General features: G+C 41.5%; 2 protein-coding genes across 3 annotated transcripts; both read right to left on the bottom strand.

Annotated features, from left to right (window-relative positions):
- Positions 1-5,383: 5,383 nt before the first annotated feature.
- ell (elongation factor RNA polymerase II) lies at positions 5,384-49,979 on the bottom strand. The gene is made up of 12 exons (XM_035737611.2): positions 49,782-49,979; positions 30,485-30,529; positions 25,096-25,217; positions 23,954-24,117; positions 22,537-22,787; positions 16,871-16,995; positions 10,636-10,762; positions 9,004-9,586; positions 8,561-8,627; positions 8,221-8,392; positions 8,014-8,058; positions 5,384-7,920 (listed from the first exon to the last, which is right to left on the bottom strand). The coding sequence occupies exons 1-12, from the start codon at positions 49,914-49,916 to the stop codon at positions 7,804-7,806; spliced, it is 1,953 nt and encodes a 650-aa protein (XP_035593504.1). The 5' UTR covers positions 49,917-49,979; the 3' UTR covers positions 5,384-7,803.
- A 761-nt stretch (positions 49,980-50,740) lies between these two features.
- On the bottom strand, positions 50,741-59,881 carry LOC118359227 (peptidyl-prolyl cis-trans isomerase FKBP8-like). Of its 2 annotated transcripts, none has more exons than XM_035737612.2 (9): positions 59,725-59,881; positions 57,166-57,424; positions 56,910-57,079; positions 56,612-56,700; positions 55,599-55,819; positions 55,337-55,509; positions 55,169-55,246; positions 51,934-52,074; positions 50,741-51,786 (listed from the first exon to the last, which is right to left on the bottom strand). In XM_035737612.2, exons 2-9 carry the CDS (start codon positions 57,410-57,412, stop codon positions 51,700-51,702), a joined length of 1,206 nt encoding a protein of 401 aa, XP_035593505.1. In that variant the 5' UTR covers positions 57,413-57,424; positions 59,725-59,881; the 3' UTR covers positions 50,741-51,699. The 2 variants fall into 2 exon arrangements, with proteins under 2 accessions (XP_035593505.1, XP_035593506.1); XM_035737613.2 differs by having other exon boundaries at positions 57,166-57,412; positions 59,725-59,849.
- Positions 59,882-64,068: the final 4,187 nt, after the last annotated feature.

Genomic DNA, 64,068 nt, shown 5'->3' with positions numbered 1-64,068 from the left:
CAGCAGCAAGAGCGACATCATTGATGTATATGGTCCAAGAATTGAACCCTGTGGCACCCCCATAGAGACTGCCAGAGGTCCGGACAACAGACCCTCCGATTTGACACACTGAACTCTATCAGAGAAGTAGTTGGTGAACCAGGCGAGGCAATCATTTGAGAAACCAAGGCTGTCGAGTCTGCGGTGATTGACATAGTCGAAAGCCTTGGCCAGGTCAATGCATACGACTGCACAGTATTCTTTCTTATCGATGGCGGTTAAGATATCGTTTAGGACCTTGAGCATGGCTGAGGTGCACCCACGACCAGCTCTACAACCAGATTGCATAGCGGAGAAGGTATGGTGGAATTTGAAATGGTCGGTAATCTGTTTGTTGGCTTTCGAAGACCTTAGAAAGACAGGGTAGGATAGATATAGGTCCGTAGCAGTTTGGGTCAAGAGTCTCCCCCCCTTTGAAGAGGGGGATGATCGCAGCTGCTTTTCAATCTTTGGGAATCTCAGACGACACGACAGAGAGGTTAAACAGGCTAGTAATAGGGGTGGAAACAATTTCAGTATACTGCCGCTGTAAAGGAAGCGTAGCTTACAAATTGTCAGCCTTTTTAAGTCATTACTTTATTACATTATTTTCAATAATTAGTTAAATCAATGAATTTGTATCCATTCTCGTCGGACGTCGGCTGCGTATTTTCCGCCAATCTGAAAAGCTGAAGCCACGCCCATTTTCTGAAGAATTGCATTATGGGCCCTAAATATGGAACGCCGTTGGATCTTTGCGTGTCAAAAAAAATACACGCGTTAAATAACAGTGTTTGACGGGTCAAATAAGCTTTTTTTTCCCAACATATCAAATAACACATTTACATTCTAAATTTGCATGTGCAAGTTGTACAATACTGTGTTGGTAATAAGGCATTATTTGTTAAACCGAATGGGAAAACGATGGTGTGAGCATTTGGAATTAGATCAGGAAGAAAAATATTTGCAAATATCTTTGATACCCCAGAAGTTGCTAAAAACATCGGTATCTAGCTAGCTTTAGCTTGGTACCAAGCTAGCACCAATGCAACCAGCCTGAAAACAGTGACCAGTAGAAACTGGAAACTGCAGTAATTTTCAATATTCTTAGCAACGATTTAGGACTTCATGTTAGTAAGTATTAGCTAGTGTGAGGATTCTGTGTTATGCACTATAGGCCGTTACCATATATGTGATTGAATATTATCTGCTGTTGGCTTGTGTGGATGTATATGTGATGCAACATAGCTGACTTGATTTATTGTCAACAGTTTCAGGGCCATGGGCCTTTCTCGGGATGGAAAAATACAGAATAACATAAAAACAGGAACAAATGGTGTTTTGTTAGATAACAGGAGCCAAGTGTGTGATAACTGTATCGAGTGCATGGGCGCATAGATATTCTACACAACTACAACGACTGACCGCTGAAGCGCCTCGGGGGCTGGGACCAGCTCGTGCGCCAACAATCAACGATAGGCTGAGTGAGTTTAAACCACGCCCAGTCTCTACTTTAACAGGCCGGCTCGGAAGCAGGAACTACTTCTGTCAGAGTATATTATAATAACTTTGTCAGGAACAAGTCAGTTCTCGGTTTGCCCTGTGAGGTGTGACAGAGAGCCTGTATATACAAAAATTGCATTTACCACTTATTGTATAGCTAATAAAAAGTACATAGTATACAATTCGGTGACTCAGTGTCATACTTATCCTGATAACAGATTCGATTGACGCAACTCTTAACACTAGGTAGCCACTTATTGTTCTCCTATTGAAATAACTAGCTAGCCAGCTACTTAACCCTATTGCTCACATTATAACGTTATAAGCAGCCAGTTAGCTTCATCTGGCTAGTATTGCTTGACTGGACAGGGCTGTGTTGTAAAGCTAGCCACAATAAAGATTAGCCACAATAATGGAATTTGCGTTTCGCCTTGAAAATAAAAGTCAATATTAGAAAGTGGTGGAGAAGGTTACAATTGGTGGAATCATGCCATATTTAGACTAGATCATGTTAAACAAGGTTGGAGTGTTGGAATGTGGAGCAATGAAATGGTGTATAAGTACTCAGTGACACATACAGAACACAATTGTGAAGAGTTTATGCAAATATTAGCATCTTAGCTCTTATTGCGGGACGTTGACTATGGGAAATCACCTCCCCAGTCAGCCTATTGTGCATATTGACACTCAAATTGCACTGTACAGCCTTACCTAAGGGTTGGGGATCAATGAAATGGGGTATCAGTCAACTCAGTACACAAGTGCTCCCCCAAAGTCCTCCTCAGAGTGATCAGGCTCCAAAACATCCACATTGCATAGTTTCTCCTCTGGAATTGTGTTTAATACACATAGTAGGTTCACTGGTAATATAATGTGGCTCAATTCACAGTTGTTTAAGTGTCCTGCAATAAGATCTACGACGCTAATGTTCACTAGATGTCACTGAGTAGACTGATACCCCATGTCATTGATCCAAAATCCATAGGTAAGGCTGTACAGTGAAATAGGCATTCCCAAAATGCAATTCTATAGTCGTAACACATTCACAGTTTGATTTCAAGAGATTTGTCAAATTAATCAATTGTCTTTTGTTGAATTTATATAAGAACATTCAAACCTCGTTTAGCATGATCTATTCCATTATGGCATGATACCACTATTTGTATTAATTTGCATTATTTTCATTGCAATACTTTTATTTTGAAGGCGAATCGTAAATTCCACTATTGTGGCTAATCCTTATTGTGGCTAGCTTTCACATAGGTGGGTCAGATCACCATTTAATCAAATAGGAACGGTCTTAAAAATTTGGGGCATTTTAAATGACGACACCAGGATAGAAGGTTAGCTAGCTAACTATAGCTACTGAAACAGATAGCAAAATTACTATGTTTTTGGGGAAGAACATTGTTTGCATCCATCAGATAGCTAGATTTTTTAAAAACCAGCACTGTCCATAGCTTGGGGGAAGTGTCTGCGTTCGTGCGGCAGCAGCAGGTGCGCGAGACAACTTTACCATCATCATAGCATAAGTATCAGTGAATCGTTGTGACATAAGAAATACGAGTGATAGATATTTCGCATTGATTACACTACGTAAAAACAATTATGAACGTGTTCAATTATTGTGACGTGCAGTCATATCCAGGTCCTGATTGGTCAATAAGTTTATTTGACACTTCAAATAGTGTTATTTGACATATATTTTTTGACAAGCAAAGAGCCAATGCAAAATCGGCAGTGTTTCCTACTTACAAAGCATGTAGAGGTCTGTCATTTTTATCATGGGTACACTTCAACTGTGAGAGACGGAATCTAAAACAAAAATCCAGAAAATCACATTGTATGATTTTTAAGAAATTAATTTGCATGACATAAGTATTTGATCACCTACCAACCAGTAAGAATTCCAGCTCTCACAGACCTGTTAGTTTTTCTTTAAGAAGCCCTCCTGTTCTCCACTCATTACCTGTATTAACTGCACCTGTTTGAACTTGTTACCTGTATAAAAGATACCTGTCCACACACTCAATCAAACAGACTCCAACCTCTCCACAATGGCCAAGACCAGAGCTGTGTAAGGACATCAGGGATAAAATTGTAGACCTGAACAAGGCTGGGATGGGCTACAGGACAATAGGCAAGCAGCTTGGTGAGGAGGCAACAACTGTTGGCGCAACTATTAGAAAATGGAAGAAGTTCAAGATGACGGTCAATCACCCTCAGTCTGGGGCTCCATGCAAGATCTCACCTCGTGGGGCATCAATAATCATGAGGAAGGTGAGGGATCAGCCCAGAACTACACGGCAGGACCTGGTCAATGACCTGAAGAGAGCTGGGACCACAGTCTCAAAGAAAACCATTAGTAACACACTACGCCGTCATGGATTAAAATCCTGCAGCGCACGCAAGGTCCCCCTGTTCAAGCCAGCGCATGTCCAGGCCCGTCTGAAGTTTGCCAATGACCATCTGGATGATCCAGAGGAGGAATGGGAGAAGGTCATGTGGTCTGATGAGACAAAAATATAACTTTTTGGTCTAAACTCAACTCGCCGTGTTCGGAGGAAGAAGGATGAGTACGACAACAAGAACACCATCCCAACCGTGAAGCATGGAGGTGGAAATGTCATTCTTTGGGGATGCTTTTCTGCAAAGGGGACAGGACGACTGCACCGTATTGAGGGGAGGATGGATGGGGCCATGTATCGCAAGATCTTGGCCAACAACCTCCTTTCTTCAGTAAGAGCATTGAAGATGGGTCATGGCTGGGTCTTCCAGCATGACAACGACCCGAAACACACAGCCAGGGCAACTAAGGAGTGGCTCTGTAAGAAGCATCTCAAGGTCCTGGAGTGGCCTAGCCAGTCTCCAGCCCTGAACCCAATAGAAAATCTTTGGAGGGAGCTGAAAGTCCGTATTGCCCAGCGACAGCCCCGAAACCTGAAGGATCTGAAGAAGGTCTGTATGGAGGAGTGGGCCAAAATCCCTGCTGCAGTGTGTGCAAACCTGGTCAAGAACTACAGGAAACTTATGATCTCTGTAATTGCAAACAAAGGTTTCTGTACCAAATGATAAGTTCTGCTTTTCTGATGTATCAAATATTTTATGTCATGCAATAAAATTCAAATGAATGAGTTAAAATCATACAATGTGATTTTATGGATTTTTGTTTTAGATTCCGTCTCTCACAGTTGAAGTGTACCTATGATAAAAATTACAGCCCTCTACATGCTTTGTAAGTAAGAAACATTGCTGATTTTACAGGTTATCAAATACTTGTTCCCCCCACTGTATATTGTGGCTTATATATATATATATATATATGCATGTATACTCCGTATTTTGGCAAATTTAGTACAACATCCAGGAACTTTTGGCATACTAACTATAGCCATACTATGACCAATAAGCATACTACTAGATTCGTCATAACTAATACGGTTAGTGAGTATTCGAACACAGCTCCTGTTTCACTGTTAACTACTGCACTGCTGTCATCTCTACATTCCATGATAATGCTAAGTAAACACATATTGATCAAGGACAGGTGTGATAATATACAATGGGGCAGGAAACGCAGTACATTCAACAGTAAAACAAATTATGAAACTGGGCAATTCAAGTACCAGAAATGAGGTGTAATTTAGAGCTATATGGGAAGAGCAATAGAAAGTGATATTTTGCTGAATACACAAAACATATCAGGCCAGGACTGATAAGGGGGTGAAATCATGTTGTTTGGCCTCTGTACTTGACATTTGTAATTCTTTACAAATTCTCCCCAAATCTCAATTACACATGTGGTTTGTGTGTTTGAAATTCCATACAATAACCTGCAAAAACTGTCTCAGAATGACCAAAATAAAGATTTTAAATAATTTTATTGAAAGATCAGTCCCAGACCCTTATGGTTTCAAAAAGCAGGCTTTGGGTTTAAGCGACAACATCCCAGACTGTTTTCCAAAGCCATCTCTTTGCCAAAACAGCAGCATTTGTAATCATATGAAAACTTATACAACAGGTCACTTGGCACATCCAATTCATACCATGGTGTACTGTTCTGGCAGTTAATACTTAAACACAACTTGTTTCATATCCAAGCAAATGCATTTACCATCTTTATTGATGAAAAGAATGGATTGACCGCAAGTGAAATGTATACAGTAATCATATCAGAATGTCTCTATAAAACAACAATGAGAGTATGAGACCAGCGAAAAGTTGCTTCTTATTTAAAGAGCTCATCATTACTGGGTGATGACAAGAATGGATTTTGGTCACAAAACATTCACCAGACCCCAATGTTCTCTTTCCAGATGCAATCTGTCAAATGAATCTTTCAGCATCAGCCATGTTGCGTAGTGTTTGGATTTCATGTGTGATGAAACAGTAAACTTACATGGAAACATCTAAACAGAGGCATGTAGATCCATTTGAAGTGAATAAGAGCCCCACTCACATCTTAACCGAAGGCTTGATGACATGTTATAGGGAAATACTAGTTTAAAATGGGATGTTCAAAACAAACCAAACATTTGCTCTGAAATGGATTATGTCAATTCCTGGGAGAGCATCTTGTTTTGGTATTAATGCTGGTCAGAACAGTCAAATAGTTTCCATATTGATGTTTAAAATCAGGGCTTTGCATGTCGTTGGGAAGCTGTTTCAAGTAAAGATACTAATACGGGTCATTTTAAGACATTCGGAAAGCATGCACTGATGGACAAAGTGAAAATACACATTTTGACAAAACCCAGGTAAGAGTAACTAATATTTGCAACAAAAGTGGACTTTTCATATTCACATAAAATGGTCAATATCAGAAATGCATTAGTTGACTAGACCAAACTTGACTGAAGGGATTGAGAGCTTAGTGAAGAACAGTTTACAAAACGTTACAGCTTTTCTGATCATTTCAGGGGCTTTCGGGACACGTTGAAGAGCTGTAATACTGTAGCCTGGCAGATACACAAGAAGGATAATTGAGTCATCCACTCCACTTGGAAGATGTGAGGCTGGTCCTGGGTTAACAGTCACCATGACAATCATATTGATGAACAAACACGGGGTTGAAAAAATATATATATTTTAAGAGCAAATGGTTTGTATTGACTAAAGGGAAATTATAACCAACATATTCCACTACATTGAACAGAGAAAAGTTACAATAGTAAATGCTGCTGCATGGGGTATACTAATATCTTCCAATTTATGATTAAAACAAACATTCTGTTGAAGCTGATTATTCCATCTTCCCTGTTTGCATTAGGTGATACAATTTTGCCTGAGGAGAGTGGGTTTTGCACATTTCTGACAGTGAACTGGCTTTACAATTGCGTAGGGAAGCTGAAAACAACCTTGCCCCACAGCAGATTGGCATAGCCAAGTACCATCACTAACTATAATTACAGTTTACCATGACCAATTATGAAAAATACTTGACCAGCCTGTGTTAACCCTTTATATTCATTAAGCTCCTATCAGCCGAGGATGCAGCTGCGCTTCCATGATGTCCTTCTGGTTAAGACATATGAACAAGAAGTAAGAAAAGCCAAACAGAGGCACCTGTGCAGGCCTGACTGGAGTTTTTATAGCATTGTCTTTATTAATTGATGGGGAGTTGTATCTCTTTAAAAGGAAACAAATTATGAATAGCAACAGATGGATAATTTGATGGCAGCTTTTGCATAAAATACTGGCTGACAATCAGGATGAAGAAAACAAACAAGACACTGCCTTGTAGTACTGATTGAGGAGTGTAAAATTATAAACAGATCTTGTTACCCCTATGTCCAAAAAGAAAAAAATAAATTAAAAAAGAAAAACATAGTAAAATAGTTGATCAGAAAATGTGATATCACAATCCATATTTTTTTTCTCTGAAACTATTTGCATTTGGCTTAAGATCTGCTGACTCCCTTTCAGTGTCACTATCACCCCCCAGTCTACAAACCAGGAAAGGCTGCTTGGAGATGTCCAAAGAATGTGGATTTTCCATTTCTACTCTTTGAGAAATCTGTGTGCACTAAGGTGGGCTGAGAGTATGAGAAACACCACCACAAAGCTTTTCCGGATGCAATGTAGCTACACAACGATCTGGCCAAACATGCCACAGTCTTAAAAAAAGAAAATATAATGTGGTCTGCTTTGTCCTCACTAGTGCTTTTGGCCCCAATGAGGGGAATACTCCCTTCATGGCATCTTTAATAAGTACTTTTCGAGCAAGCAGAATCCAGTTTCTTTCTCTGTCTGGTTTCCAGAGAGAAAAGAGTAAATGTCAAACTAGTGCCAGTTATGAAGTTGCTGATGATCATATTCTGCTATAAGTTTCTTTATATGTGCCAGTTTGTTGTGTAGATATTCACAGCGATTCTTCTCTTGGCTATAGTTTCGATTCGTCTGTGAGGGATAGAAAAACAATCAGTATTTGCACAGAAATTCCTTGAGCAGCTTTACAAAAAGAAAAAAAGAAATCACAGATGCAAAGCTTACCTTTTTTATTTTACGATACTCTTGGAGTATCTGATTGTGGATTGTCTGTAAAAGAAAATACAAAACGATTTATAAAATGGATCAATCAGTGATTTCATTCAAATTTTAATCCTGAAGTCGAACATGAAAACAAAAACTCCGGACGGCACCATAGTGCAGCTGAAGTGCTTAGGCAGAACAGTAGTCACAATGCTCCAGGGGGTGTACCTTGTACTGGTCTGTGCCTTGTTGGAGCTGCTTGAGCTCAGTGTCGAGCACAGTGAACTGCCGAGTGATGCCCTCTATCCGAGAGTGGAGGCCACGGTACTCACTGTACTCAGTATTAAAGTCATTCTTGTAGGTCTGACGCTGCTCGGAAGAGCCAATCACGGTATACTTCCTGTTCAGAGGGGGGGAGGGAGGGAGGGAAATGCAGAACTAAGAAAGAGGAGTGATTCAATGAAATACCTTTCAATTGCGCACTTTCCACGTCGTCAAGATCTGTTGCTGGAAACAGTCATTTCATTATTCATGTATTGTGGTTTTGTAAGAAGGAGGAAGTGCTTACGATAAATAGTCTGCCATCTCAGTCGATGACGAAGGAACACTGGTGTTGTTGCACATTCCATTGAGATCTGAAAGGAAGCACAAGGTGACTTTGTAAGATAACCCTTCTCCATTGAAGCCGATACATGAAGACTCACTATTTATTATCACTTACATCAGTCAGGGCTTCCATTCACAAGAACGCAGACTGCAGTAATCTAGGTATAGTGTTCATATATACATTTGATCAATTCATGTCAATTGGGACAAAATCAGATATTTGAACTGTAAGGACGAGTATGTGTGGTCTTTCCATTGTGCAAAATGTCTGATGAATTACCCGATTTAAAACTCATGCTTAGCAGTAGAGCTTCCCAATTTTGCCAATCGGTCACCTGATTTAACTGAGTACCAATGTGATTACTACAAACAATGACTATAGATCTCTATACTATGACAACTCACCTGTGCTCCTGTGTGGAATACTGCTGCTCTTCAGGTTGTCAGGGCTGGAGGTGATGTCACAGGCCTTTCTTGGTTCAGGAATACGCTCCTCCACTCCCTTCCTCTCCCTCTCTTTCTCCCTCTCCTTGGACTTTTCCTTGTCTTTGTGTTTTTTGGACTTCTTCTTGGACTTGCCGTGCAGGGAAGGCGAGGAGCTCTTGCCTCGGGGCCTGTCGAGGCCCATGTGTCTGGGGGACGAGTGGCCCAGGCTTGGTACGGAGAGTGCTGCAGGCCCAGAGAAGACGGGTGGCTGGCTCAGTCTCTCGGCCATGGCTGCCTCCTGGCTCTCACAGTCCCGGCCATTGTGGCTGGAGTCATTGCTGACGTCAGAGAGTGGGTCGAAGGGCCGGGGGATGTCCAGCAGGGGGAGCTGGGAGCTGGATGTCACACTGTCTCCTACTGCCGCGACCACAGCCCCGCTCACCTCCTTCCCATTAGAGGAACTCAGCTTGCCATTTACTGGTCCCGCTGCCTTGTTGGCAAGGTGTGATATCCTGGGCTTTTTGTTGGCCAGTGGATCGATGAAATCTGCAGCCGGCCGTTTCTGGCAGAAACAGAGTTTGAGGCACAAAATGAAACTGGGAATGTGGACTCATTTCACCTCTAAGGATTCTGATAAAAACTATGAGCTATAGTTTCTATTGATGACACATCAAGATAAAGAATATATACAAAAATTAAGTTAATGTGCTGTGCTGGTGAGAAGTTGAGGAGAAGGTCAGAGTAGTCAGAGTGAAAGGGAACTCAGCAACACTGAGTGTATGATAACCGTGCCCTTTCCACACAATGCATGGTATTGTATTACTAACAGACTTCATTTTAACCGGCCTACACTAACAACTTTAGAAGTGGCTGACCTAATCACAGCGGAGCAGGAAGTCCTTGGTTCTGAAATAATACTAGGCCCAGTTTAAAGCCCTGTGGATCGGCACAGCTCCTTAACCTGTTTAGTTTGGCAGAACTCCTCGAACGTCTCTCACCAAACCAGACTGGCCACATAGACAATTGCTCCGCTGTGGGTTTCTGTTTACAGCTAGTGTTCCAAAACTCCCTCTTTTCAACACCATTGCACGTTTGTGTGTACGAAGGAGGGGGAGACTGGAGTGTGTATTTGCTCATGTTTAAGGGAGGGAACGGAAGGGAAAGGACATGAGGTGTCTGAGGTGAAAACCCAGAGGGGAAGGAGCTAATAATAACATCTATAGTAACTCCACAGAGAACAATGAGACAGATATTTCCCTGGATGTATAAATGCTCCTTGCTTGTTCTGCCCACTATGACTAATTTGCTCCCATTGGAAACGACAAGCTGTGGTCTCTCTTGGTTTAGTTATAAAAATCTTTGGTAACTCCTCCTTAGAGGACGCTCTGTGAGGACGGTGGAAAAGAATAAAGGGGTGGAGGAGCATGGCGCGTGTAGCTCAGTTGGTAGAGCGCAATGCCAGTGTTGTGGGTTCGATTTCCACGGGGGACAAGTATGGGGGAAAAGTATGAAAATGTACACCCCTCACTACTGTAAGTTGCTCTGGATAAGAGCGTCTGGTAAATGACTCAAATGTAAGAGAAGGAAATGGAGGAAGAAGAGTAGGCTTACCTGCAACGGGGAGCTGCTGGACAGCTCTTTGGGAGGGCTCACTGGGAGTGGGACCTCAACTGGAGGTGGCGGAGCCACTGTGGTGGTGGTCGTGTTCGGAGTCTGACTTTGGGCCTGACTCATTTTCCTAAAACAAAGAAAGTCACAAACTGAGTCACCACACAGTGAGACATAAATAATACATTGCAGAGAGGCCAAAATTTTGACTTTCATTATTTGGGCGAAAACTTTTGAGTTCAGGTTAAATCTATTGCTGAAGTAGGTCGAGGCACATTGGGGCCATACCTGCGAATATTAGAAAAGTGTAAACTTTCTCAGGTCTCAAAATCAATCAGCGTAGTTGCACTTGATGAAATACTACATACTGTATATCCACCAACCAATGGCATTTCTTAAAATAGGTCAAATTGGCCACCAGCAGGATATTTTAAACCTCCAGATTGAAGTGTTGAATGCCAATATAGCATGATGCATTCTTGACTAGGCTACTAACATTAGACAAAATGCCAAAGGCAAGTCTTCGCATATAGGCCTATGACAAAAATCTAGTTTTTGCTAATCCGTTACACACACACACGCTTCTGTGGGAAAAAGATCAAGGTCTATACAACATTTAATGCACATGAAAAAATAAATAAATAAATAAAAGCGTCAAAGAGCCATGGCCTTTTCAATTGGCCGTCATGTACCATCATCGCATCCTGGTGGTACACACTGCCAAAGAGTTTGACTAAATTGACAGTGTACATTAAAAGGACAAATCCGACAACACTGAAAGATAAAATAAAAAGTGGTTAAAAAAACAATATGTTTGGTGAACAAATGTTTCATTTTGGCATTATAATAAGGTTGGTAGCAACATGGAAAATCTTTGTGGAAACCTGTTGCAGCTCAAGTCGACAAAGAAAAGCTAGCTAGGTAGCCAGTCAGCAAATGTAGCTACACACAATAATCCCAAAGACAATATCAGCATGCAAAGTAGCTAGTTCACTGTAAAATCACCTAAACAAACTGCACTATCAATTTAGAAGTCTAGCTCATTTTTTTTCCACAGCAAGAGAGTTGCCATATTAATACAATAAACCCTTTTTCATTTTCAAGCCAATTAAGAATATCGTAGAAACTTGTAATGGTGTTAGAAATGCAGTAATTATTATATTGTGAAAAAAAGTAATTTGAATATGTTGCAGGAGAATAATTTGCCCTTATTTAACTCGCCAGATCATTTCCCATCAATGGATGTCGATTTAACTCGATTGAATGCTATGATTAAGCAGTAAGACACAAGTGGGTATGGGAGCCAAGTGGTTAGTGTTGGGCCAGTAACCAAAAGGTTGCTGGATCGAATCCCCGAGCTGACGAAGTAAAAATCTGTCGTTCTGCCCCCGAACAAGGCAGGTTACCCACTGTTCCCCAGTAGGCCGTCATTGTAAATAAGAATTTGTTCTTAACTGACTTGCCTAGTTAAATAAAAGGTTAAATAAAAATATGGCCAATATACCACGGCTATGGGCTGTTAAGCATGAAGCATCACAGAGTGCATGGATACAGTTGTTATCCGTGGTATATTGGCCATCTACCACAAATCCCCAGGGTGCCTTATTGCCATTATAAACTGGTTGCCAATGTAAGTGGAACAGTAAAAAGTATATTTTTTACCCGTGGTATATGGTCTGATATCAAATCAAAGTTTGTCACGTACGCCAAATACAACAGGTGTAGATCTTACAGTGAAATGCTTACTTACAGGCTTTAACCAACAGTGCAAAAATTGTATTACGTGAACAATAAGTAGGTAAAGAAATAGAACAGTAAAAAGACACTATACAGTAGCGAGGTTATATACAGTAGCGAGGCTATATACAGTAGCGATTAGTCATGCGGTTAGTCAGGCTTGAGGTAGTATGTACATGAAGGTATGGTTAAAGTGATTATACATATATGATGAACAGAGAGTAGCGGTAGCGAAAAAAGAGGTGTTGGCAGGTGGTGGGACACAATGGAGATAGCCCGGTTAGCCAATGTGCGGGAGCGCTGGTTGGTCGGCCCAATTGAGGTAGTATGTACATGAATGTATAGTTAAAGAGACTACGCATATATGAACAGCTCTCAGCCCAATCAGCATTCAGGGCTCAAACCAGATTTATAACTTTGCAGATATGCATAACCATAGATAAATCCGACAGGAGAGTTTGAGTGATGAAAGTTGGACAGAGGATCTTAATCTCGGAGCAAGAAATACTTGGACGAACATAATAAATTAATGCTAGGTTATTTTCTGCCAAATGTGCTGTTATTTGCCAGATAAGGTAAGACTACAAACCATTATAAAATAGCCCATTTGTGAGATTGACTTGTCATTTCAATAGGCATAGGCTACAGACTGATTGCAATTCAACTTTGCCATTGTTTGCTTAGACAAAGGCAGGTAACCTATAGGCCTACATCTCATTTCAGATTGTCTAAGCAACTGTAGACTATATGTAGTCAAGATGTAAACTCAATGATTTAGCAGCTTGCTTAGTTCAATTTAAGATTTATTCAACATGAATAGCGAGGCGATTTTGAGGTAAGAAGTGCTTGTGTTTCCCAAACCATGCTGGAATAGGCTACTGAGGATGGGGTCATAACTTTAAATCACGGAATTGAATATTAATGTATATGAAGTGAATATGCTTGTCAACAAAAGTATTTTGTTTTGTTTTTTAACTTGTAGCCTAATCTGACCGCTGTTACCGTCAACTGATCGGCAATTGCGAGAGCTTTGAAGGCTTCCAATTTAATTAACTAAACATGTCCCTTAATAATGGCATAATAACATTGAAGTTAGGCTTTTTACTAAATTGGTTTGCCAGCTACAGGTAGGCTACACAAGTGGCACAAATTGATTTGCAATGACTTCAGTGATATCGTCATTTCAACATATGTATTGTATCAAATGGTTACTCACAATGGCATATAAATTAATAGGCTACTTGATGGCCAGAGGAAAATGTATCAGTCTCCACATTTAATGCAAGTTTCATTGAGGACTTTTGTCCATGAAAAGAACCACGCGAGGGAGTTCCATAACTTCCACTTCAAATTCTCTCTTGGCCAGCCCCTGAGACCCAAGAATTGAGCATGTGAGCATGTGTAAAACCCTTCGCTTTATATGGTTTTCCATGAGAAAAGGTGACATTGGAATGAACAGAATTTTGCAAATATATCCAATGCGCTCGAGAGCGCCTATAGTCGTTTTTCCTGTGCTTTGTTGCCTGATTTCTTGATGTGCATCAGTTCTTGAGCGTTAATGTTTTATGGAAGAAAGGTTGGAAATAGGTGTCTCCGTAATGACAACGTGAACGCGATTGGTCGACAATCTGCTGGGTGGGGCGTTCTACGTTCCTTCATTCATTGGATCCATATCTCCTTTCTATAATATCTCTAGGATTTGGCACCATGCGATGCACCCCCCTGGACTAAAGGGGCAGACAAATAGGAAACATTTGCAAGACCCTCTGTTAAATTACACATTTCCTGAGGTCAGAATATCAACAAAAAAAATATTTAAAAAATATGATCAATGGCTCATTCAAGAGTTGTGACATCAGATAGTATTGAAATCTGACATGTATGATAGACGTTTTTGCGATCTTAAAGTCGTATTCTTATTAACTTCCAATGTAGCGAAAGAGACTTCATCACAGTGCTACATCATGCAGGACGGATTTCTGCCTGCTTGAATGCCAATAACTCACAGATAAACATGAAAACATTAAATGACCCAGGTAATCAACAGATCAGAGAAGCACAAAAACAACATAACATTCAACAAACATTTTTGTTAAGGAAAACACTTCACTGCTGTCCTCGATTCAAAATAGCTCATGTGATTATAATTAGGCATATAAAATATTGTACATGTAAAGTGTAGCCTACATGTCTATGTAATATAGCAGCGATTATTATTTAGGTAGCAGTGCCAGTAGCCTGTGTGTCAACAAGATATTTAAATGTATTTGTAACAGTTATTTACAAGATTTTGGCTCCACTTCTCAACACAGCAACACAATAAATGTAATTCCACATTTCAAAAGGGGGATTTTTTTTTAATGTGAGATTCAAACCCTTTCCATAATCTGTGACAATTATGCAGAGCTAGGCACTACATAGAACTATTTGACCAGTCAGTCAAGCATGAGATCTAGTTGTTTTTTTATCAGAACGTGCCGTTCGCTTTCAGGAACAAGTGTTGGATTATGTCCAACTACACCAACGTGTTTAATTGGATGATATGGAATTTGAATCATATATAACCTGCACAGCTGGTGGTGATTTTAACACAGAGCTAAATCAGCCAGGTTATCAGCGGGGAACAGATAACATAGTGTGTGCTCACGAGCAACTACATTGACGGTTTTAAATTACTAATGCGCATTGAGATGGAGAAAAAGTTTAAACAAACCTTTTCTAATGTTCTGTTAAGGGATTTTTTTTATCAATAATGACTAATTATGTATACATTTCAATCAGGACTGACTAATCAGAATACTATTATGTTACTGTATGGATGTATGAATATTCTTTTAATCCTAGTACTGAATATAATGTGTGTAATTATAATCAAGAATTAGAACAATGACTGGCTGTTCCTTGGTAGAAACGAATGAACTTATCGTCAGACTGGCTAGAATGCTTATCTACACAGGAAGACCTTGGCTCGGTCATAAATGATCTAAATTGGTGGGAACGATGTAGGAAGACTTGAGAACTAAACTGCCATTGTACCGGAGTGGAGGAGAGACGGGACAGTTCGACACCTAATGAAGTGATTTTCAGTTTATAACCTGTTGTAAATTGTATCATGTTCAGTACTCTCGAGAATAAACGCTAGTGATTTTGAGACTGGTCTCCACCCATTTTATGCAAATAAGCTTCTTACAAATCCTTAGAATTGGTCGGAGTGTATTAATTTAATTGGGTATTAAACATATAGGAATTTAATTCCTCTAACATGTTCACAAGTACAGCCCCATTGAGTTGGCAAGTCTGCAATGAAACTAGTACTAGGTGGTTGTGTTAATTCATAGCACCAACTCCATATTTAACTCTATTCCCTGTTCCAATGGACCTGTGACATATTGGCACATATTGACAGCATTATGGTGGCCTTGCTCTACATTGTTATTTTCCTCAACTCAATGCCATTCCGTCTCAGACAGATACAAATAAAACTGACCTGGTTTAACACAAGTCAGACATCGTAAACAGATCATTGACACAGACTTGGGTGAGATGTTAAGTTACAGTTGCATAAAAAAATAGAAAGGGTGTGTAATGTGTACATAAACAGAAGGTTATTTGTGTATGTTGGTAGTGTGGACAGTAGGGGGCAGTGGGATACACTGGGGAAATCTCCAAACCCCACCCCGACAGAGAGCGAGTGGTAGGGAGGAGAAAGAGGGAGAGAAAAAGGGAGAGAAAAAGGGAGAGAAAAAGGGAGAGAAAAAGCGAGAGTGCGCTAGAGGGGTGGAGAGAGCAGACTAGGGGAAAGGCTAGCACACTGAAGACGAGCAAGCCCAGGCCTGGACCTTGGACTAGTGCCACCTCACACATGGATCAGCATGTGCTGGAACAGTGTTGCATCACAGGCCTTCCGATCATTTTGCTCACTACTCTTGCGTGACTACAGCTGGTGTTCAAACTTTAGGGGAGGGAGGGTGGTCAGCTCATAAGCTAGCCAAGCTTAAAGTCCAGTCCAAAAAGACATATGGTTGAAATGTATTGCTTTGGGATGACTTCCACAGAAACATTTAATAATTGAGTGTGTGAAATATTCCCTGCTATATTGAGTCCAACAAACTTTGGGTCAACTCCGTAAACCCAGCTAAGACCTCTGCAATGCCTGCTCTAAATTTAGCTGGGATGTGCATTTCCTTACTGCCCCAGATCTTAAAAAAAAACAGCTTTTTCCACTGGGTCCCACCAAGAAAAAAAGCTAGCTAGTTCTGTCAACAAAACAGGGCAGAGGGAATACTCAGAGCAGGGATCCACACAGAGAGAGCAGTGCCTGGTTTCAGACTAGAATCAACTATTCCCTGAGCATACCTGATAAACTCCAGAAACCAATGTGGGGATGATCCCATTATTGCTGGTTTATGCTGCTGGCAGTTATTGACATGTGGAGCTACACACAAAAGTATTGGTTTAATATGGCATGCGGTATAGTAATATAGCACCAACTAGCACATACCGAACAAGGATCCGCTTCAGAAGTTGCTGGTCTCCCTCAGTGTAGCCTGGCCAGTCCTTCTGAATGTCCTTAAACAAAGAGTCCTTCAATGTGAAGGTGTTGTCTCTCCCATTTAGGTTAGCCACCTAGAGACAAGCGACAGCAATCAGTATATTACAATAATGCCATGATGCAGTATTCTGGAAAAATGCATTTCCTAAGCCTGTTCTCAAGAAATGCACCACTATTAAATACCCTGCACCACTGGCAGTGAGTGACTTGTTTGCAGTGGGCTTCAGGGCCAACTAGGACTTACCTGTAACTACAGGCTAAGCCCTGGCTCTAAGTGTCTTGAAGGCTTGGGTCCTGTGACTAATTTATCAGTTGTGGGACAGAGCTCAGAAGGGCCCTCGGTTTGCCAAGGTCCAGCATACCCAACCTGTTGTGAAAAGCACTCTACCTTATGAGCATGGGTGTTATAAGATGGGTGGCACCGGCCTGAAATATGATTGACCTCATGTGAATTGGGGGGAGGGGGCACTAAGGGTGGCCAGAGCACTGTCAATCTGGCTCAGATTAGAGAGAAAATACAGTGCGTTTGTTCTGGCAGTTTAGTGGGCTGGCTTTGGGACCAATGTTCCCTCTATTTCCAGCACCAAGCAAATTTCAGGTCTGCTGAGCACAAACTTGGATGTCTTGAAAAGTCAGTGCAACTTCCAGCGTGGGTTCGTTGTGAGCACAGAGGCTGTACCTGCTTTAAATTAAAACTAACTAGGGTTGTCCCGACTAAAAATAATCTTGGTCAACCAAGAGTCGTCTGTTCTTTCGACCAATCGAATATATAGATATATAGGAAATTGACATCCTATGTTTTTTAATCAAATTAACTATATGCACTGAGCTTGTATGATGTTTTAAGCGAACTGTTCAATTAAATATTTAAGACACAAAAATTACGAGATTTAGTCTGCCCGCACTGACGAGCAACCGTTGTCTCTCTTCCCTGCTGCTTGCGACCACCACAGAACATCAACAGTGTGTATCGTGCTGCTGAAGCTGCATCATAATTACAGCCATTTCTGACTGAGAAGTTGTTACAGAAATCCCTAATTTGTTTAGGAAAAACAATCCCTATTCCCTCAACCCTTGCTCTCTTTACGTGATGTATGCAGATGACCAATAGGGCCTGACCTATAGCATATCATATTCACATAAATAAATCGATTATAACAAACTCTGAACACATAACAGCAAAATGAATGCATAGGACTTGACAAATAAACCTGAAATGGGGGAATGTTTACTGGTTGCTCAGGAGGTAAAGGGGAAGTCAGATGTGTGGAAAACAATTGACTTGTGGAAAATACTGATCAAGAAAAAGGAGCAAGTGCTGCATCCCTATTAGGTGTGTCAAACAGGTGCTGTTATATTACAATACAACATTTCTGAGCGATTGGAACAATGTAAAAAAATTAATAAAAATGAAGTGTACCAGAGAGGCTGTTTATTACAGCAAATACTAAAAACAGTCATTCATTTGTAATTGTAATTTCTGAAATGGAACAGTTTAGGCCTATTTAATATTCAATGGTCACTTTGCTTTTTTTTATTTAAAAAAACAAATGCTTTGATTGCATTTCAAATCATGAATGACTGTATGCGGTGTTATGACGAACTAAAAATGAATGATTGATACAGTAGCCTATAAAAGTATTGAAATATAGACCTAAGTAAGTTACGGTATTAAGAATTAACAGGATGCGCTCTTAGGCCTACAGCTTGATGGTGGTTATACAAGGCTGGGGGCTCCCAAGCGGCGCAGTGGTCTAAGGCACTGCATTATCAGCCTGGTTCGAATCCAGGCTGCATCACAGCCGGCCGTGATTGGGAGTCCCATAGGGCGGCGCACAATTGGCCAAGCGCCGTCCGGGTTTGGACGAGGTAGGCAGTCATTGTAAATAAGAATTTGTTCTAAACCGACTTGCCTAGTTTAAAAATATATATTTAAGGCTGCTATACTAAGCCTATTAAATGATAATGAAATTAATTAGCATTAGCAATAACAATGAGGAGATCAAGGTTATAATTATTATGAACAGTGTAAACACAAATTTAATTATAAATATTATCCAATGGAGAAAAAAAAGTGTGAAGCCTTTATTACAGCATAGCAAAGATTAAAAACAGACTCATTTGTGGTTGCCTGAGGCTTGGTGCTTACAGAGCCAGTAGGCTATTAAACACACAAACAAGCAGGATCTGTCTTATTTTAGTAGATAAGGATGATTTATAAAGCCAGGCACATTTAACAGTTAGGCTATTGATTAAAGACCTAATTAAGTTGGGGTTTCCTCTCTCCTCACTTTTCTTATACAATTAAGACCAGGGCTGTTGTCTCATCTCTATAACTCCGCTGCCGCCTCCGGTGCATTGTTCTCAATACCAATATGCTGGATACCTTTGCTATTATGCACATAGCAACATGGTCTAGGAAAAGGCGCCAATTCAACAGCGCACCGACGTGTTTCAGAATCGCTATCCAACGCGGGAGAAAGAATGTTATTTGTTGCGCCATTGTTCTTACATATAACCATATAAAACTCAGTAAAACAGAAACGTCCCTTTTTCAGGACCCTGTCTATCAAAACAACTTCACAGATCTTCATTGTAAAGGGTTTAAACACCGTTTCCCATACTTGTTCAATGACCCATAAACAATTAATTAACATGCACCTATGGAACGGTTGTTAAGACACTAACAGCTTACAGACAAGACAGTAGGCAATTAAGGTCACACTGACTCTGAAGAACACCAAACAAAAGATGCCCAGAGTCCCTGCTCATCTATGTGAATGTGCCTTAGGCATGCTGCAAGGAGGCATGAGGACTGCAGATGTGGCCAGGGCAATAAATTGCAATGTCCGTACCGCGAGACGCCTAAGACAGCGCTACAGGGAGACAGGATGGACAGCTGATCATCCTCACAGTGGCAGACGACGTGTAACAACACCTGCACAGGATCGGTACATCTGAACATCAAACCTGTGGGACAGGTACAGGATGGCAACAACTGCCCGAGTTACACCAGGAACGCACACTCTCTCCATCAGTGCTCAGACTGTCCTCAATAGGCTGAGAAAGGCTAGACTGAGGGCTTGTAGGCCTGTTGTAAGGCAGGTCCTCACCAGACATCATCGGCAACAACGTTGCCTAACCCACTGTCGCTGGACCAGACAGGACTGGCATTAAGTGCTCTTCACTGACGAGTCACGGTTGTGTCTCACCAGGGGTGATGGTCGGATTGCCGTTTAAGACATCCTCCTCCCTCATGTCGTACCCTCCTGCAGGCTTATCCTGACATGACCCTCCAGCATGACAATGCCACCAGCAATACTGCTCGTTCTGTGCGTGATTTCCTGCAAGACAGGAATGTCAGTGTTCTGCAATGGCCAGAGAAGAGCCCAGATCTCAATCCCACTTCTGGGACCTGTTGGATCGGAGGGTGAGGTCTAGGGTCATTACCCCAGAAATGTCCAGGAACTTGCAGGTGCCTTGGTGGAAGAGTGGGGTAACATCTCATAGCAAGAACTGGCAAATCTGGTGCAGTCCATGAGGAGGAGATGCACTGCAGTACTTAATGCAGCTGGTGGCCACACCAGATACTGACCGATACTTTTAATTTTGATGCCCCCCCCCCTTTGTTCACAGACACATTATTCCATTTGTTAGTCACGTCTGTGGACTTTGTCAGTTTATGTCTCAGTTGTTGAATCTTGTTATGTTCATACAAATAGCAGGTGACAGTGAGAGGAAGTTTCTTTTTAGCTGAGTTTACCATTTCAGTAGCACATGTCTTAGAGTGATGGACTGTGCCATCCCCACAGCCTCCACAATGGATCAGTCCACTCAGACAGGTTTCTTGTACACAATGATCACCATTTTTTTTGCAACTTGCTCGACTCAAGAAATCTCGGTCGACCAACAGCCTATCGACCAAACCGGGTCAGTCCTAATTTTAACAGTGGCCAAGTAGACGACTGTGTCTTTGATAATGTAGGCCTACCAGAGTGGCCTACCATAAAAAAACAATGCAGAAAATCAATCCAACAACATTTTAACATGGAAGTTGCTGTTCTATCCTTTAGCCTACATTTCCAGCCATGTTGTATTGTGTTTGATGCAAGAAACCACAATCAAATAAAATGCATTAATCACATACCATCATCACTATAGAGTATATGACATATGTACTCTACGTATTGGCTACTTAGTTTATTCAAGCCTGTCTAGAAATACAATACCCCTTTAATAAGACATTAAAAAGCTTGACTCGCTTTTCAAAGAAGTCTAGGAATGTACACGTTTTGTGCTCTTGTAGGAAGCAACCACTCCCCCATTGTGACCGGAAATGAGCTATAACTGGAATAATAACTCATCAACTAGCAAAAAATACGAACATATGGCTACATGGAGCCTTAGTTTTAATCTCAAAACAAGTGCACCTATTCCTGACCGCTTGTGCCTGTCAATGCAATAGAATCCAACTCCGACACGCTCTGCAAAATCTCCTGCATTGTTAGTTTTGCATTAAGGTTGGGTGATATTTGGGTAGAACACTACGATATGTTACTCCAGAGATCGCAATATCATAGTTTTACTACGTTAACAGGGACAAGTGTTTGAAGTTCAATCTCATGCTTCTCTGCTCGGGCTGGAATTTCTTCTGTGCGGCAGAATCAAGGGCTCTGCACGCAGGAACATTGTTTAGGAACATGCAGATGCCTTGGAGCAGGTGCCAAGGCTGTTGGATTGTCTGGCTGGCTTTAGTACCATGGAGAGTGCAGCTGCATTGACTGAAACCTGAATAGTGAGAGGTTGAAGATGGATAGCTAACTGCTGTTTGACTTGACAGGAAACTAAACGATTGTTTTTAATCTCAGCGCTCAGCTAGTGTGAAGCAGCTAATTGCTGTGTGGCATGCGTTTGTCCTAAAATGTTAAGCATCCCTTATCAACTGAGTTGAATGAAGCTACAGCAGCCAAGTTGATAATGTCTGGAATATTTTTTGCTGTTCTCGGAATCACATTTTAAAGCTGAAATCCTTAGTTGCTACATCAATTTTTTTTTTAAAGTATAAATAAATTACAGATACACCTCTTGATTCTTGATGAATAGGAGCTTAGTTCAACTGTCGTATCCCATCAGAACCCAAAATAAAAGATTACTTTACGACAATGTTTATAAACAATGTAAATGTAAACGAACACTGTATAGCCTCAAAACATGGTTAAAACTATCATTTTGATTTCATGAAAGGTAATTCCTTGCATCCATAGCGCTATCTACGAATTTGAATGGTTACATTTCTTCAGGCCCATCAATCAGATTTTTAGCAAACCTAAGCCCATTTTTTATTGTTTCAATTGCGGTGACTAGTTTTAAAACTGTATAGAAATGCAGCTTTCACAACATTTCTTGGGGGAAGAAACCACTGAACTAACTTGAATATTCTATGTTAATTTTCAAATGAATTTATTTTAATAAATTAGGGCAGATACAAATTAACACAATGCATCAATTTTCAAAGCTATTTGTGATACCCCAAGAACCCATGACTAGTTTTTGCCCCCCCATTAAAAAAAATGTCTAGAAAACCCCTGCCTATGAGTGTGACTGACTTGACTAACCTGTTGCAGGAGGCTGTCAAGAGAGTCTTTGTCGAAGGGCAAGAGGCCGTCCTTCTGCAGGCGCAGGATGAGCTCCGGCTTCCTATAGGGCTTGAGGGCCAGAAGGTGGATGAGGCGCTCCCTCAGGGGCCTCTGCTGCGCCGTGCTCTTCTTCCCCGTGCTGCTGGAGATTATGACAGGCCGCGACGTCCGCCGCGACGGAGCGATGTCAGACAGGCCAGGCGCTGGTTTCCGGATCTGCACCTTCTTACCTGAGAAAAGAAAAGCAACATTGTTGTGTGTAAGAAAGGTTGAGACTTTGTGACATCTAACCATGAGAGGTTGGGTTTGTTATGAGAAGTTCTAGGGTTATCTGAAGTTCTCTTCAACAGAGAAAAGAAAACACTCCTATCAGGGTGAACTTTATGAGAGAACCTACGTTGGCTAGAAAGTTACCACAGTACAATTAGTTGAACAAGCTGCTTCCTGGCAAAACAGCCACATTAATCAGACACATTAATCCGACATCTGTGAACCTGTGATGGTGTTTGTGGTGACTGGGCAGTTAGTTGGTTCGTTTGAGTCAGAGACGTAACTGTGTGAAGCTCTGAGCACCTAACCATCCGGCCAGCCCATTGGGCCCCACACAGGGATCCATGAGCATGCAATTATCCCTACGCTGTGAGCTCAGCCATTTTCACCAGAATTAAGGTCATACGGAGATAGAGTGTGACTAAGGCACAGCTTGGGACTCAAAATAAATTAAACCACACCGTTTCTGACTTCCTCTCCAACAAGTCATTTACAGCGTATCCTAGAAGCTTTATAAAAAAAAATGCATAACAGATTACGGTGTTTCGGTTCTAGGTACACTTCTACTTCGTTTCTGTTCAGGGCTACTATGGTCTTTACTGAAGTGCAGCAGAAACAGTTTCAGTATGCAGCTCTCCTGAGACTAGTAAAAAGCCCACAGTCTGATGTTCACTTGAAGCAGCCATGCATGTCTCTGTGTGTGCGCGCGTGTGTTTTCAGTGTGGAAATACAATCTCTAGACTGGAGGCAGCTAGGATAGGAGGCTAAAACTGCCGCTGGACAGGGCATCACTAGGAGGATGAAGAGCTGCTTGACTGATGCGGAAATAACACCATATTGAATTATAGCCAAGCTGATGAGCCTGCCACTGCTCTGGCTCACTGTCGCGGGACCCAAACACGCCCTAATATGAGACCGCTCACCATCAGCATTCACCCTGGATTTGAACCGACATGAGGGAAAGTGTCACAAAACAAAAACAGGAATGCAAAACCTCTAATACAGTATGCATACAGTATACATATCCTAGACAGCGCTACAGGCCTTTTAAATTAGTAGCCTGTGTTCTGTTCGACTGAGGGCCTTACCACAGCTGAGTGTAAAGCGTAATGTCTTAGGGCCTTACCCACGTATCTCCCCCCAGGCTTGATGACGATCGCACCCCTGCTGCGGGTCTCCTCCTCTGCCTGAGCCATGCTTTGCCTGGCCTTCTGATAGGAGTCATCTGTGGCACACACAGTGATCTTGTCCTGGATCCCACCCAGGCAGTCCAGCTGAATGCTCCCTTCACTGGGACAACGGAGGAGAGGGTTACACAGAAACAAAGACCAACAGGTCAACTCACTCCCACGCTTGGGGAGATTATCTTAGCTTCCCTACAAAAACTGAGTCGACATCCAAATGGCATTATCTTACAGTTTGAGGAACATGTAACGAAAACAGAAACTAAATCAGTGCTTTTATTGCAAAAAAATGAATACTTTTTTAAAAATGTAACAATTTAGCCTTTCTTTATGCTGCCCAACACACCTTGCTGTGCTAATATTCATGGCATACCACTGCCTTGAGTGCACCATCGTTTGATTGTCTATTCAACTGTGGATTCCCACATTATTAAACCAATGTTGCACCAAATCCTATTCTTTCCTGGTTTTCCCTGCCTTTGATTCCTCCTCACGTTGATGACGGTTTGGCAGGGGATATAACGGAATTGGCAGCCCTCAGTGGCTCTGCCCCGGGTTTATAGCGGAATTAGAGGCTCATGAGGATCCAGGTCGATGGGTGAACTCCAGCCGACCCAGTCTCTCATTAGAAATAGTTGAGGACGGGTGTTAAAAAAACTAGACAGTCAGAGCCAGGACTCAGTTCCTCTCCTTCCACCTCAAAACGCAGACATCTGGCCCAATTCAATTAATTTGCTCAACATTTGTCTTTGATCAGACTGGGAGGCAAATAGGACAGAAAGCACACATGAGAGCAGATGGCACTCACTGCACCAAAGCCTGTGATCAGGAAGTTGTCCTCCAAACATTTATCAGAACTCTCCTAATCCAGTTCATCTCTTGACCATCTCTTAACTCAATTTAGCCTGTCCAAATATACTTTTTCAAACCTACTGACAGAGTAGCTTCATTCCAAAACAGAATTAATTTGAAATAAACAGTGTCAACTGTGTTTGCATGCATCAATGCTTATTATGCATGTATATGAGTGATGAATGTCTCATATGTCGAAGAGGATGAGGCCAGTGCCTCTGTGCTCACTCACCTGGTGATGTACTGCTGAATGCAGTCGAAACTTCCCTGTGGGTTGTCTCTACCAACATTGGACAAGTAGAAAGTAAACGTCCGCAGCTCATTTGGATTTTCCGACCGTGGTATTGAGATTTTCTGTGGACGGAGGAGAAAATTATAAATCAATGGCCGACATTCTTCACGAGAGTGCATTTAAAATATCAATATAGGAAAGGTCATCCATAATCTGCTCCATCCAATACATCCAGCAGCTGATGTCACAGATTTAGAGAACAAATCTAACAGTCTTGTTTGCTGAACGTCTCACTCAACCCAACTGTGTCAGTAGGGCGTTTGGGCCACCGAAATCCCGAAAAGCTTAAATGCGCCTTGGGATAGATTCTACAAGTGTTTGGAACTATTTTGGAAGGATGCAACACCATTCTGCCACAAGAAATTCCATAATTTGGTGTTTATGGTGGAAAACGCTGTTTCAGGCACCGCTCCAGAATTGTTCAATTGGGTTGCGATCTGATGGCCGACACACACAACCTTTGAGAGCCCTCTTTCAAAGTCACGGAGATCTCTTCTTCTAGCCATGGTAGCCCAAATAATGGGCTACTGAGAATTTTTATACATGAAGCACGATGGGATGTTAATTAACTCAGGAACCACATTTGTGTGGAAGCGCCTGCTTTCAATATACTCAGTATCCCTCAATTACTCAAGTGTTTCCTTTATTTTGGCAGTTACCTGTATGTGTACTGTAAAAACAAATGTACAGCATAGGTAGGTGTCTATCATGCTTGCATGGTGGCGATGTGGGAGGATGATGAGTAACAGGGTGAGGCTTGAGGCTAAAAGATGGGAATTCATAGCTGAGCTAGGCTAGTCTACAAGTCCCCACTGATCTGTGACACTCTGCTTGTTTAACTGGTAATGTAAGTAAATGTAACAAGGAGTAAATCGTTACACATAGGTATTTCTGAAGTAGTCAAGCCTGCTTAGCCATAATTGCTCTACTGCTCCCACGTTACAGGTGTAGCTTCTAGGCAAACTTGGGAATGAGTGAAATTACCACCTAGACTACTGCCCAGCGCGGAGGCCTCTTAATTACAGGGTTCGTAGCTGGCCCACACATCTGAGGGAAAATAATTAGCCAAACACTGGGCTGCTTTTAAGAGACCCATGTGATGCAGATATTGGGTTTTCTTGTAAAACGGATCCCGATTCCACTATCACTATAGACAGGTGATGGTTGAGCTGTCAAAGTTCCGTTTTCAGTGAAACGCACTGTAATATTCTTCAAACAACAGTGAGTAGGTTAAACTGGTAGTGAGAGTTTGGAGAAAAGAAGACCGATTTTAAAGCCATATGCCTTTCTCTCCTACAATGGAAAACAAATTCTGGAATTTGGGCCTGGACTCCCATGAGGATTTTAGTTTTTTAAAACTACGCCTGCTGGGGTAGAGGGTAGATGGGTATGTGAGCAAGTTTGACTTGTCTAACAGGAGTGGAGCTCCAGGCTTGAAAGAAGAACAGAGTGTTGGCTGGGGTAGAGCGAGGCATGGAAGGGGAGAGGGTGGTGTTGTTGGGAGTTCTGGCAGGCTTGCTGAGCAGGATGACCCCTGGCTTGGTCTGTTGGCTCCCTGCAGTGTTGGAGAGCTGTGACCCACTGCTCCTGGGGCTGATATACTCAAAGACCGCTATCTCGGTCTCTCCCTCTCTCGCTAGCAGCCCAACTCGGTTTACCCAAGGTCCTAACACGTGTGGAGCCTGCAGGTGGCCAACTATAAATAAACACTGGGCTCTCGGTTATGTGAGACGCTCAGCCTCAGCTCCAGTACAAACCTGCCTTTTATGCTCCACATGAAGAGAACTAGCCTTTCACAGTGTGGAGTTATCAACCCATTGCCTTGTGTGTTTATAAGAAACTCTGAAAGGGATTGAACCCATTATTGTTATGTCCAATTGAGGTAGCCTGGATATTGCAATAAACTTACTTCGCAAGAACAAAACAAACAGGACAATGATCATGCTTCCTCATTCAAACGTTCTACTGAATATGATCGATTCACCATTTCCTGATCATGCTTCCTCATTCAAACGTTCTACTGAATATGATCGATTCACCACTTCCTGATCGTGCTTCCTCATTCAAACGTTCCAATGAATATGATCGATTCACCATTTCCTGATCATGCTTCCTCATTCAAACGTTCTACTGAATATGATCGATCCACCACTTCCTGATCGTGCTTCCTCATTCAAACGTTCCAATGAATATGATCGATTCACCATTTCCTGATCATGCTTCCTCATTCAAACGTTCTACTGAATATGATCGATTCACCACTTCCCGATCGTGCTTCCTCATTCAAACGTTCCAATGAATATGATCGATTCACCACTTCCTGATCATGCTTCCTCATTCAAACGTTCCAATGAATATGATCGATTCACCACTTCCTGATCGTGCTTCCTCATTCAAACGTTCCAATGAATATGATCGATTCACCATTTCCTGATCGTGCTTCCTCATTCAAACGTTCCAATGAATATGATCGATTCACCATTTCCTGATCATGCTTCCTCATTCAAACGTTCTACTGAATATGATCGATTCACCACTTCCCGATCGTGCTTCCTCATTCAAACGTTCCAATGAATATGATCGATTCACCACTTCCTGATCATGCTTCCTCATTCAAACGTTCTACTGAATATGATCGATTCACCACTTCCTGATCGTGCTTCCTCATTCAAACGTTCCACTGAATATGATCGATTCACCACTTCCTGATCATGCTTCCTCATTCAAACGTTCTGCTGAATATGATCGATTCACCACTTCCTGATTCAAACGTTCTGCTGAATATCATCAATTCACCACTTCCTGATAACTGAGGTGACTGCAGATGTGCACACCAGACACCCCTCTCATCAGTAAGACTATGTCAATCACACACACACACACACACACACACAATTTACAAGGGTAGTGAGTGTGAGTGTATATGTATAACCTGCAATGATTTAGAGGCAGTGGAACTCACTGGAAGGCAAAGGAGGGGTGAGTCAGTCTGACAGTACAGGATTACAGAGTCGGGCCCCAGCTGTGAATGTGGGCTGATTGAGGCTCCACGCAACAGATGCCCTGAACCCACTGCAGGCAGGCCGTGGCCAACCAACAGTAATGCTGCAGCAATGGGCTACTGCTTGAGACTACTGGCAGTTATCTATGGACACTGGAACTTCACACAGACATTCCAGTCAGGTGGTGAATTACTACCCTCTCAAAAATACTTTATCAACATGAAAACCAGCGAGCCTCAAACCCACACTACATCTAGCCATAACCAACCGGACAGGTCGGAAGCTGCCTTCTCTCAAAGGAAATGCCAAGCCAAAAGGATGCATTTTATTACCAAAACATGTACTCAAATGAGAAACAGGGAGCATGGAAAGAGGGGTAGTCCATCCTCAATAAAAAGCTGAATGAACAGCACACTCCAGCGCACCCTCTCCACCGCAGACACGGTCACCCACCCTACCCCCTCTTCCATCTGAAAAGCAAATGGATTTTAACAGCTATTTCCAACCCCCTTTTCTCTCTGCCTCCAGCTCCCCTCATCTTTTGCACAGTCCTGCAAACAAAGCCTCTTTTCAGGCCAGGGGCACTGGAGAGGACTGGCCCTTCACAGCAGCTCCTCCTTAGCGCTGTAATTAATGAAACAGCTGAGGGAGAGGCCGTGCAAAGCAGGGGTCATTCATCGCTGACACAAGCCTGTCCAAATAAATACAGCCAGACATACAGCCTGAGGAACTCTGACACACACACACTGTCGTCCACCCACACAGGATGTTTACCATCCTTGGCCTGTTTACCTTTCCTGACTATTCTATGAGCTGGTTCTATTATGCCACCTTGACCCTGGAAGTGACTGAATGAAAGCTCTGCCAATATGAATGAATGTAAATGCTATGGTCACACTGAGCAGCCAACACATCATTTAGCAGCAAACCCCCTCACTCCCCCGCTCTCATTAGCATTCCGGTGAACTAATAGAACAGGTTCCTATCCGGCCCAGCCATGATTCAGCCATTAAACACATGCATAATTCAGCACTTCAAACACCCAGTAAAAACACCATATTTACTAACCATCTGATCTCTCAAGTTGATGGGAGCAATTACTGATACTCACACTAGAAGCATGAATTGGGGGGGGGGGGGACAGGCGTCTGATGAAGATTTGACTACCATATGAAAAACGCAGACACTTTAAACACTCTCCAGCTTTATCAAATATTAGACTGAGGGTTTCAAGTTTTAATGTCATGTCTACAAGTACAGTGAAATGCCTTTATTGCAAGCGCTAAACCCAACAATGCAGAAATCAATATTAATGTAGTACTAAAAATAACATAAGGTAGAACAAAAACACAAAAATAAGAAAACAGGGAGTAAGCTATATATAGGGTCAGTTCCAATACCATATTTCCAAATGGTTATTTAAAAACAAAAACATGGTCGTGCATTGCTTCAAATGAGAGAAAAGACTGTTCAATACTTTTAAAGCACAATCCAATGGCACTGAAACCTCACTTTGTAACCACGTTAGACACTGGATTGCATGTGACCCACCTACCTTCTGTACACGGTACTGCTCAGACAACTTGCTTAGCTTTAGCTTATCTAGGCCTAAACAGTACTTTTTATCCAAACAATGTAAATTTGACACATTAGCAACATCTGTGGCACCGCTCCAGTTTATGTTCTGATGTCTGAAATGAAAACAAATCTAATCTACACTGTCAACACTTCAGTGTAAATGTCACTATCAAACTGACTCACATTAGTGAGGGCTTGTTTGTATGATGGAGAGATGTTGAACCAGCAGCGTTAAATGTCTGGAATGTATACAGTGCTGCTCATACTGAGAATGACAATGCTCGCCTTGAAGAAAATATGTTTTTTTCTACAGGCTAATTTGTACAGGCTGATGCTGTCAATAGTAGAAGAGCATGTGATGGGACTTGTCTGGGTAGTGTGTCCAGGCAAGTTCCTTGTCTCTCAGACAGACGTTCTGTCCGTCTGTCCACCATGTGAGGGGAATATCTAGGCCTGCTAGTACAGCCGCTCTCGTCCAGTTCAGTGCAGATGTAATTGTAGCCACGCACGTCGCTGCCAAAATATGACAGGAAATCTAATCCTGCCAGTCGCTCGCAGACAACAGAGCTCACTGCAGCTACAGAGGCCGTCTAGTCAGTACTTGGTTATACACACAGAACACAGTCCCTGAGTTAATGCTTTACCGATAGAAAAATGTAGTCTGTGGTGCAAACTCATTTGCAGACAGTGATCACATAATTTTACTGCAAAATATAAAGAGTTGTTATTTATAACTGAAATGCACTTACCCCTTGGTTTCCAGTAAATCGGATCAGCGGTTGTGAAGACAGGTCCTGAGAGAGATAGAGGACAAATAAACACAGTCACATTGAAAACTGATCCTACTGAACAAATGGATTTAATGGGTCAAACTTCATAGATCCTGCTTGGTGGGGAAAAAAGAGGACCGTTCAGTAAAGCCCATTCAGGAGACAGGCACATTAAACAGTATAAACACTGTGCATTACAATTTAAATCTAACCACATCCAAATGACCACCGGATTACTATGATGAATATTTAACTAGTCTAAACGTACAGAAACCAGATAAGTAATCTGGATAATCTAGCTGTCCTTTATGATGGGACTAATCTGTCAAGCAGCGTCACCTTTCCCACAGAAGTAACAGGTGAGGAAGTAGTTGTTCTCCCATATGCATACTACTCACAGTGGACCGCTGCTTGCATGGAACCTTTAAAACATGGTCCTGTTTGGATGAGGTAAAAGCCTTCTGTATTTCATATCAAGCACTCAGTTTACAGAGGTTTTTCTTGAAATTGACTTGCTGTGCTGCTCTAACTAGCCTCCCTAAAATGTCAAGGCCTTGCCATCACTCAACATATTAAAACAGTCTTTAGAGGGTGACAGGATAGAAATGCAAAGCAAACAGCAGACCATCCACGTCAATCAGCTGCGCTCCCTTCCCTATTTTCAGATTTCACCTACATAGGCACACAGGCAGACAAAAAAAACTCACATACACAGGCATTTCCTGCAAAACAATCTGTACACAAAAAGAAGCATGCCAGTTGTGCTGCAGTAAAATAAATATGTGATGTCCTCATTTGTTTTTCATCACGCAGACTATTCAGTGCACCAATAAGCAGTTGGTACACTGCCAGCCAATCAGAATGGTGTTCCTGGTGCTGACAATTTTGTTGTTGATATTTTCCACTGTTAGCAGCCACCAGATGAGGCTCAGATAAATATGGTGAAGTTATGGGGGACAAACATTAAAGAAATCAAAACTCCATAGATGTTTGCAAAGCACTTGCATAAAATCAGATGAGCAATGAGCATATGACTTGCCTGATCAATGTACTCAAGAGTACAGCCAATCATATTCATTTCATAATGACACAGGCAGACTATTCACACAACCGAGTTGTGTATAGCCATGTGAATTACCGCACAAAAAGCCTAACACACAACAACAAAAAATAGTTGTGACCAAATATTTGTTCTCAGTATAGTAACTTAGGTAAGTAACAACTTGTACATAAACTTTTATCCAAAGCACTGCGGTTCTGGAACGCCATCAGTGTAGTCATCTACAAGCCTTACCGTGTCCGAATGTGTGGAAGAAAAACTAGATGGTTTAAGAACAGGCGCTGAATCAAAACAAGTTACCCCTTTCACCTAAGGTAAACCTTTAAACATATGGCACAATGGGGTCCACTGTTAAAGAAGCCATGGTCTGCAGTACAGCAGACCACTGGGCACATCAGCGTAGAGCTTACTCTATCAAGTCAAGCAGACAAAGCAAGAAACACACCACTACTGAACAAACCATTGATTGCATGATAGGAGACTATACAGGAGCAGAACATGATTTACTTGAACAAATCAAAGGTTACTTGTCACATCCGCCAAATAAAACAGGTGTAGTCCTTACCGTGAAATGCTTCATTATAGAAGCCCTTAACCAACAATGCAGTTAAGAAAATATTTACTAAATAAACTAAAGTTGAAAATAAAATATAAAGGCACACAAAACAATGAGGCTATTCACAGAGGGTACCAAATCAATGTGCAGGAGTACAGGTTAGTCGAGGTCATTTCTACATGTAGGTAGGGGAAAATTGACTATGCATAGATAATAAACAGTGAGTAGCAGCAGTTTAGGGGGGTTCAAAGCAAATAGTCTGGGTGGCCATTTGATTAATTGTTCAGCAGGCTTATGGCTCAGGGGTAGAAGCTGTTAAGGAGCCTTTTGGTCCTTGACTTGGCGCTCCTGTACCGCTTGCAGTGTGGTATCAGAAAGAACAGTCTATGACTTGAGAGAGGTGTCTTGGGACAATTTTTTGGGCTTTCCCCTGGCACCACCTAGTATATAGGTCCTGGATGGCAGGAAGCTTGGTCTGGGCTGTACGCACTACCCTCTGTAGCACCTTACAGGATGCCAAGCAATTGCTGGCTAGTCTAGGAGACTAAGCACAACATGTTTTCCACTAATCATAGCCAAGCTTCAAGGAGGAACATGCCTGACAACTCTGACAAGCAATAGAGGAAGTCCCTCTGGTTTCCTTCCTCATTGACACTTCTGGAGATCACATGTGAACCAGGAAGAGAGGCTAGCCTGCCCGGAGCACAGAGGAGCCTTTGGAAAGAGTAGGGTGACGCTGCCATTGAGCAGATGGTGGCACTGCAGAACATCCAACGGCTGACACTGAGCCCACTCACACTGGCAGATGTGAAAATGGCACGTTGTGAACAGGGTAGCCCCCTGGTCTGTGGACTTTCCCCATTACCCAATGTAAAATACAGGTTGAAGTTCTATACATTTATTTGCAGGCTGAAAGTGTATTCTAATCATGGATAAAATTTTGACAAAGGTAGTTTGTGTGTTCAACCACATCCGTAGTATAGGGCAGATTCCGACCAGAGTTAAGTTCACATAATCGAAGGCAATTCCCTTTATGCACCTTTTTTTCCACGTGTATTCTGACCTTAAATTGAAGCATGAGATACACATGCTTTTCACTGGCTATTTGTTTTGGGTGGAGATCAAAGTATTTAAGGTATGGCGGAGGTGTCTACAGATGCAACGTATTCTGACCTTGACTTAATTCCCCTCATAATTCCACCACCTTTACGCACAATGAATAAGGTCGACCATCAGTTATACCAACATACATTATTAACTGTCACTTTAGTGGTAGTTTCCTTCCATTTTGCATTATTCCATTACAATGTTAGTTTACCTTTCTTTCCTCTCAAGTTTGTCTGGTTGTGCTCAAATCAAAACGTGTAAAAAAAGGAATACATTTCCTAAGTCTGAAATGGGCCCTATGTAAGTAAGGTGCTAACTGGCTGAACTCACTTTTTATGATGAATGCAATTGGGCATAAAGAACACAATGCACAATGTATCAAAACCAATTGTGACTGGACGATTTGGAGTGGAATACGTGATGCAACATGAGAATTTCACAAGTAATTTCGAATCCCATAGTCATTGAAACATGCATGTCAAATTTCAGACCAACAGAATAGAGATATTTTCCCAGTACAACCCTGGCCTTTACTGGCTAGTCTAAAACCCAGACCTAGGAACCTGAGCACTAGGTCTGGGGAGGATGTCAGATTCTCTAGGACATTTGTAAAGGGGAACCATTTTTATTCAGGGAGGGTCTTCTTCACAGACAACTCTACCAACAAACCATGAGTTCGGGTATGCAGGGGTTAAAATAAAGGCGGGAACTGTGCTCATGTTTAGCTAGGGTAACAAGCGAATACAGCAATAAAGTCACGGGTGACACACCTCTCATTTCCAACTGAAGCCGGAACTTCTACAGACGTGTAAGGTGGAATATTGGTGCATTGCGGGAGGCAACCAGTCTGTAGAGAGACCATTTCCTGAGATCTAGTTTTACCCAGACCTGTGCTCAATCTGAACCAGCCAGCCATTCAATGGAACCTGCACGTTCCGTCAACCCCACCACTGCAACGTAAAACAGAGTACCGAATTTAGCTCCCCCTCCCCCCACTGACATAGTGCAACACTCAGCCTGTTCATTTGAATGGGCTGCTGATATGTCACTATTCTCTGGGACTGGAGCCAAGAATGTTCCACAGAGCTAACCGTAGGACAGAGTGTGGCTCCTGAACGGGCCATGGATGTTCACAAAACTGGAGAACGGCCACCAGCTGGTGTCACGCAAATAAGAGAAACCTCAACGAGTCTAAGCCCAAGATTATTCTGGGGCGTACCTTGGCATGACGAAGATGAAGCTAGAACAGAGAGTTGGGGTAGGTCTGGGCGATAAATATAATTAGACTCATTCAAATGTATGCTTCTGCGCGATTCCAAATGCCTGTATCGCAAGAATCAAGTTTTTTTATACACTCCATGTGTGTGTGTGTGTGTGTGTGTGTGTGTGTGTATATATATATAATACACACGGAGTGTTTATGACATGTTCTCATGTCTTTTTGGTCTTGTCTCCTTCGCTCCCTCTGTGCACCTTTCCATTTTCCCCAGTGATCTGTATATAATGTCTCCGCCCTAACAATGGGAGTTGTTTTCCCAAAGGCGGGAAGGCAGGCAGCAAGCTTATGTCTAAAATAAGCCCATAGAAACGCATTGGGCTTATTTTGGACAAATTTTGGCGAGACACACACACACACCCACCAAGCCCGTCCCCATCATTTAAAACATAGATGAGAGATCACTTCTTCCTCTCTGACAAGTGGTTTCAAGACGCTATTTGCGTTGGAGGTTTGGTCCAACAGAATTGGTCGTATGGACACAGAAAGACTTTATTTTACTGTAATAGAGCATAGAAAGGCTAACAATACTCTTTTTTATGTCTCAACTGCTCAAGTTGCATGCAGACACTACCAAAACAGGATTATCAATTAACATTTAATTATGGAAAATGAATGCTCAGTTTTTTGCACAGCCACATCCCGCAAGCAGCATTTGAACTGTTTTACTGTCTAGTCTGTTTTATAAATGTGCAATAAGCTTAAAACACAATTATATAAAAGGAATTGGCAACTCGTTCCCATTCTGAGAAATAAGGTAGGCCACTTGATTCCAACATCTGAACAAAGTGGACAGGCTAGCATGCTGTTCAAACAGTTGGAGACGGACAGGAGGTTGTGTACATAATAATTAAACTTCTGCCTTGTTAGCTAGCAAATAGATCCAAATTGGCTAAACATTAATATATATATATATATATATATAAGCTGGCTACTTACTAGCACGTGGGCCTGTGCTTGAGAGATTGTTTGTGAGACGTGTACATTTTTTATAATGCCTGCTACAAGAAGTCAGTAATTATTAGTGAATGTGCATTATGCATGGTTCTGGTCATTTAAAAAAAATGCATATTAATAGACTGAGTTTGAAAGCCAGATCAGTGGTTACAATAAAAAAGGTTGAACTATGATGATAGAATAATGAATTGTTAGTGGGTCTTGTGGTTGTGGAAGACTTACAGGCCCTTCAGAAAGAATTCACACCCCTTTCCTAATTCCATATTTTGTTGTGTTACAGCCTGAATTCAAAATTGATTAAATTGATGTTTTTCCTCACCCATCTACAAGCAATCACCAGAATTACCAAGTGAAAATATGTTCTGAGAAATTTTATAACATTTATTGAAAATGAAATACACAAATCTTATTTCCACTGGATGTCATAAGGTGAATGCACCAATTTGTAAGTCGCTCTGGATAAGAGCGTCTGCTAAATGACTTAAATGTAAATGTAAATGTTATTTACTTAAGTATTCACATCTGACTCTTTGGCAGCGATTACAGCTGTGAGTCTTTCTGAACTTTGCACACCTGGATTGTACAATATTTGCACATTATTATTTTAAATTCTTCAAGTTGATTGTTGATCAATGCTAGACAGCCATTTTCAAGTCTGCTCGAATTCAAATTAAATCAAATTATGGACCTTATGGGTAATTGTATATGTGGGGAACAGGGATGCGGTAGCTATTCAAAAATAAAATGTCAAAACACTTGATGCACAACCTGTGACGAACAAATGTTTACTTCTGAACTTATTTACGCTTGCATAACAGGGTTTAATACTTAGACTCTAGACAGCTTTTCATTTTTATTCATTTGTAAAAAATAAAAAAAAATTTTTTAATAAATAAACATAATTCCACGGTGACATTATGGGTTATTGTGTGGAGGCCATTGACAACATCTCAATTCAATCCATTTTAAATTGAGGCTGTAACATAACATGTGGAAAATGTTAAGGGCTGTGAATATTTTCTGAAAGCATTGTACTGTATATTTAGCCTAGGTATAATTTCACAGGACCTGAATTAAGATTATTCCTGACTGAAAAGCAGTGCATTTTTACCTTTGATTGTACAACAAAGCATAGAGAATACAGATATCATAAATCCATTAATTTGAAGAACAAAAATGTGCATATAATTTTTAGGCTATAAATCACCCAGCCCTAAATTGGGGGATGGTGATCCTTCAACATTCAACTGTTGTTGGCAATTTAATGGGTGATTTGTACACTGGGAAGTTCTTGACGTGCAGATTAGTTGGCAAAGTGTCAGCTGATCTGCATGCAAAGAGATAAGGCAGATTACATGCACAGACCGTGCCAAAGTAAAAGGCACAGCACAATGTTTTCACCAGTGCTTTCCCCTTTTAAAATTAGGCCTCTAGTTGGATTACAGTCCTGCAATAGAATAGTGAGTTCTAATCCCCATCCACAGGACCTGCCGGTAACCAGACTATCCAAGGACTAAAATGTCACAGGGTCATTAGGAGACCTCGTCCTAAAACACTACAGGTGGCTAATTTTCACTGTGCATTTTGTACCAAATCAACATGCCTGTAGATAATCTCAACAGTGCAGTGATGAGACTTCCCTCACCTCTCCGGTTCAAGTTTTAAATTGAATGTAGCATCAATGCTCACAAAAGTCAATCATTGAGTTCGCTTGAAATCACATCAAAGGAGTCTCCCCATATTGGCACAGATATTTGAAATAAAAATGTATTGTTTCTAAACAGAAATCAAGTTATATAACTGCTAAATGTATTAAACAACATTAAAACAGCTAAAATTATGATTGACTGCATAAGAGGCTGTCTCCACATGGAAATGTGTTTTAGAAATATCACAGTGGCGTAAGCACCAAAGTTCCAATCATTGGGAAGATCTGTGTAACACTAAATCAACACACTCAGGTAGTTTACAACAGCTGTCTGCAGAGGAATTGATCAAAAATTCCATAAATAAAAAGTTGCAACGTGAAGGTGAGAATTTCTATAAAGCTTCTACAATCATCTTAAAAATTGGAACTTGATGTAATCTACATATTCTTTAAATAACTTTGAGAAATCACCCAACGACACAAAAAATCAACAGTTGGGAGTTCCAGTTGTAGGTAGGAGCGAGGGAGTTCCAGTTGTAGGTAGGAGCGAGGGAAAACTATTCAGCATGTGACAAAGCACCAGCTAACTCCAACTTGAAATATCAGCGCATGTCAAATCAAATGACCATACAAATATGTGACATTAACTAAACCTGTGACACGAGTGTAAGAACAGACGCTGTTATGAGGATAACCCTGAACTTTCCAGGACTCATCTATGAGGGGGCCAGTGGAACGGAGCAGCTCCCCACGTTGGCCCAGGGCCTGGGACATGGTGCTAAGATCCACCAACCGCTCATTTCCACACACAGTGATGGCACCGGATCAGCACTCAGCAGGACAGGACATCATCTGGGGCAGCTCCCAACACTTGACTACTGGGAAATTCACAGCGCAATGACTAGACACATGAGACCTAGCAAGAATGCAGGTCAGCTCTGTACACAGTGATACCAGACCATCCAGTGTGACTAGCCCACGGGACTGAGGGCCACACCATCCATGACATTTTGGAGTCATATTTGGCTCTGGTTATGATCTCGCTAGCTAGTGCTCCATTCGTTCTGTTCAAACTGGGGAGTCAGCATTACATAAATATCCATGGCACCAGGGGCCTCAAATATAATAGCTGCTTACATTTTACACTAAATATTTGAGCAATTTTGGAAAAGAATGCGCACTTACAAAAATAGACATAAACTTGCTGCACGACATATATACACATATTTCCCATTACAGTGCCTTGCGAAAGTATTCGCCCCCCTTGAACTTTGTGACCTTTTGCCACATTTCAGGCTTCAAACAAAGATATAAAACTGTATTTTTTTGTGAAGAATCAACAACAAGTGGGACACAATCATGAAGTGGAACGACATTTATTGGATATTTCAAACTTTTTTAACAAATCAAAAACTGAAAAATTGGGCGTGCAAAATTATTCAGCCCCCTTAAGTTAATACTTTGTAGCGACACCTTTTGCCGCAATTACAACTGTAAGTCGCTTGGGGTATGTCTATCAATTTTGCACATCGAGAGACTGAAATTTTTCCCCACTCCTCCTTGCAAAACAGCTCAAGCTCATTGAGGTTGGATGGAGAGCATTTGAACAGCAGTTCAGTTCTTTCCACAGATTCTCGATTGGATTCAGGTCTGGACTTTGACTTGGCCATTCTAACACATGTATATGTTTATTTTTGAACCATTCCATTGTAGATTTTGCTCTATGTTTTGGATCATTGTCTTGTTGGAAGACAAATCTCCGTCCCAGTCTCAGGTCTTTTGCAGAGTCCTCTATTTGGCTCCATCCATCTTCCCATCAATTTTAACCATCTTCCCTGTCCCTGCTGAAGAAAAGCAGGCCCAAACCATGATGCTGCCACCACCATGTTTGACAGTGGGGATGGTGTGTTCAGGGTGATGAGCTGTGTTGCTTTTACGTCAAACATAACGTTTTGCATTGTTGCCAAAAAGTTCAATTTTGGTTTCATCTGACCAGAGCACCTTCTTCCACATGTTTGGTGTGTCTCCCAGGTGGCTTGTGGCAAACTTTAAACAACACTTTTTATGGATATCTTTAAGAAATGGCTTTCTTCTTGCCACTCTTCCATAAAGGCCAGATTTGTGCAATATACGACTGATTGTTGTCCTATGGACAGAGTCTCCCACCTCAGCTGTAGATCTCTGCAGTTCATCGAGTGATCATGCGCCTCTTGGCTGCATCTCTGATCAGTCTTCTCCTTGTATGAGCTGAAAGTTTAGAGGGGCGGCCAGGTCTTGGTAGATTTGCAGTGGTCTGATACTCCTTCCATTTCAATATTATTGCTTGCACAGTGCTCCTTGGGATGTTTAAAGCTTGGGAAATCTTTTTGTATCCAAATCCGGCTTTAAACTTCTTCACAACATTATCTCGGACCTGCCTGGTGTGTTCCTTGTTCTTCATGATGCTCTCTGCGCTTTTAACGGACCTCTGAGACGATCACAGTGCAGGTGCATTTATATGGAGACTTGATTACACACAGGTGGATTGTATTTATCATCATTAGTCATTTAGGTCAACATTGGATCATTCAGAGATCCTCACTGAACTTCTGGAGAGAGTTTGCTGCACTGAAAGTAAAGGGGCTGAATAATTTTGCACGCCCAATTTCAGTTTTTGATTTGTTAAAAAAGTTTGAAATATCCAATAAATGTCATTCCACTTCATGATTGTGTCCCACTTGTTGTTGATTCTTCACAAAAAAATACAGTTTTATATCTTTGTTTGAAGCCTGAAATGTGGCAAAAGGTCGCAAAGTTCAAGGGGGCCGAATACTTTCGAAAGACACTGTATAAATCAGACCCATCCTGAAAGTGTGTGCGTGAATGAGCATTAAAACTCAGCCTGAAAAATGCCCTTACATGCTGTATACTTTGGAAGAATTGGAATTAGGCAAAGGATATTTTTTAAGGAAATACCAAGGAATAACTTGATTAAATATCTCTGGAGGTGTTGAGAGAATGTTTTAAACTTAGACAGTGACATTTGCTGTATTTGACTGTTTGAAAGAACAATCTATTGCAAATTGTGATCATTTCAATTCACTAATGTTTTGCGTTTACTTTTTCTAAATATGCTGCACTGCCCAAATTGTCTAGCATGTCTACTAAAAAAAAAAGTAAAATTACAGTAGGCCTACTTAGTGGTAGTCTACACACTTCAAAGTAAAACTATCAACTGCCTGTTCATCTGTTAAATTCTACTGTATAGTATAAACCGTGCTCCCTTTTGGATGCATAGCGCAAAATACTTGTTCAACACACAAAAAGCGTATTTCTCTGAAATTTTGTGCACAAATTTGTTTACATCCATGTTAATGAGCATTTCTCCTTTGCCAAGATAATCCATCCACCTGACAGGTGTGGAATATCAAGAAGCTGATTAAACAGCATGTTCATTATACAGGTGCACCTTGTGCTGGGGACAATAAAAAGCCACTAAAATGTGCAGTTGTCGCAACAATGCCACAGATGCCTCAAGTTGAGGGAGTGTGCATTTGGCATGCTGACTGTAGGAATGTCCACCATAGCTGTTGCCAGAGAAGCGAATGTTAATTTCTCTACCATAAGCCGTCTCCAACGTCGTTTTAGAGAATGTGGCAATACAGCCAACCCAGCCTCACAACCGCAGACCACGTGGAACCACGCCAGCCCAGGACCTCCACATCTGGCTTCTTCACCTACGGGATCGTCTGAGACCAGCCACCTGGACAGCTGGTGAAACTGTGGGTTTGCACAACCCAAGAATTTCTGACCAAACTGTCAGAAACCATCTCAGGGAAGATAATCTGCATGCCCGTTGTCCTCACCGGGACCTGACTGTGGTTCGAAAATATTCACCTTCTATGGCCACTGGTATGCTGGAGAAGTGTGCTCTTCACAGATGAATCCTGGTTTCAACTGTACTGGGCAGATGGCAGACAGCGTGTATGACATTGTGCAGGCGAGCATTTTGCTCATGTCAACGTTGTGAACAGAGTGCCCCATGGTGGCAGTGGGGTTATGGTATGGGCAGGCATAAGCTTCGGACAACGAACACAATTGCATTTTATCAACAGCAATTTGAATGTACAGAAATACCGTGATGAGATCCTAAGGACCATTGTCATGCCATTCATCTGGCGCCATCACCTCATGTTTCAGCAGGATAATGCACGGCCCCATGTTGCAAGGATTTGTACACAATTCCAGGAAGCTGAAAATGTCCCAGTTCTTCCATGGCCTGCATACTCACCAGACATGTCACCCATTGAACATGTTTGGGATGCTCTGGATCGACAGGCATGACCGCATATTCCAGTTCCCGCCTGTATCCAGCAACTTCTCACAGCATTGAAGATGAGCAAGACAACATTCCACAGGCCACAATCAACAGCCTGATCAACTCCATGCAAAGGTGATGCGCCGCATGAGGCAAATGGTGGTCACACCAGACAGACTGGTTTTCTGATCCACGAACAAACCTTCTTTTTTTTTTTTAAGTATCCGTCCTCCCATTCATGTGAAACCCATAGATTCGGGCCTAATCAATGCATTTAAATGGACTGATATCCTTATATAAAACTGCAACTCAGTAAACTCTTGAAATTGTAGAATTTATATTTTTGTTCAGTGTAATAGCATACAACTGACCCAATTAAATGAGAGATGAGCATGGTCATTTCTTGCAAGTTTAACAGTCATCGGGAATATGAACCCATTATGACAAGAAAAAGCAGTGAGGGAATTAGTGTAATGTTGTGAAAATATGTATTATTTTTATTCAGAAAACATTGTTTACTTGCGATATTAGAAATGACAGTAGGCTATTCAGAGACATATACAGTAGCCTTAAACACAAATGGAAAAGGTATATAGTCTGTTCTACCATTAAACTGTGCTCAGGATCAGATAGATCAAAATACTTAAGAGTTTATATTTAGTGTAAAGTGGACCCAATTAAGAGAGATGGCACTTTGTCGGTATGTTACTTCAGGAGTATGAAACCATCAGTCAGAAAAGATTAGGAATTGATTCTGAAATGAACATGGAAATTAAATAGATGCCCATTTCTAACCATTTTAGAATGCAAAAGTGCCCCAAATTCTTAGCGCTTCTCAGGAACAGCAAATGTTTGCATCTTATTATATTTCCCCGTTTTTTGTTATGAATAAGAGTGTGGTCATATCCCCCATTTTCTCAAAATACTAAGCTACTTGCAATGCAATACTTCAACCAATAGAAACGGTGCATACACATGGTCTAAAGTTCATGCGAAGCACATTCTCACGTCAACTTTTGCATGAAAATTGGTGCAAATGTTTTTGGGTATATTTTGTACGTACGCACTGGAGACCTGCACAAAACCTGTACCAGTCGCTGTTACTTAAACCTACCTTGAAGCATCACAGAGCACATGAAACAAAAACTTCCAATGTGTGTTCTTTGTCAATTAAGCAAATTACATTTGAGTTTCAGATAACACAATATATGGGATACAGTTACAAATTTGGTTTCATCCAAAGCGTGGGAATTTTTTTTTTGTAAAAACAGCAACAAGATGCAACAAGATTTAGTCTTACTTCATGGGATGATTGAGCAATTGGGTGGAAATTGTGTATTCCGTTCTTATAAAGACACATTGCCAGTGACAGAATTGAAGGATTTCACCAGGAGAGGTAACAAAAGCTCATACTAAGTGGGATAGAGGACAGCTCTCATTTAAGCTCAAACAGTTCCTTGTCTCTGGTGTCAAGGAGGGAAAAAAAAAAAGGGAAAAAAAAAATAAAAAATAAAAAAATAAAAAAAATCAGCCCAGAGCACTAATGTCACTCCTTATGCCCGTCAGCAAACTAAAAGGCTTTAGCCTGGACGGAAATGCTCCACAAAGACGAGGCTAGTTTGTGAAGGAACATACAGTGCCTTGCGAAAGTATTCGGCCCCCTTGAACTCTGCAACCTTTTGCCACATTTCAGGCTTCAAACAAAGATATAAAACTGTATCTTTTTGTGAAGAACCAACAACAAGTGGGACACAATCATGAAGTGGAACGACATTTATTGGATATTTCAAACTTTTTTAACAAATCAAAAACTGAAAAATTGGGCGTGCAAAATTATTCAGCCCCTTTACTTTCAGTGCAGCAAACTCTCTCCAGAAGTTCAGTGAGGATCTCTGAATGATCCAATGTTGACCTAAATGACTAATGATGATAAATACAATCCACCTGTGTGTAATCAAGTCTCCGTATAAATGCACCTGAACTGTGATAGTCTCAGAGGTCCGTTAAAAGCGCAGAGAGCATCATGAAGAACAAGGAACACACCAGGCAGGTCCGAGATACTGTTGTGAAGAAGTTTAAAGCCGGATTTGGATACAAAAAGATTTCCCAAGCTTTAAACATCCCAAGGAGCACTGTGCAAGCGATACTATTGAAATGGAAGGAGTATCAGACCACTGCAAATCTACCAAGACCTGGCCGCCGCTCTAAACTTTCAGCTCATACAAGGAGAAGACTGATCAGAGATGCAGCCAAGAGGCCCCTGATCACTCTGGATGAACTGCAGAGATCTACAGCTGAGGCGGGAGACTCTGTCCATAGGACAACAATCAGTCGTATATTGCACAAATCTGGCCTTTATGGAAGAGTGGCAAGAAGAAAGCCATTTCTTAAAGATATCCATAAAAAGAGTTGTTTAAAGTTTGCCACAAGCCACCTGGGAGACACACAAAACATGTGGAAGAAGGTGCTCTGGTCCGATGAAACCAAAATTGAACTTTTTGGCAATAATGCAAAACGTTATGTTTGGCGTAAAAGCAACACAGCTCATCACCCTGAACACACCATCCCCACTGTCAAACATGGTGGTGGCAGCATCATGGTTTGGGCCTGCTTTTCTTCAGCAGGGACAGGGAAGATGGTTAAAATTGATGGGAAGATGGATGGAGCCAAATACAGGACCATTCTGGAAGAAAACCTGATGGAGTCTGCAAAAGACCTGAGACTGGGACGGAGATTTGTCTTACGACTAGACAATGATCCAAAACATAAAGCAAAATCTACAATGGAATGGTTCAAAAATAAACATATCCAGGTGTTAGAATGGCCAAGTCAATGTCCAGACCTGAATCCAATCGAGAATCTGTGGAAAGAACTGAAAACTGCTGTTCACAAATGCTCTCCATCCAACCTCACTGAGCTTGAGCTGTTTTGCAAGGAGGAATGGGAAAAAAAAATCAGTCTCTCGATGTGCAAAACAAATTTGGACGCCCAATTTCTCAGTTTTTGATTTGTTAAAAAAGTTTTAAATATCTAATAAATGTTGTTCCACTTCATGATTGTGTCCCACTTGTTGTTGATTCTTCACAAAAAAAATACAGTTTTATATCTTTATGTTTGAAGCCTGAAATGTGGCAAAAGGTCCCAAAGTTCAAGGGGGCCGAATACTTTCACAAGACACTGTATATCAAATATCTCTGGAAGCCTACTAGCAAGACTGGATCACTTGTGAGAAACACAAAATGTTCATGTTGTATTCTGAGTAACTTAATGTGTAAAAGTTTTGGCTAAGCTTTAATGAAAAACTAATTTGAAATTAGAAACACTTCTGTTCACCCTTGTATTATACATTGAGCTAAATGCCCTACACATACCAGGGGTCTGAGGGTTGATGTACTGTGTAAGGAATGTAAATGTAAAAATTCACTGCCTGCACAGAATCCAAGAATAACCTGGCCATTACCTAACCCACTGACACCAAAAGGCATTGGGCCAAAACATTAGTGTCAATCATACCACAGAGGGACACCAAGTTCAACTCTTTAAATCCATTTAGCTGAAATAGCACATTTTAGGAGCCATTTTAGCTGCCAATTTTAGGTGCCATCTTAAAGGTTCTGGCATGATTTGATACAATGACTGCTTTTCTATAAAAAAGGTAACTGCTGAAGTAACTTGAGGCATCTGGCAGCTAAATATACTTAAACAGAAACAGGCAGCCAGTTAAATAAACACTGCCTATCAACAGAAGATTGTACAGTAATAGGATGTTCTGAAAAGGTCTTGGACCGGTATTCAATTCTTTACAAGAGGCTAGTCTGACAATAGGGGAAATCTAGGCCAGAGAATTACTGATTCCTCATTGGAAAATGGTCGTGTTACAACACTTTGCACAACATTAATTTTTTTCTGGATCAAAAAGGGGTTTAGGTGGTAGGCCTGGCAGGGGGCGCGATCAGCACATCTACATTTTACAGGACCCATTTATGGCTGTGTAAAGAATTTTGTTCATTTTTAAAGACATACTCTGCCAAGGAGCTGAGATAAAATTGTATAGTTTTAAAGCTAGTTTCCTGACATCCTATGCATTTTGCCATAGCTAATGCGGTGTGCTTTTGTTCAAACAATCAAATGAATACTGTTTAAGTCAGTGTTTTTGGAATTTTCAATTCTCCCTGTCTAGCTTTTACTTTAGTAATTTTTAGTTCTCAAAGATATTATAGGTCCATTGTCATTTACACATACTTTCTAGTTTAAGAGGTTTAAGTTTGCACAAAGCATTTTTACATCACGAAAATGTAATTTCCAATTGTATTTATATTAATTTCTGGACTTTTTTTTCTCTTCCCTTTTCAGGTTGCCTAGGGACCAGCCCAAGGATAAAAAATAATAATTTTCAACTGAAGGCACATTATTTCCTCATGTGTGTCAGTCTCCAGGCTGAGAATCCCCAGCATGGAGCTCCAGTTCACTCTGTCCTTCTGATCAGATGTGCAAACAGAGCAACGGGTTGACATTGGCACTGCTCACGTCAGACATGGATAACAGTCTGCCTGCCATGCTACCTGAGGAATATTGCACAATGCACTTACAAAGCACAATGCTCGAAAGGCTGTATATTATAATACAATTCTCTGAGTAGGACTTGACCTAGACAAAGAATGAATGAATCACTGGATGGTGAAAAGGGACATTGTGTTAAAACAAAACTTTTTATTTGCCATATGTTAGGGGGTTCACTCACTGCTCTAGAATGTAGAGAAAAACAGCGCAATTCAAGAGGGTGCTAAAGAAATGTCAAAACGTAGTTCTTTGCCAGAATTAATTAGATTGTTCTCTACAATATTGTAACCTTAATGTACTTGACAGTGTTGATTAAATAAGAGCGTTAATTTTCTGTGACAGTTGCTTGTTTTGACCATGCTACTCTTGGTTGCATCTCCTCCATATTTGGCGTTGGCAGGTGGTACCATTTGTAGGTGCTTCTGTGGGTTGGACCAATCAAAATTAACTTAATACGTCATCATTTTCATTTCCAGATCCTTGTCTTTCATTGGCTATATTGGCGATCAAGCTACATTGAGAGGCCATTTCTATGGCGATTTGAAGGGCAAGACTCAGAAATACACAATGTCCAAGGTCAGATATTGAAATTCAGTCTGTTAAATATATATTAAGTCCCCATTTAGTTTTATATTCAGCAGATTTAATTTAGAAAAATCCCATGTTTTCACTCACGAACCTGTAGCCACTAGTTTGAATGTCTGCTGACAACCAAAGTTATTGCCGTTCTGCCGCGAAACAGCGCCACAGAGTTCTATTGAGCAGTGAACACTTTTTGATCATGCCCATGATGACATTCCATTCACTCTAAACATGCTAAATTCTCAGAGTAAATCTGTAACTTTTGAACCATATATGGCAAAGACATGGAGTTTGGATTATTTTTCTGAAGCAATTCTGCATTTGTTATAAACCTTGAATTAATAATTTTATGGGTGAACACCCTAAAGGTGTTATCGACTTCCTCCTGGTCAATATAGGGCCAGAGGCAGTACTTAACTATTTAATCTACAAAACCACAAACTATTTAAGTAATTCTATTGTGTGTTTGGAATAGACATAGAACTCCCCAGACAGAGAAAAGGGGACCAGTCAGACCTTGGGAAATCACTTCACAGCTGTTTATCCTGGGCACAGATATCAAAACTGGAGCACAAGGCATTGCTTGTCATCTTAACTTCCCTCCCTTTGCGGTTTATGGGCTTTATCAAGATGGCTCTTTTTGTGTTTTTGTCTCTGTGGCCAGTCGACTACAGGGCTGCGGCTGAGGGACAACACCCCCTAAATGATGCAAGATTGACCTCTCACCCCTCTCAGCTTCCAAACCAGTGTTCCATAAGAGGGGGGGGGGGGGTCAAAAGGGAATCAATGGCTCCCTCTAACAGGAAAAGAAGATGTCTAGCTAGGCCAAACTGTGACTAAGGGTTTATTCTTAAACACCAGTGAATATAGGACGAGGTATACGATGACACAGTTTAAGTGCTTACTCAGGCATGTCTGTACAGGAGGACTTGCAGATCAACTGTAAAAAGGCTTAAAGTGGGATACATTTCAACACCTCAATCAGCAGATACTCCAATATGAAAATATCATACTGAGTAGTGATTGGGGGAGGGGGTTGTTACTGATGTCAATCACAATACATACAAAATTGTGAGAACCACAATACTTATGGGCACCTAAGTGTAGTATTAATATCCTATTGTGAGGTCCCTGGCAATTCCCAGCCCTAGTACTAAGTATCAAATGTTTGTTACATGTGTTGAACACAACTGGTGTAGGCTTTACCGTGAAATGCTTGCTTACGACACCTTCCCAACCATGCAGAGTTAAAAAATAATAAGAGGCTGTATCTTTAACTCGTGTGCAGTAAGCACAGACACACAAAAAAAGCCAGATACCCACAAATTGGCAATTAGACAACAGTACAGTGGACAATGGAGCCTGGGGATGAAAGGCATAAAAAAGTGCCTCTATTCATCAACTACAAAGCTGCGTAATGTCTGCATCCTCTGAAACAGAGCCAAGCTGGGGTAGGGAAATAAAAGAGAAAAGCTACAGTACTATCCCTCCAGCTGAACGACTGCAGCTTTCATTCAAGAGAATTGGCCAGTTCTCCAATGACTAGGCATCACAAAATACATTTCTCAAGCACAAATACCATACACAGATTCCTGTAATTTCAAACCCTTGAATGTACAATATTTGTGTATCCAACATCAACTGTAACTAACAATGTAGTCTTTAAATCAATGTTTCTTTAGCAGGCAAAAATGTGCATGAACAGCATGATTACCACATATTTGGAGCAAGATTAGCACGTGTTACAAATAAAATGTTTTAATACTAATAGGCCATATATTTCAAAGAAAAGCACAGTAGGATACCATCTATGTTCTTATTAGCTACATCAAGGACGCTGCATTGCTATCAAGCTAGGTACATAATGTTTTGTTTTCTTTCCAAACGGTTTCAAAGCACACTTGGCTATGTTGGCCACTTCCTCTTCCCTAACGTAATCAATTTAAAGACAAGAATAATAAAACTACTTGCCATACTACTGGGTGTTGCAGTTGGTTTCCTGGCCTGCCAGGCTTTCTCAGTCAAATGTATGTATGTTTTGTTTATTCCATGTGTAACTCTGTGTTGTTGTATGTGTCGAATTGCTACGCTTTATCTTGGCCAGGTCGCAAATGAGAATTTGTTCTCAACTAGCCTACCTGGTTAAATATAGGTGAAAAAAAAAATATATATATATATATAGATGGCCAGGATCAATGTAGCCCATTCAAAACAACTCTTAAGTCCATGACTGAGTAACATCATCACAAGAACATTATTTACCAGCTGGCAACAACAACAAAAAAATCAGTCAGGGAAATGCTGTACGTGGGAGGTTAAACTGACAAAAAATACAGCAAGCTCGATATGGTCATTTGGGCTACTGGTGGCTAGCCTCCAAGATGTCTCACTTTTCACGACTGCCAGAAGTAATATAAGCAAAGCAACGTAACGCAAGGGTTTTATTGCATTTCACTTGTTGACTGCAATTCATACATGGCTAGTTAGCTAGATAACGTTGAACAAACGACATTGCTCGCCTGAGTTTAGCGTCAAGCTCAGCAAACTTACCTAGCCTCACGTTTGCTACTAAACTTTGCCAAATGTCATCGATCGCTGTTCAACATCACTACATGGCTAATTATGTTTTAGCTAGTTGGTTGTGATACGCCCCTAGCTTCATTACTGACCCTAAATCAAAGGTTTAACATCAAAGCTAGCTAACTTAACTAATTGGCTGGTAAGCGAACGTTAGTTAAAGTACCTTAGTTTGCAACGTTATGTAAATGTTTGCTAGTTGGCGAATCAAGTTGACCGTTTTGATCGTTTCAATTAATGGTGGTAATGGAAAACTAGACACAGAACTAGCTAACAACCTGAATCCTTGCGGAATTCTTACTTTGCCTGCCAACATACCTAGCGCACTTGTTACGTTAGCTAGCAAATCTTTAAAGGCTGATTGGCTTGAGTTTTATATTGAAAACACACACACTGGAAGCTACCAGCCTCGTTTAACACTGGGTTCATTTAAAAAGGTACCTGAACGGTAATCCTAAAATGACTCGTTTGTGTGTAGTAATAAACATGCATCTAACTCGTGTAGCTATCTAAATAAATAAGTAACGATGGCTATCGAGGTAATGAAGCTTGCTGGCATGGCAGCGAAGTAGCCAGTTGCTAACCAGCTAGCTATGCCAGCCAACGAGCAAAATATACCTAATATGTAGTTACATTTACTTGAGTTGTTCAATTACCTTGCTACTCTGGTAACCTTCAAATGCCCTCAAGGCGCTGTCAGTGAGTTTTACGTGAAAGACGGAGACATTACTGCCATTGCTCACTCGTCCACAGGACAGTCCGTAGCACTGCTCCTCCTTCAACGCCGCCATCTTGCTACCATTACCTCCACGCTCGCGCACGAGCAGCACTCTGTCGTAAACGCAGAAAAACTCCCACAGCTTTCTAATGAATATACATGTTACGTACACGGCGTGATGAAGTCATAAGTTAATAATACATTGAAACATGGTACATAATATATATAAACAGAACATTTATGCGCGACAAATAAGTTCAATTTTATCGGGAGGATTTATCATAAACTGTTTCTTTACTTCAATATAATGAAGCACTGAGGAGAAAATATGAATCATTAAAACATGAGACATGTCTGACCACTGGTTACCAATGGAAAGCATATCAGAGATGTGCGTAGGATGGAAGAAGGAAACATTAGGTCACTGGACTACGTCAACGTCTCACTGAATCCATGAGTTGGGAATGTCCAGTCTAACACATTGGTACCAAAGAAATGGAACATGAGAGGAAACACTAGATGGGAATGTCCAGTCTAACACATTGGTACCAAAGAAATGGAACATGAGAGGAAACACTAAGTAAATGACTATCGGTCTTCAGACAGACACAGTTAGTTGAAAGGGGAGTCAAACAATACAAAATAAACAAAATCAAGGACACAAAAACATCACAGTAGTGGTCTCTACCTTCTATAGTGCTGTCAATCCATTTACTAGGAGAGTAACAGTGGAAGAAGTACTCCCAACCTGTCAAAGATATCTTGGCATCCATACAACTGTCGAGCTAACTTCAAGATTAGAGTCCAGAAGGTTGATAATACTGTAATGAAACAGCATCGATATCCATGCTTATAAACCTAGGGTTGTTGCAATCCTAAAGGTTATTTGGCTCATAGTAAGAGTTGACAAACTTTTATTGAAATAAATACAAAAGCAACAAGTGCGAGAATGTGAGAAACTCAAAAGCAACAAATATCTGCAACATTTAACTCTGTCTTTTTACATACGGTCTATTGTAGAAAAAAAAAACGATTTCTCATGTGACAACAAAATGATAGAAAAATACACCTCAAAATAGAAACACTTCACATTTAAGTTGTCAAAAACTACAAAACAAGCAAAGTGACCAAACCTAAAATTGGTATTAGAATGTACACCCTTCAAAGTTGTCTCAGAATCATCAAAAGTGAGGTACATTCCATTTACTTTATAAATAACGAATTATATATATATATATATATATATATATATATAAAATAAAGCATGGGTTTTAAAGGAATGTGACAGTTTATTGACCAAGACTGTCTGAGTGTGGATCACAGGGCCAGATAATACACCACCTAGATTAACCCCCCAACATCGGCACCATCCCAATAAAACGAACAAGAGCAGAATACCTTTAACAATTACTTTTTTTTTTTTTTTACAGAATTGTACACTTAAAAAACACACATGACCACATTAGCTAATTTTAGATAATTGACAGATCATTCCTAGAATTATAATTTCAGAGTGCTCAATCAATATTTAGAATCACTACCAGAGGAGCTCAAGACATTGGCAGCAATTAACAATTAGTGTCTGTCAAATGGACATACATTTGAAGATTATTTAGAACATTTCATATAGAAATATTGATTGTATGGTATTTGTCACATATAATTATCCTTCTCCCAAGGAGTAACAGAATAGTGTGACAAACCTATGGACAGCCACACTAAAGAGGTGACATAAGACCCATTTATCCCCTTTTTTTGTTTGTTTAGTTCCAAAAGGCACCGCCAGATGTCCAGTTGCTTTATGTGGGTCCCACTTTGCATGGAGCAGGCAATCACCAGAAAAGTATTTCTCCCATCTAATTTCTGGCAGCTATGACAACTGACAAGGCGACACCTCCAATGGCTACTGCAGTGGCACCGAAGAGCCATTTCCAGCTGACAACCTGTGGACAATATACAAGAAATGTAAGGCTTTCTGTTGACACCTGGAATAAATCCATTTCAGATCCCCAGCTGATTTTACATCAAATAGTGTTTATGCCAGCATCAGTTTGTTGAGCAGGTGAAGCATCTTGAGAGGATGGTCTCACCCATGACGACCTGGCCTGGTGTTTCTGCATGCCGCTGCTGCCGCTGGCTGGGTTGCCTAGCATCTTCTTGTACATGGCCTGCTCTGCGCCTTTCTGCTCCGAGTGCTTCTTCACCAGCTTGGAGAGTTCTGCATGGATGGTCTACCCCAGGAGACAGAAAGTGTGAGAATCTGCAGGCGTACTACTCCCCACGTGTATATCACACACATTCACTCAACACTTTCCCAATGGCTTGTGCACCATAATCAGGTGTTCTGGTAACTGCAGATGGCTTGATTATTGGCCCTTGATGCTATTGTGAATTTAATTTGCTTGCTAGTAAAAAAAACATGACTTTATATCAAGTCTGACTCATTCCTCTGAAGGGTTGGTAAGTTGGCAATTTAGGACATTTTCACAGCATTAGTCAAAATGTCTTACACAGCCTCTGAGTAGCCACTTACTGGCACTGTTGTGGACAGAGGATGGTAGAGACTTTGGGTAAGTGGCTGCTCTTAGCAGCAGTGGGAGAGGAGACTACGACTAAATGGGTGCTTGACAGCGTTACATTTCTACAGGACACCATTGGCTTCTCCATGTTGCAATACTTCTGATCATGTAGTCGTAGCCAAATGTTTTGAGAATGACACAAATATGAATTTTCACAAAGTCTGCTGCCTCAGGGCCTTTAGATATTTGTCAGATGTTACTATAGAATACTGAAGTATAAATACAAGCATTTCATGAGTGTCAAAGGCTTTTATTGACAATTACATGAAGTTGATGCAAAGAGTCAATATTTGCAGTGTTGACCCTTCTTTTTCAAGACCTCTGCAATCGGCCCTAGCATGCTGTCAATTAACTTCGGGGCCACATTCCTGACTGATGGCAGCCCATTCTTGCATAATCAATGCTTGGAATTTGTCAGAATGTGTTTTTTTTTTTTGTCCACCCGCCTCTTGAGGATTGACCACAAGTTCTCAATGGGATTAAGGTCTGGGGAGTTTCCAGGCCATGGACCCAAAATATTGATGTTTTGTTCCCTGAGCCAATTCTGACAAACTTATGGCAAGGTGCTCCATCTTGCTGGAAAAGGCATTTTTCGTCACCAAACTGTTCCTGGATGGTTGGGAGGAGTTGCTCACGGAGGATGTGTTGGTACCATTCTTTATTCATGGCTGTGTTCAGAGGCAAAATTGAAGTGAGCCCAATCCCTTGGCTGAGAAGCAACCCCACGCATGAATTGTCTCAGGATGCTTTTCTGTTGGCATGACACATGCCTGATGGTAGTGCTCACCTCGTCTTCTCCAGACAAGCTTTTATCCGGATGCCCCAAACAATCGGAAAGGGGATTCAGAGAAAATGACTTTACCCCAGTCATCAGCAATCCAAACCCTGTACCTTTTGCAGAATATCAGTCTATCCCTGATGTTTTTCCTGGAGAGAAGTGGCTTTTTTGCTGCCCTTCTTGACACCAGGCCATCCTCCAAAAGTCTTTGCCTCACTGTGCGTGCAGATGCACTCACACCTGCCTGCTGCCATTCCTGAGCAAGCTCTGTACTGGTGGTGCGCCGATCCTGCAGCTGAATCAACTTTAGGAGATGGCCCTGGCGCTTGCTGGACTTTCTTGGGCACCCTGAAGCCTTCTTCACAACAATTGAACCGCTCTCCTTGAAGTTCTTGATGATCCAAAAAAAGGTTGATTTAGGTGCAACCTTACTGGCAGCAATATCCTTGCCTGTGAAGCCCTTTTTGTGCAAAGCAATGATGACGGCACGTTTCCTTGCAGGAAACCATGGTTGACAGAGGAAGAACAACGATTCCAAGCACAACCCTCCTTTTGAAGCTTCCAGTCTGTTTTTCGAACTCAATCAGCATGACAGAGTGATCTCCAGCCTTGTCCTCGTCAACACTCACACCTGTGTTAATTAGAGAGTCACTGACATGATGTCAGCTGGTCTTTTTGAGGCAGGGCTGAAATGCAGTGGAAATGTTATTTTTGGGATTCAGTTCATTTGCATGGCAAAGAGGGACTTTGCAATTAATCTGATCACTCTTCATAAAATTCTGGAGTATATGCAAATTGCCATCATACAAACTGAGTCAGACTTTGGTGAAAATGTGTATTTGTGTCATTCTCAAAAATTTGGCCACGACTGTACACACCAGTAATGTTTGAAGACAGAAATTACATAACTGCTGCCGTTGTCATCTTTCCCCATTTCACAAAAAAAGGTATTTGAGAAGATAAAAGCTAATTGCATTTACTTTAATATATGTATTTGGACAAGAAAACAATAACATCCATAAAAAAAATAAGTAGGGAGTGGACCAACATTTTTTCATCTACATCTGCAAGCTTTTAATATAGACCCTTGAAATTATATCTGTAATGGTTTATTGCTCCTAATCTTAAAACACTTCAGTGAAAACATCACCACAAACAACCGAGGGTAGCTACACGTTAGAGAGTATACAACCAACTCGTCAGTGGTGCACTCTGCATCCCAGTTCAGATGGCAAGAGCATGCCTAGTGCGAATGGAAGATTTAAAAATAATTATGTGTTTAACTAGGCAAGCCAGTTAAGAACAAATTCTTATTTACAATGATGGCCTATTGAGCGCCGCACTATGGCACTCCCAATCACAGCCGGTTGTGATACAGCCTGGATTTGAACCAGGATGTCTGTAGTGACGCCTCAAGCGCTGAGATGCAGTGCTTTAGACCGCTGTGCCACTCGGGAGCCCCATGAACCACTGAAAATCCTTAACCACCCACAAAACACACTTGTGCACTACATTAGAGCCCGAGAAACAAAACACACTGTATGGGACATTTATAAAAGACATTCAGCAAAAGCACGATTTCACAGGTTGGTGTGCAGGACTGAAAAGAAAATGACATGAGTGTAAAAGGGTTGGACATGAGTGGTAAGTATTAACATGCAGCTGGTCCAAGAAGACCACGCTCTGTAGTGCGCCCTGTCAGATTGCCCCGTTCACTGAGCCTCATGTCTAAGCAATGCCTTAGATATCACCTGGGAACAGAGGAACCAACCTATTTACAGAGAACAACAAACTCAGATCCACCAAAATGAGTATGCAGTCCACCTGGTTTCCCCTTGTCATCAATATTAGAGAATGTGGTACCACCTGGTGGATGTAAGTGAAAACTGCAACAAATTGTGGTCCTGAGAATTTGTTTACGTTCTCCATCTTTCTAAATAATGTTTTTGTGAAGGTGGAGTGCAATACCTTGTTACTTGGTTCCAACTTCAGGGCCCTCTTCAAAATCTTTATAGCTTCAGCATATTCCCCTTGCAAGGCCAATACCTAGAGACACAGATGTAGTCCATGGTGATACTTTCAGAGACGGACAGTCATATTCACAATTACACAACTGGTCAGTTGTGTGAGACCTACCTTGCCTTTGCGGAATAGGGCTTTTATGTTGTCTGGCTGGTGGGCCAGTACTGAAACGCAGGACCGTAGTGCTGCTTCATAGTGATCCAACTTGAGCTGGGCAGCTGCCATGTTGTTTAGACACTTCACCTTCACGTCCATCAGCTCCTCCTCTTCCTCCGGGCTAATGTCCACTGAAACAGACACACACAGCAACAGTAAGCTACAGGGAGCCCAGCCACATCCAAAAACAGTTATTTTGCAAAAAACACACATCTGTCACCTTTAGAGCTGGACTCCGTGACCTGCAGGGCGATGCCATAAGAGTTAACAGCGAAGGCATAGTCCGCTCTCTGGTAGTAGACATTTCCCCTCTCCCTCTTCTGCCCAGCCAGGGCGATCCTCTCCTGGGGGGACAGGAGCTCAAGGTCGGGGGCCTCAGTGGCATCAAGCAGCTGGACCTCCAGGGCCAACTCCGCATTGGGAGGCACATCAGGGGCAAGACTGCCAGCGGTGAAGGCCAGGGCACGGAGCAAAGAATCAGAGCGCAAAGTCAGGACGTGTACTATAAGCACTGAGCTCTAGATATTTTTACATTTATTTTACCAGGTAAGTTGACTGAGAACGCATTATCATTTACAGCAACGACCTGGGGAATATTTACAGGGGCGAGGAGGGGGGGGATGAATGAGCCAATTGGAAGCAGCGGATGATTATGGGAATAGTGATGGTATGAGGACCAGATTGGGAATTTAGCCAGGACACCAGGGTTAACACCCCTACTCTTACGATAAGTGCCATGGGATCTTTAGTGACCATAGAGATTCAGGACACCCGTTTAACATCCCACCCGAAAGACGGCACCCTACACAGGGCAATTTCCCCAATCACTGTCCTGGGGCATTGGGATATTTTTTAGAACAGAGGAAAGGGTGCCTCCTACTGGCCCTCCAACACCACTTCCACCAGCATCTGGTCTCCCATCCAGGACCAACCCGCTGAGCTTCAGAAGCAAGCCAGTGAGATGCAGGGTGGTATGCACCATTTCACTCACTGCTCTTTCTGAGAATGGAAGAGGGCTGAGGTGTTTAGCTTTTCTCCCATTAAAAAGGTGCAGCTACAAAGAACTATATCAGGCACAAGTTCATGATATCTACTACAACTTCATGAAGCATAGTGAGAATTTCAGAGTTATCTTTATAGGAAATTACAATCTCAGAATAGATGGTTTGTTTGTGTAACAAGACATGCCAGTGAAACCACAAAGAACCAGCAAGATTAAGAAAACCTCCATACCTCCCCAAGGCACCATATGCATATTTAGCATTGGCTTGGACAAGGGCCTTCTCCCTCATTTCCATGAGCTGCACTGTGAGATCCAGAGCCTGTAAGAGCACAACAGACTTAAAGCACTTCTCACCATCTTGGTTTGGATGCATTTCTGGTGAATATAAACGCGACACTGAACCTGAAATACACATTCCATCCATTTACACTTCTGAGATCGCCTAACTTCATCACTACCTTGTATGCAATCAGATTGGATTTGCCTTCACATAAAATACTGAGTATTTTAAGTGAATACTGAATGTACCTGGATGACATCACCATCTCCCAGAGTGAAAGAGAGCTCAGGTTGCTCTTCTATAAGAGTCCCATCAGCCAGTGAAGTCTTCAGGTGAATCATGACATTCTGGCCTTTTGTGGGCCTGCTGTCTGGCCCATTCCCTGCCTGTAGGACTTTCTTCTTTAGCTGGCCATTACCTGCAAATAGATACGTGAGAATATGACGGTCACCCAGTGATGTTCCTTTCTCTTTGACCTAAAAATAGAAAAGGTCATTTTGTTACCTAGCATATCCATCCATTCATCTAGTGGAGCTGAAGTGCCAGTGTTTTGATCCTCTGCAGGCTCCTCTGTTTTAGTCTTCTTCCCACCCCCAGCATCTTCCAAAGGAGGAGGGTTGTCATCAATGTCATCATCCAGCATCTCAAAGTCTTCCCCACTGTCCAGCAGCGAGGCTTTCCCTGACTTCTTCCCAAAGAGAACCATCTCCGGGTTATCCCCTGCACCCGTCACCTCCTCTTTGTCAGTCATCTGTTGAAATGCCTTCAATGCGATTTAGAAATACAGATGAGAATAAACAGCGGTAATTTGGTGAGCAGCATAAATTTTGCTGCTAATTAAGGGGTGTTATTGGCTATACACACTCTCTGGCATCATACCATGCAGCTTGTTTGGAAAGAATGGGTTGCTGTGGTTTGGCCAGATTCAGCCATGATTCTGGGTCTGGTAACGTTAGCTAGATACCACGACAGTGAAGACGCATGGCGTTCATGGCGCATTGACGTTCACTCCCACTGCACTAAAAACTGCTATGGCGAAACGCCTTCTGAAGAAAAGTAATCTAGATTCTTCAGCCAATCACAAACCTTCCATTCTTAAGCAAAAGTCTAGAGAAATTGGTGTTTAAACAGCTAAATAAATTAACTGCCAACTGTATTTTTGAAAAATTCAAATCTGTTTTTTGTGCACACCACAGCACAGAGACACCCTTGGTTTTAAATATATATATATATTACCTTTATTTAACCAGGCAATTCAGTTAAGAACAGATTCTTATTTTCAATGACGGCCTGGGAACAGTGGGTTAACTGCCTGTTCAGGGGCAGAACAGATTTGTACCTTGTCAGCTCGGGGGTTTGAACTCGCAACCTTCCGGTTACTAGTCCAACGCTCTAACCACTAGGCTACGCTGCCGCCCCAAAAAAAGTGGCAAATTATCTTAGAGCCAACATAGACGCCAAACAGCTCTCTGTCCTTGGATTTAAGTGATGCATTCGACACTGACCATGATGTCCTTCTGGACAGACTGGAGAGGTGGGTTGGTCTCTCCGGTCCACTTCTAAATTGGTTTAAGTCTTATTTAACCGGTAGAGTGTGTTGTCACCCTTGGTGAACATAACTCAAGAAAATACATCTCACGTGGCTTTCCACAAAGTTCGATTTTGGGTCCGGTACTGTTCAGAGAGAGATAGATATATATTACCCCTTGGCAGCGTTATCAGAAAGCACAGCATTGATTTTCAATGGTACACAGATGATAACATTTTTATTTCTGTGTCACCAGAGGATTTTAGCTCCACGGATAAATTATTAGTGATTTAAATAATTGGCTGGCTCACTTCTTCCAGCTAAATCAAGACAACCCCGAGGCACTTATTGTTGGAGCCAAAGCAGAGAGAATCTAGCCACACATTTTAATTCATGGGCAATAAAGATTAAACACCAGGTAAAAAAAAAACCTTGGTGTTATTTTAGATCCTGAACTAAATTTCAAATCACAGGTTAGGAATGTGAACAAAATAGCTTTTTACTACATGAGGTACATTGCCAAGATGCAGCCGTTTCTCTTTTAGAGTGTTAGAGAGACTCATCCATGCTTTTATTACAAGCAGGCTTGACTACTGTAATACTCTCGTCTGGTCTGCCCAAGAAAGCCATTGGTCAACTGCAAAACATACAGAATGCTGCAACATGGGAACTGACCAAGACCAGATGGAGAGCACACACTACACCGGTTTTAAGGTCTCTGCACTGGCTGCCTGTGAGCTTTAGAAATACTTTAAAGATTATTATATTGGTTTTAAATCAATCCACAACTGTGCACCCAAATACAAGTTAGACATGATTTTAAATTATGTACCCAGTAGGTCCCTCAGGTCCTCTGGCACTGGCCCTCTAACTATCACAAAGCCTAGGACCAAGAGGCATGGGGAGGCAGCCTTTAGTTACTATGCCCCTCGCCTCTGGAATAGCCTGCCTTAGAACACGAGGGGGCCAAAACTGTGGACATATTTAAGTGATCTTAAAACATATTTTTTGCTTTGCTTTTCATAAGGGTGCTTTTTAGTTGTTCAGTTTGTTTTATCTTGTCTGTAGTATAGTAAATATTTCAGCTTTTATTTTCATTTTTTTAAATAATCGTTTTCCTGTAAAGCACAATGCGTTGCAATCCATGTCTGAAATGCGATGTATCAATAAAGCATGATTTGATTTAGAGAAACGTCAGAAAACAGACATATAGCTAGCTAGGTAATTAGTGCGTTAGCTAGCAAGCAATGTAGCTAACTAGGACTGTGCATTAGCTATTGGTAACTACTACCGCTTGCTAGCCATATTACTTAGCCAACTGTTCACATTATTAAAATCATTTTGGTGATAAGAATGTACAGGATTTCAGTGGATGTTTCGAAAACTTTGAGAAGTTTCTTGTTGAGAGACTACTTTAGCTACAGTATTTAGCTAGCCAGTTTCGTTATCTTATACAAATTGACTTAACTGTAGCTTCGTTCAAATGAACATGAAGAACAAAATGACAACAAGGAATCAATTAAATTACACGTTACCTTAAAATATTATATGCTTGGTAAATAGACTGAACGCTTGATTGAAGAAGAGTTTGTGATGATAGCTTCGCCTGATCCTTCAGTAAATTCAGCAGGCTCTTCCTGTTCACCTTGGGCCTGACATCTTTCCTGTATTTCTATTGGCTTATAATATTTAATCAATCACACGATTGGTAGATCCCAATGACAGTCAAACAAATGACCTGACTGTTCAAACCAATAATGTATACACACCCTGGATTGCTGAAGATATGTATTGGCCCTTGAGAGTGTTTGAAGCAGCCAGTATGCCATATTCCCCAGTAGAAAGAGTCCTCCATAGGAATGAATGGAATTCTGCAGTATTTCAATTAAATGTTTCAAGGACTAAAATACATGTATTTAAGCACTTTTGTTGTTATAGTGGGGACATTACATTAGTCATCTCAAAAAAAATTATACTTTAAAGAAATTGTTTTATATATATTTTTTAAATGTTTATGTTAAACTCACATAATTTAAAAGAATAATCGTGGCAAAAACGAATGTCGACATTAATAGACATATTTCTATGGCTTCCAAAACATTTTTACGTCGTGGCGGAGTGATAAAATGGAAGCACAGTGACTTCAACACAGCGCCCCCTATAGTCATCTAGTGTATATATAAATCGTTGGTTCAAACGTGCAGTTGATATCAGAAGTTTACATACACTTAGGTTGAAGTTATTAAAACTCCTTTTTCACCCACTCCACACATTTCTTGTGAACAAACTATAGTTTTTGTGAAGTCAGTTAGGACATCTACTTTGTGCATGACAAGTAATTTTTCCAACAATTGTTTACAGACAGATTATTTCACTTATAATTCACTGTATTACAATTCAAGTTGGTCAGAAGTTTACATACACTGACTGTACCTTTAAACAGCTTGGAATATTCCAGAAAATGAGTCAATTGGAGGTGTACCTGTGTATGTATTTCAAGGCCTACCTTCAAACTCCGTGCCTCTTTGCTTGACATCATGGGAAAATCAAAAGAAATCAGCCAAGACCTCAGAAATTTTTTTGTAGACCTCCACAAGTTTGGTTCATGCTTGGGAGCAATTTCCAAACACCTGAAGGTGCCAAGTTCATCTGTCCAAACAATAGTACGCAAGTATAAACACCATGGAACCACGCAGCTGTCATAAGGAAGGAGAAGTGTTCCGTCTCCTAGAGATGAACAGAGTTTGGTGCGAAAAGTGCAAATCAATCCCAGAACAACATCAAAGGACCTTGTGAAGATGCTGGAGGAAACCGGTACAACATTTTCTAGATCCTCAGTAAAAAGAGTCCTATATCGACATAACCCGAAAGGCCGCTCAGCAAGGAAGAAGCCACTGCACCAAAACCGCCATAAAAAAGCCAGACTACGGTTTGCAACTGCACATGGGGACAAAGATTGTACTTTTTGGAGAAATATCCTCTGGTCTGATGAAATAAAAATAGAACTGTTTTGTCATAATGACCATTGTTATGTTTGGAGGAAAAAGGGGGAGGCTTGCAAGCTGAAGAACACCATCCCAACCGTGAAGCACGGGGGTGGCAGCATCATGTTGTGGGGGTGCTTTGCTGCAGGAGGAACTGGTGCACTTCAAAAATAGATGCCATCATGAGAAAGAAAAATTGTGGATATATTGAAGCAACATCTCAAGACATCAGTCAGGAAGTTAAAGCTTGGTCGCAAATGGGTCTTCCAAATGGACAATGACCCCAAAGATACTTCCAAAGTTGTGACAAAATGGCTTAAGGACAACAAAGTCAAGGTATTGGAGTGGCCATCACAAAGCCCTGACCTCGATCCTATAGAACATTTGTGGGCAGAACTGAAAAAGAGTGTGCGAGCAAGGAGGCCTACAAACCTGATTCAGTTACACCAGCTCTGTCAGGAGGAATGGGCCAAAATTCACCCAACTTATTGTGGGAAGCTCGTGGAAGGCTACCCAAAATGTTTGACTGAAGTTAAACAATTTAAAGGCAATGCTACCAAATACCAATTGAGTGTATGTCAACTTCTGACCCACTGGGAATGTAATGAAATAAATCATTCTCTTTATTAATCTGACATGTCACATTCTTAAAATAAAGTGGTGATCGTAACTGACCTAAGACAGGGAATTTGTACTACGATTAAATGTCAGGGATTGTGAAAAACTGAGTTTAAATGTATTTGGCTAAGGTGTATTGTAAACTTCCGACTTCAAAAAAATAACTTATTTCACCTTTATTTAACCAGGTAGGCTAGTTGAGAACAAGTTCTCATTTGCAACTGCGACCTGGCCTAGATAAAGCGTAGCAATTCGACACATACAACAACACAGAGTTACAAATGGAATAAACAAAACATACAGTCAATAATACAGTAGAACAAAAGAAAACAAAAAGTCTATATACAGTGAGTGAAAATGAGGTAAGTTAAGGAAATAAATAGGCCATGGTGGCGAAGTAATTACAATATAGCAATTAAACACTGGAACGGTATATCGGCAGAAGATGAATGTGCAGGTAGAGATACTGGGGTGCAAGGGAGCAAAATAAATACCAGTATGGGGATGAGGTAGGTAGATAGATGGGCTGTTTACAGATAGGCTAAGTACAGGTGCAGTGATCTGTAAACTGCTCTGACAGCTGGTGCTTAAAGCTAGTGAGGGAGATGTGAGTCTCCAGCTCCAGAGATTTTTGCAATTCGTTCCAGTCATGGGCAGCAGAGAACTGGAAGGAAAGACGACCAAAGGAGGAATTGGCTTTGGGGGTGACCAGTGAGATATACCTGCTGGAGCGCGTGCTACGAGTGGGTGCTGCTATGGTGACCAGTGAGCTGAGATAAGGCGGGGCTTTACCTAGCAGAGACTTGTAGATAACCTATAGCCAGTGGGTTTGACGATGAGTATGAAGCGAGGGCCAACCAACGAGAGCGTACAGGTCGCAAAGGGGGGTAGTGTATGGGGCTTTGGTGACAAAATGGATGGCACTGTGATAGACTGCATCCAGTTTGTTGAGTAGTGTTGGAGGCTATTTTATAGATGACATCACCGAAGTCGAGGATCGGTAGGATGGTCAGTTTTACGAGGGTATGTTAGGCAGCATGAGTGAAGGATGCTTTGTTGCGATATAGGAAGCAGATTCTAGATTACATTTTGAAATGGAGATGCTTCATGTGAGTCTGGAAGGAGAGTTTACAGTCTAACAAGACACCCAGGTATTTGTAGTTGTCCACGTATTCTAAGTCAGAGCCGTCCAGAGTAGTGATGCGGGACGGGCGAGCAGGTGCGGGCAGCGATCGATTGAAAAGCATGCATTTAGTTTTACTTGCGTTTCAGAGCAGTTGGAGGCCACGGAAGGAGAGTTGCACGGCATTGAAGCTCGTCTGGAGGTTAGTTAACACAGTGTCCAAGGAGGGGCCAGAAGTATACAGAATGGTGTCGTCTGCGTAGAGGTGGATCAGAGAATCACCAGCAGCAAGAGCAACATCATTGATGTATACAGAAAAGAGAGTCGCCTCGAGAATTGAACCCTGTGGCAAACCCATAGAGACTGTCAGAGGTCCAGACAACAGGCCCTCCGATTTGACACACTGAACTCTATCAGAGAAGTAGTTGGTAAACCAGGTGAGGCAATCATTTGAGAAACCAAGGCTGTCGAGTCTGCCAATAAGAATTTTGTGATTGACAGAGTCGAAAGCCTTGGCCAGGTCGATGAATACGGCTGCACAGTAATGTCTCTTATCGATGGCGGTTATGATGTCGTTTAGAACCTTGAGCGTGGCTGATGTGCACCCATGACTAGCTCTGAAACCAGATTGCATAGAGGAGAAGGTACGGTGGGATTCGAAATGGTCAGTAATCTGTTTGTTAACTTGGCTTTCAAAGACCTTAGAAAGACAGGGTAGGATAGATATAGGTCTGTAGCAGTTTGGGTCTAGAGTGACACCCCCTTTGAAGAGGGGGATGACCGCGGCAGCTTTCCAGTCTTTGGGAATCTCAGACGATACGAAAGTAAGGTTGAACAGGCTAGTAAAAGGGGTTGCAACAATTTCGGCAGATAATTTTAGAAAGAGAGTGTCCAGATTGTCTAGCCCGGCTGATTTGTAGGGGTCCAGATTTTCCAGCTCTTTCAGAACATCGGCTATCTGGATTTGGGTAAAGGAGAAATGGTGGGGGCTGTGGAGGGTGCCAGGCAGTTGACCGAGGTAGGGGTAACCATGTGGAAAGCATGGCCAGCCGTAGAGAAATGCTTTTTGAAATTCTCAATTATAGTGGATATATCGGTGGTGACAATGTTTCCTAGCCTCAGAGCAGTTTGCAGCTGGGAGGAGGTGCTCTTAT

Source organism: Oncorhynchus keta, chromosome 26 (assembly GCF_023373465.1).
Source record: "Oncorhynchus keta strain PuntledgeMale-10-30-2019 chromosome 26, Oket_V2, whole genome shotgun sequence".
Classification (NCBI taxonomy): Eukaryota; Metazoa; Chordata; class Actinopteri; order Salmoniformes; family Salmonidae; genus Oncorhynchus; species Oncorhynchus keta.
Note: the sequence above shows the minus strand (reverse complement) of the source record. Positions and strands in the feature narration are given on the sequence as shown.

Bases quoted from the DNA above. Each gene is read 5' to 3' on its own strand.
- LOC118359227 (XM_035737612.2), bottom strand. From the start codon at position 57,412: ATGACTGACAAAGAGGAGGTGACGGGTGCAGGGGATAACCCGGAGATG. The intron at 55,820-56,611 runs GTATGGAGGTTT...CACCGCTGGCAG, and splicing joins GCATATGGTGCCTTGGGGAG to TCTTGCCCCTGATGTGCCTC. The intron at 55,247-55,336 runs GTAGGTCTCACA...CTGTGTCTCTAG, and splicing joins CCCTATTCCGCAAAGGCAAG to GTATTGGCCTTGCAAGGGGA.
- ell (XM_035737611.2), bottom strand. From the start codon at position 49,916: ATGGCGGCGTTGAAGGAGGAGCAGTGCTACGGACTGTCCTGTGGACGA. The intron at 9,587-10,635 runs GTAAGCCTACTC...TGTTTCTGCCAG, and splicing joins CCAGCAGCTCCCCGTTGCAG to AAACGGCCGGCTGCAGATTT. The intron at 8,628-9,003 runs GTGAGTTGTCAT...GCTTCCTTTCAG, and splicing joins TATTCCACACAGGAGCACAG to ATCTCAATGGAATGTGCAAC.